The 72,089-nt window shown below is 36.9% G+C and overlaps 1 protein-coding gene and 1 long non-coding RNA gene across 2 annotated transcripts; both read right to left on the bottom strand.

Annotated features, from left to right (window-relative positions):
• Nucleotides 1-6,042: 6,042 nt before the first annotated feature.
• On the bottom strand, nucleotides 6,043-9,309 carry LOC133784958 (uncharacterized). Its single transcript, XM_062224221.1, has 2 exons — nucleotides 9,300-9,309; nucleotides 6,043-6,776 (listed from the first exon to the last, which is right to left on the bottom strand). Exons 1-2 carry the CDS (start codon nucleotides 9,307-9,309, stop codon nucleotides 6,043-6,045), a joined length of 744 nt encoding a protein of 247 aa, XP_062080205.1.
• A 5,721-nt stretch (nucleotides 9,310-15,030) lies between these two features.
• On the bottom strand, nucleotides 15,031-18,155 carry LOC133783958 (uncharacterized). The gene is made up of 3 exons (XR_009871047.1): nucleotides 17,405-18,155; nucleotides 16,409-16,472; nucleotides 15,031-15,248 (listed from the first exon to the last, which is right to left on the bottom strand). It is a non-coding gene; the product is annotated as an uncharacterized LOC133783958 (long non-coding RNA).
• Nucleotides 18,156-72,089: the final 53,934 nt, after the last annotated feature.

The following is a 72,089-nucleotide window of genomic DNA, read 5'->3' on the forward strand; positions in this document are numbered from 1 at the left end:
ATTCCTAACAACAACCTAAAATGCCAAATTGCTTCCACTTCCACCGATTTTCCATCGCCCACGAAGATGTGTCTTTCACCTTCACTTGGCTTTCGGGAGCTCAGGCAACCCTGCATAGAAACACTTATGTGAGTAGTAGCACCAGAATCTATCCACCAAGTGTTCCTAGGTGTTGTGAAAATTCTAACGATTAAAATATGCGCAAGTATACACAGTCACAAACAAGTAATACAGTGATAAAGTATCAAAGTTCGTCTCCACATGGACTTTTAAACTAAATAAACGCAATATCAACTAAAAACAATTTAAAATAAAGTAACCCATTCAAGAGAATAATTGAGTGATTAATTCTGGAATTAAATGTAAATATTCAAATTTAATTAAACTAAAAATTAGGGACCAAATGAAGTAATTCTGCGTAAATTTTAGATGTGAGAAAATGGATCTGGGTGGTTAATTCCCCTCTGTTTTGTTCCAGTTGTTACATCAATGGTTCAGCAATTTTATCAGAGTTAACAGATTTCATAAATGTCCAGCAAGTTTTTCCCAAAACGTACAGTATATTATCTATAACCCCCTCAACACATTCCTGCATTAAATCAGGTTATAAACAATCCAACAAGCACCAAATCTCCAGTTATACAAGGCAGCAAAATATTCCTATTCCACTACTCAAAATTACCTAAAACTAGGCAAGTTCTTGCATCAATTAAATGGGTTCAGCTAGGTTTTACTTTTCCAAGTTAGACCCAGCTTAATAAATGTTAAATATGGCCAGTACATAACATTCAATCAACATTCCAGCACATTTAATTGAACAATGATATAATTACTCTAACCATGCATTCAAAATATTACTTCATACAAAGGGTTCATAACCACCCAAATCCTCAAAAGCTCAGTTCATGACTGAAATTACAAAGACATAACCAGTAAGTAGAGTTTCCATAGAGTTTGAGCAGAGAAACTAGATAGAAAATTAATACAAAATGAGAGGGAAAGATTAGAGAGAGAGATGAGTTGGTGAGCTCAAGTCCCCCTCAGTGCGTCTGCCTTCTTCTCCTCTTTTTGGTACTCCTTTCTCTGTTTTCGTCCTCCCTTTTCTCTGTGTACTTCTCTCCAAAACAATTCAGAATGGTTAGATTTTTTTCTTCAATATTAGGTCCTCCTTCTTTTCGGCCGCCCCCTCCTTTTAGGGTACTTGCTTTACCCTAATTAGAAAGTCAAAGTCTATCTTGCCCCTCTATTCTGCCACGCCATCCAGCTGACTTAGTTGTACAAAATTCTGGCCACCTCAGCGTCTATTATGTCTCATTAAATCCAGCTGGAAGTTAGTCACGTTTCCTTCCTGGGCTCAGCCAATTGCTACGTGGTAGTCGTTACAGCAATGATAGAACAGCAACATGCATTTTCCAGACTTGTTGTTCCCTTTTTGATTCCAAAGTTCCCGATCACCTATTTCAGCTTCCTTTCCTGCTTAGCACATACAATAAATTACATGAATCACTCAAACATATGACAATACAAACACAGGGTCCCTTACTACATAGATACACTAAATTGAACGCCATGTTCAAAAATCAAGTTTAAAGATATAAAAATAACTCTAAATCGTTGAGTTATCACTAGGTACTGAAGCTAAATTAACCTCATAATAGACCAAAGTAAGAATCATACCTTTCTTTGCACGCCATGTGTAACACCCCAACTCCAGGGACCGTTACGGTGTGCCTTGTAAACAGTGCTAAACTCGCTAATCGAGTCATTTGGCCAAAATCGTGAACTAAGTATGATTAGCGGTTTAGGGATTAAAATTTTTGGTTATGATGTAACGTTTCACTAGAACGTTTAATATATACATTGGGATCCCAAAAATATAGTTTCAGAGTCTATTACAGAAAATATTTACAACAGGCCGTTCTATGCGGCAAAACAGGGTTCAACCCTAGTTCCACTTTGAACCTCGACCGTGGCGGACGAGCAGCTGCATATGTACACGTCATCACCTAAGCTCTCCAACTCAAGGATGGTCCAGCTTCCTCTTGCCTTTACCTGCACCACTTAGCACCCGTGAGCCGAAGCCCAGCAAGAAAACGCAATAAAGCATGATATAATATCAACAATAACCATAATAGCCATTCAGGACCAACGGTCCAAAACAGATAGGTGACAATAGTCAAAAGTCACAGAAGTGGGTACAGCTTCCTCCAGCCATGTGACGATAGGGTCACCAAGGCTTAATTGATAAGTGGTTCTTTCATAAGTTCGATCAGGATAGGTGCATGGTGATTGGTCACCAACATAACCATCCTCCCGACTCTAGAGTCGTAACTAAGGACAGCGTCCCCCAGCCATGTGACAAACATTCACCGGGGTCATATACCTTGGCTGTGAACATCTGGTCTTAGACCAGTGTTTAACGCCCAAAATGTGACTACACTAAGCGGTAGTTGTAGTAAGATCGGGCGGTCGATCCACAAGGAGGTAACCTAAAATCAAAAGGTTAGTAGAAAATAACACAAAAAGTTAGTAACAAGAAGTAAATAAAATTGTAAATGGAAAGATGGTTGAGATTTTGGTATTGTATTTTGATAAAGTGATGAAATGAAATAAGTGAAATAAAGGTAAGATGTAATCAAGAGTTTGAGAAAATGAAAGGTTTCAAGAATCATCCAAATGCTTGTTTAGTTACTTGGTTACTTGATTTACAAAAATACACAAGTAAATAGTTCACATCCCAACATTTACTTGGAAAATCTAACATTAAAGTCCATAGTTTTTCTAACAAAAGTTCATTTGAGTTATAAAGTTCTTTACTTTAAAAGCACAATGTTAATTTTATGAAAAATCTAAAAATGACAAAATACCCAAGGGCAATAATGCAATAGAAGATTAGACATAAAATTATGTATCAATATTACTTTTACTAATTAGAAGCACATAGAAAGAGCATGACTAATCCTATATACTATTAGCATAAGTAAATAGAGATAACAAAATAAAGATAGAGATGAAAGAACATAAATAACTCAAATATATTACATTAAGAACATAGTAAATCAAAGTAGCAAAATAACATCACTTGCATATGGAATCATCCCTAACCTTCCTAGGAAGATTAGGCCATTATGCTCATGATTCTCACAAAATTCTAAGAAGAAAATATGAGAAGAAAGTGAGTGGAAATTTTGCTATAGTTTCACTACTCTAAAAATTACATACCAAATGTGAAGAAAGTGTTCCTATTTATAGATGGGGAAAATGACTAAAAAGAAATTAAACAACACAATGAGGTTTACAAAATAAATCTGAAATATTAATAATAAAATATGATTTTGAAAAATCAAATCTTATTATTAATATTACCCTAGCTATTTTTGTGTATAGTCAAAATGCTCTTTTTCTAAAATACCACAAAAAGATAAGTTTTAAACTCAAAATAGGAGGTCCAAGGCCCAAAGAGCACACAAAATGGGCTGGTGGCAGCTGGTCCATTGACCAGCCGCAACCAATCACGGGCGGACACCTGGCGGCTGGCTGGCATATGGACAAGAAAAAGGCAGCTGGGTCTCTTGGGCATCACTTGAGCTTTGGCGTTGGGAGCAAGGCTTGAGAAGGTTGGAATTACATATAGAGGAGCTTCAGTAGGCGTGAGATTGAGGGGTGCAAATGCTGTTGGCGGCGACGTGGCTCGGCAGGATTGGCTGGCAGGGAGGCTGGCATGCAGTGGCTTGGCAGGGAGGCTCGGCGGCTCGGCTCGCGGCTCAGCTCTCAGGCGGCTCGGCTCGGGCTGGGAAGGAATATGGAACCGTGGGCCTCCATTGATTGGGCTTCAAATGAAACAACAAAAAAAAAGAAGTTAACTACAATAATATCATTTTTCAGCTCTCATTTTTCAAGTTTAATTCTTTTCTTTTCTTTTCTATATTTTTTCTTTTAATTAGGCTCAAATGCATTATAATTCATGTAAAATATTTTTAAATTAAATTAAAACTAATATTTTCCATTTAAAGAATATATCATAATAAATTCAAGAAAATATTATTCAAAACTTAATTTAATTTGAACTTAAACTTGATAAAATGACATCTTTTGAGCACTAATCAACCAGGCAAGCGCTTATAAGTTCTTCGACTTTAGGGTCGGTCCAGCATTAATGCCATAGAGCCATTCAATGCATGATCATCGACTTTAGGGTCAGTCCCTGACTAGTCAGTGCCATACACAGGTAAGCCATGCCACCAAACATATAACACATGTTCAATATTCATAAACAAGGTATTCAGCATGCTTACTAAACAGATACTAGTACGATTAGGACCATGCACAACACAGAGGCTCAAGCTCTGAACAATATCATACCCAGTATACAAAGCATGTCCTAATCACATGTTTCTCGTGCATCACATGCATCATACTTAACAATCCAACATGCACCAGTAATAGCCATGCATGTCACGTTCAATAATCAACCAACATGCATCAAGAATAGCCATGCATGTCATACTCAATAGTCAACCAACATGCATCAATAATAGCCATGCATGTCATACTCAATAATCAACCAACATGCATCAATAATAGCCATGCATGTCACATATACACAGGGTGTAGTTATCTTACCTCCGGTTCGAGTGAAAGTTAGAACAAGAACGACCCTTGAGAACGATCGATCCTTAATCCTTTAACGGTCACCTAGTCACAACCAAAACAATCTCCAATTAATGAAAATTACCAAAGATAGGGTCTTAACCTAAACCTCACTTTCGGGACCTCAAAACATGCCCACACAGTGAGTAGATTCGTTCCCGGGCCTTAAGGATTGAAACCCCAAGTCAAAAACCCTTAAAAACACCCAAAACAGGGTTCTGAAGGAACAGGGTAGCGCTACAGCGCTGCCCTTCTAGCGCCCCAGCGCTCAAGACAGAACCACAAACCGCCCAACCTCCCTGCAGGTAGCGATGTAGCGCCCTACACTGGGCGCTGTAGCGCTACCTTCAGCCAGCCAATTCCTATAATTTCCTTCCATCGATTCCACCATTTCTAACCCAATCCAAAAGCTTCCAAACATCAAATTAACTTCCAAATGAACCCAAATACCACCTCCACATATCCTAGGGACCACAACCCCAAGAACCCTAGCCAAAACTCCAACCAATTCCCAAGTTTCCAACCCAAAAACCAGCTAAAACTTAACTTAGAAAACAGAGCAAAAGCAAGAGTTCTAGTGGCTAGAAACTCACCTCAATCTCAGCGACACACCCTCTTCAATGGTGGAGCATAACCCTAGCTTGGCTAAGCTTGGTTCCTTGGCTTGATTCCTCAAACGGAGCTCGAAAATCCAAAGAGAAAAGAGAAAGAAAAACCATCGGGAGAGAAGGAAAAGAAACTCTGTTTTTGTTACTCTTCTACAGCCTTAATGGCTAATATATATCCTTTGAGGGGAAAGGACTTAAATACCCTTAGGTCTAAAATATAACCTTAACAGCCACTAAGGGCAAAACCGTCCTTTCGCACTTATTTCATTAATCACAATTAACACCCTCCAATTCCCGCTATTCTTAATAACCTCAAACACCAATAATCCATATCCCATTACCCTTTAATTCTCGGTAATGCTCTAATCATTAAATTCACCCTGAGACTCACCCTGAGCCTCGAGCTTAAACCCGTTATGACTAGACCGAGCACTTACATCTCATGATCGTCTCATGCCGACTAGCTCGAACCAATCCACCTTATAATGTGGCTATATTAATTAATCACAAGCATGCACCCAAATTACACAATTACGCCCACAGTGGTCAAATTACTAACATACCCTCATAATTATAAATACTCCCATATGCATGTATTTACCATCATATAATAATATAATTCACATAAACATGCATATGATCATTAAATAGCATCATAATTCAATTATGGCCCTCCCGGCCTCCTAATCAAGGTCCTAACCCTTATTAGGAAATTCGGGGCATTACACCATGCGTGATACTTGGCACAATCTTTCTTCACATGTCCAGGCTTGTTGCAAAAGTATCAACCTTCTGAATCCTTCTGTTGTTTCTTTTGGGCTAGACTCTTAGTAGCTTCATTCTCAGATTTTCTTTTATTGCCCTTATCCATAGAGGCAGTGGCCAAGTGAGAACTTTCAGTTTTGTCATTTTTTAACCTTTCTTCCTCTTGCACACAGTGATAAATGAGTTCATTGAGAGTCCATTTCTCCTTTTGACAGTTATAACTAATTTTAAATTGGTTAAACAGTGCAGGAAGCGTTAACAAAATCATAAGCACAAGCACATCATCAGAAAGCTCAATCTTAAGTGTCTTAAGTCTTGAGACAATATGATGCATTTCCATAATGTACTCCCTTACATTTCCTTGACCCTTATACTTCATGGTCATCAAAGAACCTAGAAGTGTTGTCATTTCAACCTTATCATTTTTAGCAAAACGTTCCTCAATTTGTTCAAGAAAATTCTTGGCCTTAGTAATCCCTTCGGATTCTGTGCCCCAAAAGGCTTCTGGAATGCTGTGTTTCATAATCATTAAACTCATGCGATTTGAACGATCCCACCTCTCAAAATCCGTTTTCTCATCACGGGTGCTTTCCTTAGTGAGAGGTGCAGGTTGTTCATCCCTTAATGCATGGTCTAAATCCATACATCCCAGAACTATAAGTAAGTTCCTTTTCCAATCCTTGAAATTAGTCTCATTAAGCATAGGAATAGAATTAATATTAGCAGATATTGAGGCAGCAGAAGATGAACTAGCTGAATATAGAACAAAATAAACAAAAACAAGCTCACATCATTTTGCATAATCAAACAATAAATTCAAAATTTGGTTAATCCCATCTCAAGATACCAAGCACAACATTAATATTAAGTCTTTGGACAATAATATTAACTGTAAGTGATACTCTTGTTGTAGCAATCAAACATTGACAATAAATTATGTCAAACAATAAATCAATATTTGGACTGACATATTGCTCACACAAAATACCATATACTTGTCACATATTTATCACCACAGGTATGCATGAAACTTGGCCAAATATTAACTTACATTTGGGCCAGTTAATAAATGCATGAATTACATACACCCAGTTATCTTAATATTTTAATTAAATTAATGTACACAAAAGAGATCACTTTGGTGATATTTTGTTTCAATTAATTAATTTAAAATATTAGATATTTTTGATAAAATCTAAAACCAAAACCAAAACCAAAACCAAATTTGAATTTAATTATTATGTATTATTATTATATATATAATAGTTTCGTTTATAATAATAATAAAACAAAAAATACAATACTTCAGTCTGTCCTCAACCCACCCTCTCTCGAATAGGGCGGTGATGGCCAAAGGACTTGATTGACGAATGACTCAACTCCATCTCTCGTGGAGGAACAAATCCCTGCAGCTTGCAAACTCGGGAAAACAACGGCCTCAGCCCACACACAAAGCTAATGATCTATAAATATATATATATATATATATATATATATATAAACAATGATGGCAACGGAATAAAACAAATCTGATGATGATATATATATATTAAACAATGATGACAACGGAAGCTATGATTATATATAAACAAAAAACTTTAATAAAACCAACTATATATAATCTCATAAAAAAACAACAACAATCCTTATATGAGATGAATATATATATATATATATATCCGACATGTGAGATGAATATCTCTTCTATATAATAAGTGTGTAGATAACGGAAATTTTTGGTTTTAACGGTTTTTTATTTTTTTAATGTTAACTTTAACGGAATATTCTTATATTTAATAGAATATTATTATATTTAACGGTAGTTTGTAAACACTTAAACTTAAATAAAATAAAATAAATAATTAAAAAATTAAAATAGGATATTTTTGAGATATTTTATAATGATAATAATTTAACAATAATAAATAATTAAATCAATTAAAATAGGATATTTTAAAAAAAAATTAAAATAGGATATTTTTGAGATATTTTATAATGATAATAATTTAACAATAATAAATAATTAAATCAATTAAAATAGGATATTTTTGAGATATTTTACAATGATAATTATTTAAAAATAAGAAAAAATTAAATAAATTAAAATATGATATTTTTGAGATATTTTACAATGATAATTATTTAAAATTAATAAAATTTTACATTTTATAACTTAAATAAAATTTAATTAAACTTAAACTCACTTATTAGAATAATATCATATTAAACACATAATATAATCTACTATAAATTAGCAACAAATTATTTTTAAAAAAAATTAGCAAGAAACTTAAATTTAAAATTCATATATAATATTTAATATTACATTAAACATATAATATATAATCTCTTATTGTCACTCCCAAATTCAAAAACTAGAACAAATATAATTTAATTTAATTAAACATAAACTTACTTATTAGAATAATATCATATTAAATATATAATATAATCTACTATGAATTAGCAAAAAATTATATATATTTTTTAAATTAGCAAGAAACTTAAATTTAAAATCCATGTATAATATTTAATATTACATTAAACATATAATATATAATCTCTTGTTGTCATTCCTAAATTCAAAAACTAAAACAAAAATAAATAAATTATTTAATTAAAATAGGATATTTATTTAAAATTTATATGACATTAATATAAATTTAATAAAAATAATTAATAAATTCTATGAATAAAACTAAACAAACGTGCGTATTGCACGTTGCTTTTATCTAGTATATATATATACGCTGAAGCCAATGATGAGAGAATCGAAACAATCATCTATTAAACAAAATTGTGCCAACATTTCAATTATATATATATATATAGTCACAAAATAATGAAACTTGAGACTTAAAGTTGAAGCCTAATTACGCTATATTATCATAATTTTCAATGGCACATAACATCCACAAAAGTGTTCAATTAATTTATATATGCATATTATATCGAAACATGAAAATATGCCCATAAATGTGATAAAAAATAACAAAAGCAACAATATTATCTCATAATCAAAACCCTAATTTTATAAAATCCTCAAATTTCTTATGAACAAAATCATCAAATCTTCAATAAATTCAGCAAAGGTGGCTCTGGTACCACTTGTTAGAATTTCTAATACACTCAAATAACATGAATAAACAATAATCTCCAACACATAATCCAAAATCATGTCATTATAAATGCATATATGAGAAATCCTAAATCATAATTCTATAGATCCTTTGCTAAATTAAAGAAGAATATTAACACAAGAGCGGAAACACTAACCTGAGGCCATTATTGGAGATTGCACAGAGGGTTTAATCCAATAGAAAATAAAATAAGGTTAATTTTTTATTAAATAATATTAATTTAAATATAAATATATTATTTTATTTGAAGTCAAATTGAGAAAAATGTTTTTTGAGCATTAAAATAATGTCACACGCCTATGATTGTACAGTCATAGGCGTGTAGCACTATAGGAGTGTCATGTGGATTTGTCTTAAATATTTTATTAGATATAATATTTAAAATATATTTATTTAATAAGATATTTTGATTAGTTTAAAATATTGGATATTAAATAAAAAGGTAATAAAGATATTTTATTATTTAAATTTAGTTTAAATAAAAAATGTTATTTATCTTTATTGGATTAGATAAAACCTTATAAATACATCATTATAGGTTTGACCTAAGATGATGATCAATCTAGTTTTCTGAAAATCTAGCTCTTCATTTTTCTCTTCACCATCACTAAGTCTCAGGAGTTGAGAACACTTAGCGATCACTAGAAATCAATACCATAGTAAGCTACGTGCCCACACACGTCCTGGTGTGTTAGAGGCTGATTTGGAAGATCAAGGTGTGAGATATATGTCACATTGGAATTGCGAGGATTGGATTATCGTAAATATACAAAAAGATGCGAGGAATTTTGATAGGCATCGAGATGTAACTTTCTCTATCTTTTATATGGTTAATTTAATGTCATGCATATATGTTGAGATTCTAGGCTTATGATTTTAATTGAATTTTAATAAATTGCTTCCGTTGTTCTCTGATTTAAACCATAAAAAACAACAATTGGTATCAGAGCTATCTACATATATGCTTGCATTAAATTTTGTGTGGGTTTCTTGCATTTAATATATATGTGAATGGATGGTTGAGTTTATGACTGTGTGGTTGAATGTGAATCGTTAATTATATGGTACTATTGGGTTAGGTTTTTTCATGCCTTGTTAGAATTCACGTAAGCCATTTTTAATAGCATAAGAATTTTTTTTGTAATTTATAATGTAAATTATTGCTGGAAAAATTTCACTTACCATGGATGAGCGACCTCGGGTTCAAGGAGTGACCCCGGACCTCATCGAGATGAAATCGAGACCACGATGAGCCAAAGACCCGATCGGCCCCGGAGGACCAACTCGAGCCATGGCTTCCAGCCTTGTGTCTCGGTCCCGAAGTTACAAAGCCACTGCCCCGAAACTTCACACCACCGCCACAAAGCTTCACAACTCCTCAACCACGTTGGGAGCTTCACAGCTCCCGTTCATCATGGATGATCATAGCCACCGTCCCCATGCAGTTTAGCCGCATGCATGCGTGAAAGCCATGCACGATCGGACCCCAAGGGTCCAGGCGGACGTCCTACCCCATCCGATCGTACCAACACCACATGGCAGTGGTGGCACTTGTTGTCGCCGGCCGTGTGGTTCTCCCTCCTGAGCCGATGGTCAAGCACCGTGTTGACGCGGTTCTTCGCCAACAGGTAATTAAGAGAAGGAGAGAAAGGGATTAGTGTTAAAGGTGAACCGAAATAGATATATGATCTTCGAGGATGAAAGAGGTGACTCAAGACACGGTTTTTAAGTGGTTCGAAGGTTATAATCCTTCTACTCCACTAGTCAATATTATTGATCTATACTGAGTATTTGATTACAGAGTATTTCTTACAAGAGATTATTTTTCCAACCACTATCAACTCCCAGGGTCTCCATATTTATAGGAGAAGGCACCTGGAAGTTGGTAAGAATGTCATCCCGTGACCTTCTTAGTTGTCGTATCAATTCTATGACATTCATGATTAATTCCTAAACCTGACACATAAGTGTGGTCAAATCAATAGGTAAGGAGGTAATGGGCCGCACGGCCCAACCCAATCGTGGGTGTCTAAATACACGCGTTCCTGCTGCGTGTCCGAGAAGCCAGGGGGATATCAGACACGTGATGCTTGATATATGCACGTTTACCTTGCGTATGTTGACTTCAGAAAGGGTCATAGCCTCCATATGAAGCTCGTACCACGAGCTTCATGCTTAGATTGGTCTTCGGCCTTCGGAACCCCTGCCCCGGCCTTGGGCAGTGAAGGCGAGCCCTTGGGGCTTCCTCGAGCTAAGAAGGCACGACATTACGATAGAAGCTCCGGCCCCTGGGGATGATCATGAGGTAATCCTGGCTAAGCTGCAGCTCGGCTTGCTAATCAGCCCGTGGGAAAATCAGGGCGTACATCTGCCCCCCAAGCTCCTGCTCGTGGTATACTACGTCGTATGTAAGACCACAGTAGGGGCTTTTAGACTTCCCCATGAACTCTTCGTATTCCACTTTCATTGGAATACGAAGCTCTTCGTATTCCACTTTCATTAGCAAGTCAAGCTGATTAGCAAGCTGAGCTGCGGCTTAGCCCTGATTTTCCCACGGGCTGATTAGCAAGCCGAGCTGCGGCTTAGCCATGATTACCTCATGATCATCCCCAGGGGCCGGAGCTTCTGTCGTAATGTCGTGCCTTCTTAGCTCGAGGAAGCCCCAAGGGCTCGCCTTCACTGCCCAAGGCCGGGGCAGGGGTTCCGAAGGCCGAAGACCGATCTAAGCATGAAGCTCGTGGTACGAGCTTCATATGGAGGCTATGATCCTTTCTGAAGTCAACATACGCAAGGTAAACGTGCATATATCAGGCATCACGTGTCTGATATCCCCCTGACTTCTCGGACACGTAGCAGGAACGTGCGTATTCAGACACCCATGACTGGGTTGGGCCGTGCGGCCCATTACCTCCTTACCTATTGATTTGACCACACTTATGTGTCAGGTTTAGGAATTAATCATGAATGTCACAGAATTGATACGACAACTAAGAAGGTCACGGGATGACATTCTTACCAACTTCCAGGTGCCTTCTCCTATAAATATGGAGACCCTGGGAGTTGATAGGGGTTGGAAAAATAATCTCTTGTAAGAAATACTATGTAATCAAATACTCAATATAGATCAATAATATTGACTAGTGGAGTAGAAGGATTATAACCTTCGAACCACTTAAAAACCGTGTCTTGAGTCACCTCTTTCATCCTCGAAGATCATATATCTATTTCGGTTCACCTTTAGCACTAATCCCTTTCTCTCCTTCTCTTAATTACCTGTTGGCGAAGAACCGCTTCAACAGTTTGGTGATCATGAGATTCCAATGAAAGCACCAAATACCTCAACCCTGCCAGCAAACGGTAGGTGTTTTCTTTTGTTCGTTAGGCGACCTGTTGGCAGGAGTGGGGACCTCCCACTCGTGCTTTTCTGGAACAAATACCTCAACCCTGCCAGCAGACGGTAGGAGTTGGGGGGGAGCTGAAATGGGGCCAACCCCATGTAGTTGAGGAAATCAGCAAAATACTAATCCAGGGGGAGGAAGGCCCCTGCCTTAAAGTGTTCACCGCTCCAGGCCGCGAACGACTTTTCGAGCGGCGCACAGCTCCGTTCGCCCTCTGAGGCAGGTCGGGCCACCACGGATGCTTTCCCCAGGGCGATGTTGTGGGAAAGGAAGATTTTGTTAATCTTTGCCTGATTGGTGATCTTTGAGACGATCCTTTCCGCCTCAAAGAATGCATCAGGTGCCACCTCGACCTCCTTCTCCACCGCCGGCCCGAAGCGGGGGATCGGGGAGCTAGGCATCGCCGCCTTTCCTCTGTCCTGCCGGGAGGCCGAGCTGCTGACGTTCTTCTGTGGGAGATTCCTCTTTGGAGCCACCTGGTCGCCTAACGAACAAAAGAAAACATTTCAGAAAAGGTGACCCAAGCATGAAGAAAAAGCAATTATTATTTGCATGAGCTGAGGTAAGCCCAGCCCGTGGAGAGTGGGACGACGCGGTTCGATGAACAAGCGCCTGTGCTCCCAACAGATCCCCGATTCCTCAGGATTCGTGTGTCAGGAGGGTCAAGATAGAATTTTCCTTGGGGGGAAAGTTTCAGTAGGCAGAAAATTGCAAAACCGCCTGTGAGGCGTGTCCCTTAAGCTACCCGGTTTTGCACCAAAAAATTATCAAAACTCCTACCCAGAAAATTTTCCTAGGGAAAGCATCCGTGGTGGCCCGACCTGCCTCAGAGGGTGAACGGAGCTGTGCGCCGCTCGAAGAGTCGTTCGCGGCCTGGAGCGGGGGATCGGGGAGCTAGGCATCGCCGCCTTTCCTCTGTCCTGCCGGGAGGCCGAGCTGCTGACGTTCGTCTGTGGGAGATTCCTCTTTGGATCCATCTGGTCACCTAACGAACAAAAGAAAACATTTCAGAAAAGGCGACCCAAGCATGAAGAAAAAGCAATTATTATTTGCACGAGCTGAGGTAAGCCCAATCCGTGGAGAGTGGGACCACGCGGTTTGATGAACACGCGCCTGTGCTCCCGACAGATCCCCGATTCCTCGGGATTCGTGTGTCAGGAGGGTCAGGATAGAATTTGCCTTGGGGGGAAAGTTTCAGTAGGCAGAAAATTGCAAAACCGCCTGTAAGGCGTGTTCCCTAAGCTACCCGGTTTTGCACCCAAAATTATCAAAACTCCTACCCAGAAAATTTTCCCCAGAAAAAGCATCCTAAAACCCATACTCTAAAATGGTTTCCTACAACAAAGATACCCTAACCTAAAAAGGGCTTTCACCCTCCATATCCACAAAACCCAGTAAAACCTTGCATGCGGCTACAGTAAAAAAATTTACCTATGCTACAGTGGCATATATTCTCAAAACGCACATGGTTAGGAAACTTACCGTGTGTAGCTGGGAGGTGGATGGAGGTGTCGCCTTGGTAAAAGCTTCGAAGAAATTCGTGCGCCTAAGCTTCTTGAACGCTGAAGATGGCAGTAACAGAGTAGAGGGTTTGTTCTTCTGAGATAAAGAGAGGAGAAGAAGAGGAGTTTGAAAATTTTCAAATGAAAGGGTGGCCCATGCGTAGGGTGGCCACCCCTTTTTATATGCGTAAAGGATCACGTGTAGAGAGCCGTTGGATGGCCCTGATGAGGGATCCAAGGCCCTCCACTCGAAATACGAAACGACGGCTGGGCATAGGCTAGGCCATTAAATGCGGTTCTCGTAAGACGTACCGTCACCACCCACGATGTTCCACGTATCAGGCGCCTGCGTAAAAAGTGGAATACGAAGAGTTCATGGGGAAGTCTAAAAGCCCCTACTGTGGTCTTATATACGACGTAGTATACCACGAGCAGGAGCTTGGGGGCAGATGTACGCCCTGATTTTCCCACGGGCTGATTAGCAAGCCGAGCTGCGGCTTAGCCATGATTACCTCATGATCATCCCCAGGGGCCGGAGCTTCTGTCGTAATGTCGTGCCTTCTTAGCTCGAGGAAGCCCCAAGGGCTCGCCTTCACTGCCCAAGGCCGGGGCAGGGGTTCCGAAGGCCGAAGACCGATCTAAGTATGAAGCTCGTGGTACAAGCTTCATATGGAGGCTATGACCCTTTCTGAAGTCAACATACACAAGGTAAACGTGCATATATCAGGCATCACGTGTCTGATATCCCCCTGACTTCTCAGACACGCAGCAGGAACGTGCGTATTCAGACACCCACGACTGGGTTGGGCCGTGCGATCCATTACCTCCTTACCTATTGATTTGACCACACTTATGTGTCAGGTTTAGGAATTAATCATGAATGTCACAGAATTGATACGACAACTAAGAAGGTCACGGGATGTGTAACGTCCCTAAGGTAGGGTACGTCTGCCACATACTCGTAATTCTAGGGTTTACGAGTATGTAAGGCACTTGACCAAAAGAATTAAATAAAATGATACGAAGAAATACAGAAAAATTTAAAACTTTTATATAAACTTATTAGAAGAAATTATTACACGTATGAATACTTTGAATTTAAGGCAGCCATATGAAAACTCTAAACCATTATTGCATTGCTACTGAGTCCGTGCTCCACAAGTTGCTCAACAGCTAAAGCCACACCTGGAAAAATGTTGGAAAATAACATAATGAGCTAACGCTCAGTAAGCAAATCTCATGCATACACATACACATGAATGTCGTGAGTTTGTAGTGCACATATACTAATATGCTGACTTATATACTTATGCATTTCATTTATTGCTCATGCACTTTCAAACTTTACTTTTATGCTCCTTCTTTTAGTTTCACATTTTTATGGGCCCAATATCACTTGTGCACACTGTTTGATTCAGCCAATGCCTGCAGGGCTTGTTACACATATCATATAGAATCCCATGGGTTCTCCTCCGGCTAGCCATCATCTCAGCTAGGCTCATCATAACACTCATTTCATCGTTGCCATAGCTGCCATACTTATTACACATATGGAGGAGAAAGACGGAAACATGGCAAACATATCTGAATGGTCAACTCTGACCTAGCCCACACTAGTGGGCAGCCACTATAAGTCTTATAGACTTCCGTCTTCTTTACTGAACTTACTTGATTGCTTCATCAAAACAGTGGCACCCTTTTTAAACATCTTATTATCACTTTGCTTAAGCCTTGTGTCATTAAAATGTTTAACTTTACATAAGACTTTTCAAGACATTTCATAACTTTTCTCATATTCATATGCATGGTCTTATATCACATAATAATGTATCACATAACTGTACATGCCATGCATACATGCTGATGCTGAAATGCCAATGTTCGTGTTCATGACTGATGTTGATGGTATTCAATCAAGGCATTGTATCACATCTCATATAACTCAAAACATCTTTAGTCATAATACATGAAGCTTTGGGTTGGTGGCGTTGTTATACCTTAACGTAGAGCTATGGCTCAGGTCTAAGGTTTCCAGCCTAAAAACTTAAACGCTTCATATATCATAACATATAACAAATCATGAACATAGAGTAATCCACATATCCATCAACATAAGAACACATACTTGCACATAATTCATATCATTCTTAACCAAGTAAGACATCTTTCACATATCACAGAATTCATCAATTACATATCACACAACACCCTTATGGTGTTCATATAACCATTCTTCACATACTTATCATATGCATCATCATCATACCATACTTAACTCATCAGATGTACACAATCAATGTAGTCATGCATCTTACACTTAAGCACAAAAGGTGAGATTTACTTACCTTAGGTCCTTAGCTTATTTTAAAATTCCTCACCAAGAGTCAATCAATCAAATCCATACAAATCCTATTCAAGGCACATCATTTATTAAATTCTATCAAAATCATAAATATACACTATTGATAGTGTATATTAATAATACCAGAAACTATATAAATGATAATAATAAATTATTATCAACGTAATGCAAATAACTCTTCATATAAAACCATGCTTTAAACCTTGCTCATAAGATAATGTACCCTTATGATAATAATAATAATAATCCCAACAAAAATAATAATTATCGTCTATAATTAAACTTATTTCGATATTAATAACAAAATACTTCAATAGCAATACGTATATGGATGTATATATTCAAATAGTCATTTTATAAAAGAAATCATATTTTTAACATAAAGTTGTAATAATCAATATAATGATAATAATATAAATATAAATATTTATATTATTATTAATTAGTCATAATATCAATTCCAGTGATATAATAAATATACTTTCTCCAAACTTCACTGGTCTTACAAATATCAATAACTGTAAGAAACTAATATTTGATATTATTTTAATATTCAAATATTAATATACAATAATAATGGTTAGATAATAGGTTTACTATAAATCATACTTTTCATATATATATATATATATATATGAATCTGTATTCTTGATTTACTTAACAAAATAATAACAATAATAATTAAAATTACTTAATCATAATAATTTCCATATTAATATAAAATCAATTAAATATGTATTTTTATACTTGATTTAATATCTAATATTTTCTAGAAAATTAGACAGCACAACGGCTATAAAGTGGACAATTCCAAAATCAAAACCTGTATAAAAAATATATATAATCCCAGACAGCCAGTAAATTACAGAAAATATTCCACATATCAATAATATATAATTATATACTATAAATACACATAATAACAATTACTCTAATCAATCACAATTAAATCACAATATATAGGTTAAAGAAATTATACCAAAATGATCGGGTTCCACAATAAGTCAAACGATGATTTTCTGAGACTCAAAACGTACTTCGGAACCTCGAACACTAAGTTTCGACCGTCGATCTACGGTGGATCGCGGTGGCTCGTGGTGGGCCCACCACCCAACTATGGTAGATGTAGGAACAAGTTATTGGGTTTTGAAGCCCACAACACGAGGAGCACGATGGTGGTGACGGATCGGCAAACGGATGCCCGAGGTGGCCGAATCGCAACTTTGAAGTCGCGGGGTGGCCGAACTTAAATCGAGTGGTTGAGGCGTTTAATCGGCGAGTGAGCTCTAGATTCCCGCGTGGGTCGATAGTTCGGAGGCCTCTGAATCCAACGGTCCGGCGCGTGGCTAAAAATGGTGGCCGGAAAGTACTCCTGCGTCGTCGGCAACAGTAACACGCAGAGAGAGAGAGAGAGAGAGAGAGAGAGAGAGAGAGAGAGAGAGAGAGAGAGAGAGAGAGTTTCTGAGGAGAGAGAGAGAGGGGCTCGGGTAAAATGAAAGGCTGAAGCCTTTTATTTTATTTTATTTTATTTTATTTATTTATTTATTTTTAAAAATTACACTTGGACCCAAAATACTAAAATTCTTTTCAAATAAGCCCTTTAGCCAAACTTTCTTAATTTTATAAAAATCCCCAATTAAAATTATATGACATTTGGGTCCAATACTTGACTACTCAAGTTTCTCTTTCTTTAATCTCATTAAAAACATAAAATCATATTTTAAACACTATTTTTCCATTACTATTTCTTAATTTGTAAAGTTGTACATTTTATGTATTAAAACTTTGATTTATAATAAATAAATGTATTATGAAAATGTTGGATATTACAGGATGACCTTCTTACCAACTTCCAGGTGCCTTCTCCTATAAATATGGAGACCCTGGGAGTTGATAGTGGTTGGAAAAATAATCTCTTGTAAGAAATACTCTGTAATCAAATACTCAGTATAGATCAATAATATTGACTAGTGGAGTAGAATGGTTATAACCTTCGAACCACTTAAAAACCGTGTCTTGAGTCACCTCTTTCATCCTCGAAGATCATATATCTATTTCGATTCACCTTTAGCACTAATCCCTTTCTCTCCTTCTCTTAATTACCTGTTGGCGAATAATCGCGTCAACAGTTTGGTGCTTTCATTGAGAGGAAGGCCCGGAGCTCCGGCCCCTGGGGATGATCATGAGGTAATCATGGCTATGCCGCAGCTCGGCTTGCTAATCAACCCGTGGGAAAATCAGGGCGTACACACCGGACCACCACCACCACCACCATCGACTCCTAGTAGCCGAACCCCTATAGTTGTGGAACTATTTTTTTTTAGTTCCAATATATTTTTAATATCCCTATATTCTTGCAAAATTGGTTTAGATATTTTTTGTTTGTTAAGTTAGTTAATTAAAAATTAAAATTTTCTAAATTATTTTATTTTTCTGAAAAATAAAATTGGTTAGTTGTTTAGGATATTTTTCTAAAATATCTAAGTTTAAATAATAGGTTTAAATATTTAATTATTTTTATACAACTATATAATTAAATATTATTTTAATTAGTTATTTTGTTAAAATTGGTTTAATTAGAAATTAACTATCAATTTCTCAAAGTCGTTAGTTATTAGTTTTTAAAATAATCATTCTAAACATTTATTGTTTAAATAATAACCAATTTTTTGCATAAATATCTTGTCAGTTAGTTAAAATTGTTTAATTTGAATTTTAACAGTTTATTTTAATTTCATAAATTAAAATGTAGTTAGTTGGTTGAGATATTTTAAAATATCTCAAATTTAAATAATTAATTAAATTCCAATTATTTAATTATTTATTGCGACTACTTAGACAAGATTAATAGGGTTAATTGATTTAAAATTTGTTTTAAAATTATTTAAGTAATTGGAAATTTATTTTTCTAGTTAATGGTGGTGGGCATGGTGATTCCTAAAATTACATTGTATGAGCCTTAAAGAGAAGAAGAGAGAAGACTGCGGTTTCTACATCAATAGCTCATTTTGTAATTTATTTCTATTTTTCCAAGAGTTGTAATTTTAGAAATACCCAATAGCTACTCGGTTCACTATTCATTGTTTATTTATTTATTTAAACAAATGTTATTTGATAGTTGATTAATAACATGCTCATGCATTATATCTTGCCATACATGAAATGGCACATAGTTATTTTGATAATCATGTATCTCATTTATAGAAACATGATTATTTAGGATTGTCCTATATGTTTTATATGAATTGTTTTCTGAAATCAATTGCATGTAAAATGCTAGGTTATTTAAGTAGTTAAAAACTTAGTAAATCACACCTTATGACTTTATATTTATAGTAAGTCTTTTATTTAACCAACTTTAATTTTCAAAGAGTTTTTTAAATTAATTTATTTAGAATGTAATAGAAATTAATTAAATTATATTCTGGCTAGTTTAATAATTTACTTAATAATAACATTGCTAAGGTTAAATAGAATTAAAACTTATTTTAATAAAAATAGTTTTAATTACCAAAACACATTTTTTTTAAATAGTGGGTGGGACAATGTTGTCATTTAATATGAAACCTACGGTCTCCATTATTAGTACAACAACGTTTAGTATGGGGAAGGCATCGTGACGACTTAGTTTTCGTCTCCATAAGGAAGGTATTGAACCATGCTTTTACAAGGTTGACTTCTTTAATTAGATAGGATGAAATGATGTATTTTAGGTTGACCGACCCTATGACAGTCAGAATCCCGTGATCTGTAAGGGGAAAGACCGGGTAAGCTGTGCAATCCCACACCGCCTGGGGAAGGTCAAGTGTGATGATTCTAAGACTGTGTAGGTATGGGACTACACAGTTGAAGAGGGCTTAAATGGATTGATGGGTACTACCTATATCAACAAGATGCATCTTCTTTTCGGTAGCCCATCACTTGAGAACTCCAAAGTTAAGCGTGCTTGACCTGGGGTAATCTAGGGATGGGTGACCTCCTGGGAAGTTTTCCTAGGAAGCATGTGAGTGAGGGCAAAGCACGCTGAAAAGACTCGTGTTGGTTTGTAGGACCAGTCGTCATTCCAGAAAGCAGCCATAGTGACGTGGGGCGTCACAGACCCTAAGGCGACATTTCCTAAGTTGAGTCATGGAATCTAAAATAATGGGTTATTGTAACGCCCTGTTTACTCCAAGACCGTTACTGTGAACTTTAAATAGTGCTTAAATTGCTAAACGAGTCATTAGGTTATAAACGTGCATCTAGGTGTTATTCATAGGTTAAGGTGAAAAAATCTCGAACAAAAGGAAATGATATATTTTATTTAAAACACAAAACTGTACATGGGCCCATAAAAGCGTTTACAAGTTATTTACAATCCAAAACGATCATTACAGAGTAAAAATTACAACCCGCTGACCTAAGCGGCAAAAATAGGGCTAACCCCTAGTTCCTCTGAGAAACACCTTGGCCGTGGTGGTCAAGCGGCCGCATATTTACACATCGCCACCTAAGCTCTCCACTCAAGTCTGGGTGAGCTTTTCTTTTCCTTTACCAGCACCACATAGCACCCATGAGCCAAGGCTCAGCAAGAAAACTCATTACTGCATGTATACAATATCAATTGATGATTATGGTAATCATACTGGGCTTGTAGCCCAAATCAGATAAGTGATGAGCAATAAAGATTTTGATAATCATGTTGGGGCTTGCAGCCCAATCAGATAAGTGACTATTAAGTCATACTCTAAATAGATAACTAATAACTCTATCTCTAGGGCTCTGAACCCTAATCAGATAAGTGACTAATGAGTAAGTCACGAACTTAAACCAGATAAGTGACTTTGGAGTCACGAACTTGAATCAGATAAATGACTGATGAGTAAGTCACGAACTTAGGCTCCGCACCCATATCCGTGTGACGATGCAGTCACCTGAGCCTTCTGGCCCCGACTCTAAGTAATTAGCCTTTAGACTAGATAAGCACTTTTGTTTTCATCAAACTTAAGGTCGGTCTAGCATTTCATGCTTATGATGATAATGCTTATGTCGATTAGATCTAATCTTTTCAGCTTGCGTTAAACACGCTAATACTGTTCTTGGCTGATAAGCCAATACCATACGACCAGTGCTCAGTACTACTGTCGAATGTGACTAATAAGTCACAGCTTCACAATCAATATTGACACCACTGCCGATTCTGACTAATAAGTCAGTACCATTCACAGATAAGAAAGACTGCTAAGCATTTAATATGAAATCAATGTCCACATATATAGCACTCAACATGCCTCATTAATAACCATGCATGTCACATATTGGGTGCATTTTTCTTACCTCTAGTTCGAGCGTGAAATAATAAAAGAATGACCCTTGAGAATGATTAGTCCTTAAGTCCCTTAGCGGTCACCTAGTCATAACCAAATATGGGATTCCATCAATAAAATGAATAATAAAAGGTTCTCGGACCAAGACTTAGCCTTCGGGACGTCGAATCCTACTAAACCGGGTAGTAGGAACGATCTTGAGGCCTAAAGTTTGAGTTCCCATGAAAAAAACACATTTCTGGCCAAATAGGCCCTTAAGAGTCGCGACCCTACTCCACTATGCCGCGACCCGCCTCCCAAACAAAGGCGCTAGCCTCTTCTCTGTCTGCACCTTGCGCCACGGCATACCAACCTAGCGCCACGACCCTATCTGCCCATTAGCCAAAAACCCCTATTTTCTCCCATCAAAACCTCATCAAACTCTTATCAAACCAACCCAGAAATGACAACCAATCACCAACACATCATGTCTACTAGTTTAACCACAAAACTCAAGCTTTAAACCATTTAAAACCTCATCAAATTCCCACTTCTATAATCAAAATTTCAAGCTCAAAACTAACACAAAAACAGAGCAAGGAACCAGAAAAATTGAACTGAAACCTTACCTCAAACTCAGGATTAAACCCTCTTCAATGGTAGAACACAATCCTAGATCCTCAAGGCTTGATTCCCTAGCTTGAATCCTCAATTGGAGCTTCAAAATTCCAAAGGAAAAAGAAGAAAAAGATGATCGTGGGAGAGAAGAAGGAAGGCTCTGTTTTACTTCAGCTTATGTCCTTCTACATCTTTCTATGGTTGAATATATCCCTTGGTCAAATGACCAAAATGCCCCTAGATCATATTTATTTCCTTAACAGCCCCTAAGGGCAAAATTATCATTTCCCGTCTATCTCATTAATCATAATTAACGTCTTCCAATTCCCATTATTCTCAATATTCTCAAATGCTAATAAATCATATCCCATTACCCTTTAATTTTCAGTAATGTACTAATCATCAAATTACCCCGAGACTCACCCCGAGCCCGGTAAATAACCCCGTTATGACCAAACCGCTAACTTGCATTCAAAGATCGTCTCATGCCAAATAGCTCGAAAAAATCCACATTATAATGTGGCCTCATTAATAATTCACCATCATGCATGAAAATATACAAATATGCCATCAACGGGCCAAATTACCAAAATGCCCTTATAACGAAAAGTGGACGCACATGCATGCATTTATCATCATATAATAATATAATTCACATAATCATGCATATAATTATTTAATGGCATAATAAATCAATTATGGCCCTCCCAGCCTACTAATCCAACAATTAAACTTCATTAGGGATTTTGAGGCATTACATTTACACTCACAAAGTCACATCTTAGTCTCAATACGGAGGATGTGACTTGACCAAATAAACAGTACTTTATTTTATAAGGAAAATAAGAGTTGTTTTAATTATAATTAATAAAGTTAAGAGTGTCTTATAAACTATTTGAAATTAATTTGACCGACTCTAAGGCGGCACTTTAACATTTAAGTAGTTTTATCGTGGAATAATTAAATGCTTTTTTTATGTGTTTTAATTGTGCTCTTGCATCATTTTTAATTTTCCGAAATTGATATTTATTTTTTCATTTATTATTTTTTATTTGTATTTATATTTATTGCTTAAAATCTTTGTTTTTCTTTTATGTTTTATTTTCCAGTCTAGTTTTAATATGGTCGGATACACTTTTAACCAAGTTACCCCACTAAATGGACAAAACATAACTAAGTGGAAGATAGACATAGAAATTCTCTTGCTGAGAGAGGATTTAATTGATGTAGTTGCAACACAAGTTCCATGGCAAATGCCAAATGAAAATGCCTTGGATTTCGTTCAAGAAGCATATGTGTAATGGTATGAACTCAACAACCGTGCACGGAAAATTCTGCTCTCTCCATTTACTAAAGAAATTAGAGATGCATATGACTATTTTGTCTATGCAAATGACATTTGGAGGGCTGTACACAACAAGTACGCTCACATTCATGAACAATGGGTTCATGAAAGAAACATCCTTCTCGCTAAGGAAAATTTCATTCAAAGACTACGGAATAGGAGGGCAAGGTAAATATGATTTACACTTATCCTAAAAACAAAAGTGGAAAATGAATTTGTCATCTTGAGTTTTATATTCAAGAGCCACTAACTTTGTTTTGTTTATCTAGTGCAGATGAAGAATCAGATTCGGTGATGCGAGCTACTCAAAACTATCAAGATTCCACCTAGAAGATTAAGAAGAGCATTGATGAAGTCAAGAGCCACTAACTTTAACTCTAATATTGCTTAAATTATTACTTCAGTTATAATTTGTCTTAGAGTTAAGGTTTGCTCAAAACAGATCTTAATTGGAATTTTAGATCACAAAGATATAGTTGATATATTGAGATTATGATTCTAAAATTAATTTTCAATTAAGGAGACTTAATTTAAAATTGGAAGATAAATTGAGTTGTATTAAGCATACACAAATTTTGAGTAAATTAATAAGAATTTGTATCGACAAATTTTATATTGGTAACACTCAAAATAAATGATCATCTAAATGATTAGTTTTGAGAAATCAAACATTAATCATAAAGATCAAATTCATTTAATTACAAGGAAAAATACACTGTTTTTTAGAAAAATAAAAACCTATCAAATATTTTAGTGGGAGCATTGTCTGATGATAACTCACTGGGATATGGATGAATTCTTATTTATGAAATTATAAAGAATTCAGAAACTGTAAATTTAATAAATAGAATTTATTGAAATTCTAAATCCATATGGATATTTTGACTATCCAACTGACAAAGTTAGTGTCATTTAATGAGTGGACATTCAAAATCAACTAGAGTTATTAATGGGAAAGCTCAGGTTTTCAAAATTCAAACGAAAGTCTAAAGTTATAATTATTCGATAATTATCTATTAATAACTAATGATTGGAAAATTCAATATCATGTTTGACAAAGTTTAATAAGAATGAATTAAAGAAGAAATTCAATTTTATTAAACCATAGAAATATGGTAGATTCGAGAAAGTCGTTTATAGTGGAAAACATGTGGTAAGTTATTAGTTATTATGTGAGATAATCTATTTATTATGATTAAATAGAAGGACATACAATATGAATAAATAATGAAGACATGAAGTTATCAAATAATTGATTTAATGAAGAACTTGGACATGTGTGCATTTGTCACAAGTATAGTTAAATTGAGATTTAATTCTTAATTTAACATTATTTATATTATGGGAATAATGTAAACAAACTTGTTAATTTTAGAATTTATATTGGAAGTGTTCAAATACATGAAATTTATAAAATAAATTCGAAACCATTCCGTTTTGAATTTATGAATATGCACATAAATGACAGAGAATTGTTTGTCTGAGTGAGAGGAATAAATATACTGCCTAATATATTTTGAACCCAATAGGAATAAACAATAAAATAAAGCGTGAAGTCATAAACACTAGAAATTTTAGATTTAGTTATTTAATTAATGAAAATAATATATTAAAGTATTGTTGCAATAACAAGAAATAAATATTCTTATTAATTGAATATGAGATCGAAATCTTATATTAAAAGGCACTGATTTACATTTCAGTATAATCATATAAGAAAATCAAAGTAGATTTCTATCTATTTAATTTTCATGATTAGTCATGGGAACCAAGTAACCATTAATTATCATAATTAATGAATACTCAAGTTGTGACTACTAGAGGTTCTAGATTAATCGAAATTAATTTCAAATCTAGTAATAGATTTAATGTTCTAATATTATCAGTAATATTGATCATTGGTTAATCTAGTGATAAAAAATCTAAGGGGAAATAAAAGTGGCAAAGAAGGAAGATATACAAAAGTAAGTTTGTATATTATACAGAGATAGTGTGATGGTTGTTAAAACATAAAAGTAACATTATCTATTAGACTTTATCTAAAGACTTAGCTTGAATAGTCAGATACAGGAACAACTTCTAATAGTTAGAAGGTACTAGACTTGCTTCAAGTGCAAGTGGGAGATTGTCAGGGTTTATGCCCTAAAAGCAAGTTAAAAGATAATATATTGTGAATTATGTGAAATACAAATATATTATAAATGAATAAGTTAATTATTATTTATTATAATTAATAAATATCAGAAAATTCCTTATTCATATTCTAGTGTATGATCTTGTAACAGAATATGAATAAAATAAGTCAGCAACATATTAAAGTACATAATCTTTAATTAAGGGTTGCTAGTACGATTTACTAAGCATTACTTAGTAGTGCATGTGATTTTGAATCAGATCACTAATGTGGATAAGCATTTTAGTAAAGGTACTATGTATAATAGTTATTATACATGACTGGACCGATGTAAATTAATATATTTTATTAACATGCCTTTTATCATAAAAGATTTAATTTATACCACAAAGATGATCATTAGTAGATCAGTCTAAATCATGAGTATTCATGAACTCATGTTTGTGTTTATTAGGTTCTTGATTCACTCGTTTAGGTATCTTATATATAATGATACCAAATAACTTTTGTTTTGGGAACTTAATAACATGAATGGCTGGGAACACGTTATACAATAGAGGAATCCAAGCTTTCCTTAAAGGATCGAATATTAGTTCCCTTAAGGGTTAATTCTGGGAGTGAATTTAGTTATTGAGCTCAAATCTATAATTGGATTATAGATTAACTATTTAATATGAATTAATGGTACTTAAGGAATCAAGAGATACTCAGAAGGGTAAAAACAATAATTTTGACCAACTCTAATTATGAACTATTAAATTGGAGGACATAACTACTTATATTGATTATATCAATGGACTACTAGTTAGAACTCAGTAAATATAATTCTATATTTTCTAAGAGTGCAATTTCATATTTATATTGGAGTTATAATGGAATTAATAAATAAGGTTATTATATTGATAAGTTCAATCAATAATCTGATTTATTGGAACTTAGAATTATAGGTCTATGGTCCCCAAGTCACCTCTCTGCTACACTGTCCAGGATAAGAATGACTAAGGAAAGATTAGTGAGAGAAAGAACTATCTTGTGAGAGATTTTATTCTCGATGGCAAAATGGTAATTATTAGATAATTATTATTTAATTAATTAATTTTAACTATTTAGTTTTATTTATTAAAACTATGTATTAGAAAAAAGAGTATTATTTAATTATTTAAATAATATTATAAAAGGAGAGATAAAATAAATATCTTATTAAAGATATTATTTTAATCCAATAGAAAATAAAATAAGGTTAATTTTTTATTAACTGATATTTCTTTAAATTTAAATATATTATTTTATTTGAAGACAAATTGAGAAAAACATTTTTTGAGCATTAAAATAATGCTACACACCTATGACTGAGTCATAGGCGTGTAGCACTATAGGAGTGTTATGTGGATTTTCTTAAATATTTTATTGGATATAATATTTAAAATATATTTATTTAATAAGATATTTTGATTAGTTTAAAATATTGGATATTAAATTAAAATGTAATAAAGATATTTTATTATTTAAATTTAGTTTAAATAAAAAATATTATTTATCTTTATTGGATTAGATAAAATCCTATAAATACATCATTATATGTTTGACCTAAGATGATGATCAATCTAATTTTCTAAAAACCTAACCGCTCTCAGAAAAGTCTCTCTTCCCTTTTCTCTTCACCATCACTAAGTCTCATGAGTTGAGAACACTTAGTGATCACTTGAAATCAATCCTATAGTAATCTACGTGCCCACACACATCCTGGTGTGTAAGAGGCTGATTTGGAAGATCAAAGTGTGAGATCTGTCACATTGGTAACTTTCTATATCTTTTATATGGTTAATTTAATGCAATGCATATATGTTGAGTTCTTGGCCTATGATTTTAATTGAATTTTAATAAATTGCTTCTGTTGTTCTCTGATTTAGACCATAAAAACCAACAAAGTACTTTTATGGGATGCTTTTACAGTCTTGTAAAGAAGGACATGCTGAAGCAAAAGGAAAACTATGAGAACAAGAAGGATGCTAAGGTGCAGCAAGAGTCCAAGTGCAATATGTATGGTTATGCCCCGTCGTTACAGTATTGGGCATATGAGGCTATTCAACAACTTGCGACAGAGTTTTTTGTGAGCTCGGGAAACAGTGAAGATATTTGATGATGTTGTCCCGGAGGAGGAGGAGGTTGCAGGTCCCACCCCTCCTGCTGCCCCAGTTGCAGCCCCAGTCCCAACCCCAGTCTCAGCCCCTGTTCTAGCCTAGTTGATCGAGCAGTTGGATAGAGTCAAGGGTCGACAGGAGACCCTCCTGAAGAACCAGTCAGTAATCATGGATGCAGTCAGTCAGATCCTAACGTTTATTAAGGAGAGACCGAGGGGATCCAAGGTAGATTAAGACTCAGAGTCACTGGATATTCCATATGAATATGTTGATGATCCAACCACTCCTCCCACCATCATTGTGACACCTGGTCATGCGACTATGGGAGTCGTTATTATCAACCCTGAGGAAGTTGCAGGGGTTCGATTTTAGTGGACTAGATGCGAAAGACACAAGCCGGAATGGTTTACGGACTACACTAATCCCACGAGAAAAATACCTCGCACTGATGCAGCTGCACCTACAGAGGCGACTACACAGGAGGTAATTGTGCTGGACCCTCTTAAGAAGCCAGATTGCAAGCAGTATAGGACAGTTTGCAAGTGGTTGCTTAAAGACACCCCCAACCATACTCTGAGGGATGTTTAGACTGGGAATCATGGTATAGCATGGTTTCTGACGTGGAAGATACCCCAGTCGTGGCTCAATGATGGGGTAAGCCATCTATTTAAACAGTTAACAAATTATGTTTTGTTTTTAATTTTTACAAGTTCTATTTTATTGACTCGATAAGGTTCAATGAAAGCTTGATAGCGGCTCAATAAGGGGTTACCAAGAACTCGATAAGGCTGTTGTTTACCATTTGAGATTAGCTCGATGGGAGCTTGATGGAGCTCGATAGTAGATCGATGGGGGTGTTGAACTAGGGCTATTGTTTACTGTTTGAAATTAGCTTGATAGGAGCTCGATAATAGATCGATGGGGGTGTTAAACCAAGGTTGTTATTTATTGTTTGAGATTAGCTCGATGGGAGCTCAATAGTAGATCGATGAGGGTGTTGAGCTAGGGCTATGGTTTACTATCTAAGATTAGCTCGATAGTAGATCGATGGGGGTGTTAAACTAGGGTTGTTGTTACTGTTTGAGAGTAGCTCGATGGGAGCTCAATAGTAGATCGATGGGGGTATTGAACTAGGGCTGTTGTTTACTATTTGAGATTAGCTCAATATGAGCTCGATGGGGCTCGGTATGAACTCGATGAGCTCGATTTTTAGTTGGATACAAGCTCGATAGTGCTCGATTATAACTCAATTTATTCATTTCTGCACTTTTTTTTAGCCATTTATGATGGTCTTTGCTAACTTTTTATATTGCACTCTCTTTGTAGCATATTGATGCAGCACAACACATGCTTCATAGGCATCCCCAGTTTGTTCCCACGACATATTGCCAGAATGTTGTTGTGATGAACATTTTTTTCTCACAAGTGATACCTGTCCGATATCATCAGTACAAAATGAGTACCGACAAAACAAAGTTCTTGTGGGATTCTGACTTGTTGTCCATGGTGACTGGCATCAAGCAACAGTTTCTGGCATCTTGGGGAGAAGTTTAGAGTGTATATTGGTGCCAGAACTATGAATAACAACATTGGTTTGCCATTGAGGCTTCTATTTCTAGTTGGACACTCACTGTTTATGATTCAGACATCTCGGTGATTATTGATGAAAAGATGGAGGAAGTTATGAAGTCACGGCGCTTGTTGCTTCCTTCTCTATTGCTGCAGAGTAAATTGTTCACTGATAGCTTGATGTTGAAGATTCCTGTAGCAGGAAAGAGGTCTCATCAGTTCATATGGGGTCGCCTAAAGCAACACGAGCTCACTCAGTCAAATAGAAGGTAAAAAACAAAATCTTCATACTATATATGTTACTAAGGAAAATTATAGTATTGTACACTTAATGTATATATTTTTTCTATAGTGGAGATTATGGTGTGTATGATGTCAAGCATATTGAACATCTCATTCCCGGCATTCCATTGGAAACCATCTGTGATGAAAATATAGAGTTGTGTCAGGAACACGTGGACGACAGACTTGTGGTATCAAAATGTGCAACCTTGAATGGCTTTTGTATGAAACATGTATATTATGTTTTTTTTTTGGACATATATTATAAGAGAAATTATGATATGTTCTTCATTTTTTGTTGATGATTGTATATATACAGGGTCTTTACATGTTCAGTTTGTGTTTTGGGTTCTGTTGTTTACATTTTTTTTGTAACTTTCATATATCATCTATCGAGGTGTCATCGAGCTATATCGAACTGTTATCGAATTGTTATCAAACTATTATCGAGTTCATATCGAGTTATTATCGACTTAACATCAAGTTCATGTCGAGCTACAATTGAGCTAAACATAACTGGTAAGAAAAAATTAAAGAAAAAAGAAGGGAAAACAAGCTAAGTTAATAATACAACAAGTTCAAATGGGAAAAAAAGTTTATAGCCTAGCTTTGAATGTAGCCCTGTTGTGGCCAAGACCACCACACATACTACACTTGCGCTATTTGCGAATGATTTTGCCCTTCGATGGATAGCAGTTTGTCTTCCTTCTTCCCACCTTTTTCTTCTTCGGCCGACCAATTAGTTGTTTCTCAACGGGTACCCCAATTTGCATATTCTCTATGTTCTCGGGAACTTCCCACTCATTTTTATTGCAAGTTGGGTAAATTGTTTATTTGTAAGACTCCCTCCACATCTCAATAGTGTAATATGGGGAACATAGTGAGTAAATGTTGACACCGAGCAGGATGGCTGCAGCCACAACATGAACACAAGGGTAACCCATTATTTGAAACATGCCACAGGAGCATGATTTGGTTATCAAATTCACCTCACCATCACATTCTAAGTGTACCACATGAAATTTGAACTGTCCAAGTTGGTGGACTTTTAAGTACCTTGCATCATCCGCAATGCTTGAGATATCTTTCTCATATATTGTTGACAATTTGGATGTGCACTTCTCTACCTCCTCACGGAGCGCAGCAAACCATGACTGAATTGTGAAACGAATGAATTCCACAAATGTAGTGACTGGGAAGGTTCTTGTGTCTTTGGTTTTGTTGTTGAAGCTATTAGCATAGTTTCTTATCATTATATTATATCAATTCCCAGGAAAGTAAGTATGAGTCCACTTATCGAAGCCAATACCCTCGAGATATCAAGCGATGGCAGGATCATTTTGCTTTATATTGTTGAAGAACCTGTGAAATTTTGACTTATGAAATGCATAGGCCGCATTCCACATCTCCTTGTGACAGTGATCAGTCTTGAACTTAGTGATTACATTCATACTTATGTGATGGTAGCATGCATCGTGGCAGGCAGCAGGGAAGACCAACTCAAGAGCATGAATAATGCTAGCATGCATGTCTAATACAAAAGCCAGATTATCAACAACTCCAATGACTTCCTTCAATTTCATCATGAAATACTTCCAAGAATTATGATTCTCACTGTCCATAATCATGAACGCAATTGGATAAATGTGGTTATTCACATCTAATGCAACAACACACAGCATGTGGCCACCATACCTTGCCTTTAAGAAAGTGTCGTCCACACATATAATAGGACGACATGATGTAAATCCTCTTCTACAAACTCCAAGTGAGAAGAAAAAACAAAGAAAGTGACCGTCCTCTGTGACAAAATCAGTTATTGTACCTGGATTCTTTTGCTACAGCATGTACAAATAAGAAGGTAACTTGGAGTACAATTCTTCAGGTGTCCCCCTTACATAACCGAATACCTTCTCTCTACATCTCCAAGCCTTATATAACTCATATCGATCCTATTATTATTCATATCCTCCTTTAATGTTTTCCGGGTAGCTAATGCCATCAGTAACGTATTTGTTCTTGATAAGGTGCCCAATGACCCAAGGTGCTGCTTGACGGTGGTCTTTATGTTACAATTCTAGTGAGCACGTATATACACTATTATAAACAGTGATCTCAAACATCTCTGATCGCGCTACTTTTTCCCCCTTATTCTCCAACCACAATCAGGATCCTTGCAAGTGATATGCAACACATTAGTATCAGACTTCTTTACCATAAACTCAAAATTATTATTAATTGCGAAGACCGCTTTGGTTTTCAAAGCCATCTTGTTCTCAAACGTCTTCCCAAGGTGTAGTTCTCCCAACGGTACACCGGATGAGGGTATTTCAGATCGACCAGAGGCCATAATATCTTCTTTTGTAAACATGGAAGCACTCCATCTTCTATGATCTTCTATAAAAAATATTAGAACGTTTCATGTATTGTTATATTCTATTCCACCAGGATGATTAGAGCTAGTGCCAGGTGTTCGACATCCTTGAATTGGTGGGTTCGCTCGTGCAATAGGACGTCCTGGCTGTTATTGTACTTCTTCGACTTGCAAATCATCAGACATGTCAATCGACACTTCTGCACTATAATATGCCTCTAAATCGTACCCTTAGTTCTCATTATGTTAAGGTACTGGATCATCATTCACATAGGGGTCGTGCTCATACTGGTTGTCACTCAGTTCACCAATAGGACCTCATAAAGTAGCTCCCTCAGGTCCAGCAAGATCTCCCACAAGATCTCTTTCTGGAACAAAAGTGTCCACCTCACTATGAACTTTATTAACATTGGGACTGGGAGTGGAATATGGATCTATAATGACAATCTTCTTAACGAGAGTGACACACAAGGTTAACTTTTTTTAGATGTTACTCCTAAGAATGCACGGACACCTAGATCATTTTCAACATGAATGGGTGTAAACGGTTGTTGGTCGTCGCATGTGTAAGGAACCTCCAATTTCAACCCATACATTTGTCAAGAAGTTTCAAGTACGTTACATTATCTTCCATCTGTATCATCATGCATTGAGGGTCCTTAAAAATCCACTTCTTCCCTTCTAATTCCCAAACACCATTGTAAGATGCAAAAACGTAGAAAGTGGAACCTGTGTTGGAAAAAAAACAAAAAAATTGTTAAAAAAAACTGTAAATTTTTCACTAAGTCATGAAAATAATATTATCAAGCTCTCATCTAGATATTATCAAGTTCTTATCGAGCTAACAGTTCTCAAACCGAACATAACCATAACCAAAACCTTCATCGACCCCTATCAAGCACTCACCATCGAGCCATAATCGAGCAGCATCGAACTCTTAACATTACATACCCATCTGCCAATTATCGAGCTCCTATCGAGCACATGTCGAGAAAACTACTAAACCAAATATTCTAGGGTCCAATCGAACCCCTATCGAGTTTCCATCGAGCACAATCGAGCAACAAAGCCTAAAACTATCGAGCTATAATCGAACTATATCGAGCAACATCGAGCTCATGAAAGAATTGTCTTCTACATACCATCGAGCCCCTATCAAGTTGTTATTGAACTCCTATCGAGCAAATATTTTTTTCAGAAAACCCAGAAAAACATATATCGCGAAATCTCTCTAACAAACCCAAAAAAATACATCAATATAGGCTCAGTTTTGTTCGAAATAACCAAAAAAAAGTAAACAAACAATACCCAACACAAAAAATGAACAATATTCTTACCCATGGTTTTTTTCCTCCAAAAACCCTCAAAATAGATGTTGCCTTTGATATTGGGGACTTCACAGAGACATTGGAGATGACTAACAACGATTTCAGCAAGAAAATCATACAAATCTGTGAGTTTTGGTGAGGATTTCGTGAGAGAGAGAGAGAGAGAGAAAGAGAAAGAGAGAGAAGAGAGAGTAAGAGAAGGTAAAATGTATTCTTGATATAATGGGAGAGGTATTTTTGGTATGAGGAGAATGTTTAGCATAAAATTGAAATGATGAACAGTGCTAGGATTTTTTGGTAATATTAGACACTATTAGGTATAAATAGTAAAATTTCCCTTAATAAATAACTTTCCTTTTTTAATAAAACTGAAAAAAAAACTTCTTAATTTGAATGAATTTGACTTTATAATTAAAATATTATATAAATGATAATAAGTTTAAAAATTGTAATAAAATCTATGAAAATAAAAACATAAATGTATTATAAAATATAAAAATAAAAAAGAATAAATATGATTTTTCCCGCAAAACTATTACCACTTGCAATTCGTGCTCCTCGAATTTTTCAATTTGTTAAAAATTCCCCCGAATTATGCACCGTTACCGAATATGAGACTTTAGTTAGTTTTTGGGTGATGTGGCTAACTGAAGGCTGATTTGGAAGTTTGAGCACTAACGTGGCACTTCACGTGTATAATTAATTAAAAAATTAAAAATTATATATTTTGTATTTTTTTCCTTTTCTTATAAAAATATGTTTTTACTTCTTTTTATTTAAATATTAAAAAATCATATACAATAGTAACTCTAATAGTATTTTATTTGTACTATTTGCTTTAGTTCTATTTGCATGTACAATAAATTTCTTGTTTGATTAATTGTGCTTCAATTTTTTTCCTCAAAAATGGTGAATTTTAAAAATTAAATATATTAAACAAATTAAAAATAATAATGTTTTATGAATTGGAGTATAAAAGGATAACTAGCGAGTAGAAAAGTAATACTCCTAAAAAAATTGTAAATTATTGGGTAGTGGTGGCCGAAGTCATATTATAATTATATAATATTTATTAATTTATAATTTCATTATAATCATACTTTTCTACTCCAATTCATAAAATATTTTTTTTTATTTGTTTAATTTTTCAAATTCATCATCTTTGTGGGAAAAAATTGAAACATAATCAACCAAACAATAAATTTATTATACATGCAAATAAAACTAAAGCAAATAGTACAAATAAAATACTATTAAAGTTATTATTGTATTTGCTTTTTTAATATTTTAATAAAAAGAAGTAAAAAAATATTTTTATAAAAAAGAAAAAAAAAGTAAAAAATATATAATTTTTAAATTATTTTTTAATTAGTTATACATGTGGCACTATTAGTGCCCAAACTCTTTAATCAACCTTCTTTCAGCCACGTCACCCAAAAACTAACAAAAGTCTCATATTCACGATGTATAGTTTGGATGAAATTTTTAACAAAGTGAAAACTTCGGGGGCATGAATTACAAATGATAATAGTTCGGGGGAAAATTGTATTTATTCAATAAAAAATTGTTATAAAAGTGGGATATAATTTTTATTTTATTTTTTGTAGTAAGAAATGTGATTTTCCCCACTATAAACCACTTTGGTAGGACTTTAGGTTATTAAACAATCACGACGTTTAGCTAGATGGTGGGGAAGTATAACTAAAGCAAACAAAATTGTTGTATGTTTGGAAAATCATAATTTGAAATTAATAGGAGATGCAAAAATAATATTATAATGATTGATAAATTCTCCTATAAACTAAAATGTGAAGTTGAGTTTTACTAGTTTTAGTAGGTCTTGTTTGGGAATGATTCTAAAAGTACTTTTTACCCTTGAAAAAAGTAAAAGTTATTCTAAAGTGGGTTGACTTCCCAACAGAATAACTTTTATCTCTTAAAGGGTTATTCTAGCCTAGCTACAATTTGTAGTTTTAGAGGGAACAACTGATAAAAATTTAAAGTAAAAAGTTGAAGCAATCCAACCAAGCCCTATGTTTGGTACGATAGATGGGGAGAAAGGGTGATGAAGAGAGAAGAAAATAGGTGGAGAGAAGATTGACAATCATTAAAGTTGTTGGGTATAATAAGAAGGAAATAATAGAGTAATTTTTTCAAAGTTCTTTAATTATTTTTATTTTAAAATCAATTTATATAATTTTTTCTTTAATTATTTAATGCATTAATTAATGAAATCTTAGGGTATTTTTGCTATATTGAATTTTTTTTTTACCAAAATTAAGTCCAGGGTACTATTTTGATCCATTTTGTAAAACTCAAGATCCAAATTGTTATTTAACAAAATATAAGGACCGATTGATCATTCAGACAAAACACAAAGATCAAACTAGTATTTTCTCAAATAAATAATAATACAAAATTAATAATTTAACTATTTAAGAATTCTTTCAATTTTTTTGGTTTACAATCCACCCATATGTGGAGGGATTCTTTTTAATTTGTAAAATTTTAGCTCCCATTATTTTATTTTTGTATTAGTTTGGATCCTTAATTTCAAACAATTACAAATTAAACCCTTCATTCTGTAAAAAAAATGAAACAATTGGGATCTTCCTCTCAAATTTAATCAACGAAATTTTAAATATGATCAAAGTGCTCTTGATTTTATAAATTAATCAGTTTTAATTATATTTAAATATTTTAAAAATAATGAAACCTAGAAACTAATTAAAATGAACGAAAACTTAATCTAAATACTTTTTAAAAAGTAATTAAAGGTGACCAAGTAGTGGCAATAGTGATGTCGCCAGAGGAACGTCGAAAAATTTGATCGGCGCGAGAATAGAGTTGTCCCTAGCAAAAGCCTAGCAGATAGGAGTTGCGGCAGCAACGTCAATGGAACATGGCAAGGCTTAATTAAGAAGTGATGCCAATTGATATGTTTTTTCATTATGTTGGTCTCAAGTAAAAGAAGGATTTGAATCAATTTCTCTGTATGTTTAGGGTTTTAGAACCCATTGAGGCCTTGGCAACCCCTTGAAAATAAGCAATAAAGGGATCTATGAAATCAAAGTAAACCATCTCGCAACCACTTTGTCTCCAAAAATCCTTGAACCAAACACTTACAAGAAGTTTCTTTTGCAATTTCTGTTTGACAAGTGAGAAAATTAAATTAGGTCAGGACTTTAAACACTAAAAGAAACAGAATTGCACTAATGCAAACTCAATAAAAGCCAAATCAGCTATGGATCAGAGAAAGACAAAAATGGACTGAACAAAGAAAGACATGGAATTGAGCTATAATTATATTTTTTAAATTAGTTTCATTAAGTTTTCTTTTATTTTAAATAGTTGTTAGGTTTTATTATATTAAAAATATTCAAATATAGTTAATTTATATAATTAAGAGTATTTTGGTCATATTTAAATTTTTAAAGGATGGTACTATTTTTTTATTTTGTACAAAATAAAGGGTCTTATATGTAATTGTTTGAAAATGAGGGTTCAAATTAGTATAAAAATAAAACTAAGGAGCCAAAATAGTATAAACTTTAATTTTAATATATAGTCTAGTTAAAATTATTTAGCACATTAAGAATTTATAAAATATCCACAAATTAATCAAAATAATAATTTAGAACGAATAATGAAGTTATGAATAATACAAATAGTATCGTGGTTAGTATAAGAAAGCATACAACTTGAACACTCTTCGGAAGACTACCTTGTTGTGAACACTCTTAGTGATTGCATAATATACTACTACTTAATTGTTCTTAGACATTAGTTAAAGCCTAAAATATATATATATAGTAAACAATATAATTTTAAATAATTAAGGGATGACACAACATCTTTAATTATATAAATTTATATATCAAGTGGATTGGGATCACATAATATATATTAATTGTAATTAATTATGATAATAATTTTACCCCATAGAGAGTTGATTATGCTTATATAATTAATTAGGACAGTATATTAAAATTAAATTCTTAATTCAAATTTGGTATATATTTTAATTTTTTACAAACATTAAACTTATTATTGTTATAAAAATTGAGGTTTTAAGTTTAACAAATTTGAAAGAAAATAAAAACAAAATAAGTTTATCCTTAGAATGTATATAGTAATTTGGCATATGTTAGTATAAGTTGGTAATATTTAAATAATTTTATATATGTTTAACATCTAATTAAAACTTTTTATACATATTTAATATTATCTTAAGGTCGTATTTTTGACACCTGACAAAATTTTTTTTTTTGACATGCATAAAAAATAATGTGGAAATTACACTATACATGTATTTTTTTTGCCACTTCACTTTTTTTTAATGGAAATTTGCATTTGTTATTGTTTCTATGGTTTTTTTTTTTCAATTTTAGAAAGTTTTATATATGGTTTTATGATAAAGTATGAAATTTAATGGATAATGTTTCTATGGCCTTTTTTTTTTTTGCACAAAAAATAATGTATGTTTCCAATACTTTTGTTGCAATTATGTTTTAAAGACTTTAATTTTATTTAGCCAGAGATATGTTGATATATATGCAACGTCATAGATAGCCAAGACCGTTACACTGTATGTTTTAAATAGTGTTAAACTCTCTAAACGAGTCTCTTGGCCATAAACGTGTAACTAAATGTGTTTAATGATTTAGAGTTAAAATTTTTGGTCAAAAGGAATAACCATTTTATTAAAATGTTTATGTTCATACATGGGATCCCAAAATAACGTTTATAAGGTCGAATACAGTTCAAAAGTTACAACTAACCGACCTAAGCGGCAAAATAGGGTTTGACCCTAGTTCCTCTGAGAAACCTCGACCATGGTGGTCGAGCAGCGCATATGTACACGTCGCCACTGAAGCTCTCCAACTCATGGATGGTCCAACTTCCCTTTCCCCTTACCTGCACCACATAGCACCCGTGAGCCAATGTTCAGCAACAAAACATAAAATGCTCATAAGCAGTTAATGACATATAACATAATCATAATTTAACGTCTCAAATTACCTTATAAGGCTTAGGGCCTTGATTAGGGGGTCAGGATGACAATATATGGAATTATATGCTTATATGATATATTTGTTTATGATTACGTGATTATGTGAGTTATATGATAATATAAATAGTTATGCATATTTAAGAATATTAAATATGCATGTGGGCCCGTTTCTTATTAGAAGGGCAATTATCGTAATTTGGCCCGTTATGGGCATAATTGTATATTTGTGCATATATGTGAGAGACCACATTATTATGTGGGTTTATTAGGGTTACTCGGCACGAGGCGATCCTAGGGGGCAAGTTAGAGGGAAAGTCTCAACAGAACCCAATACCCAACTCGGGGCGAGTCAAGGGGTATTTTGGGTATCGAGCTCAATATCGGGTTATCAGGAAACAAAAATGAATAATTGAAGATATATTTGGAGTTAGTGAGATTAGGAGGGAATACCGGAGATTTTGACCATTTTACCCTCGGGGACGTTTTTGGTACCTCGAGCCTCGAGATTAGCTTAAGTAACTTAAGCCTTAAGGAAACAAAACAAAAACACAACAAACACTTGTAGCAGCTCACTCAACTGACCCTCTCTCTCACCCTCATTCTCTTTCATTTTTTCTAAGTGAATTGCTTGAGGAACTAAGGGATTTTTGGCTGAAAACTTGGAGATTGAATGCTTGAACTTGGGAATTCAATTGGCTACAGCTAGGGGGACTTAAATCATAGATGGGGTAAGGTTCTAACCTCTATTTTTACTGAATTCTGTTAGAGTTTTTGGTGTTCTTGAGCTTGTAGCTCAAATGTTGGATTAATGAGTTTTTCGTCCAATTTTTAGTTGGGTTTTGTTGCTGGAGAGATATTCAATATGTTATGAGCATTGAATTGTTGTGTTAGGGTGGATTTGGGGTGGTTTTGATTGAGTTTGGCTGGGGAAAAATGGAGGAATTCTGGGTTCCCAGGGTCAGGTCGCGACCCTGTTCTTGGGGCACCGCGACCCAATCGAACCCAGGGCCCTTGAGGGCTTTTGTCTGGGAGGCGCGCTGCGACCCTCAAGGGCAGGTCATGGCCCGTGTCCCATTCCCAGGAAGAAGGGGGCCTCTGACTTGAGGGGCGCGCCGCGGCCCTCAAGGGCAGGTCGCGCCCGCCTGGGCTGCTTTGGCCACTGTGGGTTTTAAGAGACAGGAATTTATTCCTAAGGGCTCGGGATCGATTCTACTACTCAGTTTAGTAGAATTCGAGGTCCCAAAGGCTAGGACTCGATCTGAAAGCCTTTATTTGCTCGTTATTGATAGAATCCTATATTATGGTTGTGACTAGGTTATCACTAGGGGGCTTAGAACCAGGATCGTGCTCAAGGGTCGTTCTTATTTTACGTTATACTCGGACCTGAGGTAAGAAAACTGCACTCAATACGTGATATATGTGATTAGGGCTTGACCGGACTGTTAATTATAATTATGAATAGGGCTCGGGCCCCTGAGAATTAAATGTTTAAGTTATCGTTTCACTTGTTGATTAAACATACTTGAATATTCTGTACCTGAATAAGTGTTATATGACTGTTCGCATGGTTTGCATAGCTAGGGCTTGGCCCCGTTAAGGAGCATGGTTATTACTATGTTTGCAATTACTTGATGATGTTATATTGTTAATATGTATGCATACTTTTATTGTCTAAAGTATGCTTATCTATATCTATTTTTGTATCTGTATCTGAATACCTGGTTTAGGGCTTGACTTATTAGTCAGGGGTTGTAATAGCGCGTTGCGCGCTGGTCGAAAGGCTTAGGCCCAAATCAGCAACATACTATTACGTTGACCGACCCAATGGTCATTGGAAAACAAAATTGTATAGCTAGCTCTAAGGCTAGTTACCCAGAGCTAAGGGCGAGGGCCCCAGGTGACACTATGGTCACATAACTAGGGCATAGGGCCCCAGGGTTGACTCTATGGTAAACTATTTAGGGCAGCGGCCCCAGAATGGTCCAATGACTATTTATTTGTAAATGTATGCCTGCATGAGTAGGTTATTACTGCTGGGCATGCTAGATAAGTATCTGGAAATCTGTATTTTCTGTTCATGCACATGTTTAAGTTTTCTCGCTAAGCCTTGGCTCACTGGTGCTATGTGGTGCAGGTAAGGAAAAAGGAAAGCTTGACCAGCCATGAGTTGGAGAGCTTCAGTGGCGGCATGTACATATGCGGCTGCTCGTCCACCACAGCCGAGGATATCTCAGAGGAACTAGGGTTGTAGCCCTAATTTTGCCACTTAGGTCGGCTAGTTGTAACTTTTGATGTATATACACCCTTTTAAACGTTGTTTGTAATATTTTGGGAACCCATGTATATATGAAACTTTTTAAATAAAAGTCAACAGTTCCTTTGACCAAAAATTTTAACCCTAACCCTTGACGTTAACCCTAGTCACACGTTTATAACCATATGACTTGATTAGCAAGTCTCACACAATTTAAAGTACACAATGTAACAGTCCTGGATTAGGAGGACGTTACACATAATAAGCATGACTAGCAATAATAACCCTACTCATTCATGCATTTTATTCAGATAAGTGACTGCAGCGTCACATCGGGCCCGTTGCCCTAAATACGTGACTATAGGATCACCCTGGGGCCACTGCCCTAAATAAATGTCTAATAAGTCGTATCGAGGCTCGTTTCCCTAGGATATGGGATTATAGAGTCACCCCGAGGTCCATTGCCTTATCCTCTATATAACCAGCCTTAGAGCTAGCCCAACGTACTTGGTGTTTTTATTTTCCAATGATAGGGTCAGTGAAGCATATATCACGCTCCTAATTAGGCTTAACCATATCGACCAGTGCTCAGCGCGCTATTGCTGCTGTAATGCCATACTACTCAGGGACCGTTAGATTGTATATTTAAAATAGTGCTAAACTCGCTAAACGAGTCATTTGGACATAACCGTGTAGCTAAACATGATTAATAGTTTAGGGTTAAAAATTTTGGTCAGAAGGTACAACCGTTTCAATAAAAATGTTTCCTTTCATACATGGGATCCCAAACTACATTCAAAATGGTTGATTACAATTAAAAAGTAACAACTAGCCGACCTAAGCAGCAGAATAGAGTTTGACCCTATTTCCTTTGAGAAACCCTGGCTGTTGTGGTCGAGCATCCGCATATGTACACATCGTCACCTAAGCTTCCCAACTCAAGGATTGTCCAACTTTTCCTCTTACTTGCACCATATAGCACCCGTGAGCCAAGGCTCAGCAAGAAAACTTAAATATGCTCATAAGCAGTTAATAGCATATTACCAAATCATAATAAGCATGCCTAGCAGTAATAACCCTACTCATGCATGCATACCATTCATTTAAATGACTACAGTGTCATATGGGGCCAGCTACCCTAAATAAAATGATTAACGAAATCATACCGGGGTCCAATGCCCAAAATACATGACTATGGAATCATACTGGGGCTTAGATCCCAAATACATGATTAATAAATCATACTAGGGCTCGGCGCTCTAGGATATGGGACTAATGAGTCACCCCGGACCCTTTGCCATATCCTCTGTATAGCCAGCCTTAGAGCATGCCCAACGTACCTAGCGCTGAGTTTTCCACGACCAATAGGTCGATCAAGCATATGTCACACTCCTGATTAGGCATAACCATATCGACCAACGCACAACGCGCCACTGGCACCATTGACTTGTAAGTCAATGCTTTTCGATCTGCGATCTGCACTATTGTCGTCCTTGACTCATAATTCAATGATTTTCAACCAGCACTCAGTGTGCTAATGTCATCATTGACTCATAAGTTAATGATTTTGGACCAACGCTCAACGCTATTATCATCCTTGCCTTATAAGTCAATGCTTACAATTGGCATTCAGCGTGTTAATGTCGTTCTTCACTCATAAGTCAAGTATGGGGCCCAGCCCTAGGATATGGGACTAATAAGTCACCCCGGGGCCCTTTGCCCTATCCTCTGTATAGCCAGCCTTGGAGCTGGCCTAGCGTACTTGGTGCTGAATTTTCCACGACCATTAGGTCGGACAAGCTATGATGCACTCCTAGTTAGCCTAACCAGCACTCAACGTGTTATTGCCGCCCTTGACTCATAAGTCAATGCTTTTCGACCAGCGCTCAACACACTATTGCCGTCCTTGACTCATAATTCAAGCCTTTCTCAATCAGATAATCCAGACAGGCATATATCATATATCAAATATCCAAAATCCAAATACAAAGCATTCAACATGCTTAATCAATTATCACAAGCATAATCATAATCATGTATGTACGCCCTGAATATCCGCACGTACTTTGTCGAGCTAGGAAAGGGCCGTAACCGATCTGCCACGTGTCCACCGTTCATCCAGAGCTGTTTGTTACGGTACCCTAAACAAATAGCTCGAGCTGATGGATCATTTAGCTGCTCATCACTTGGAGCCATTGTGTCGACATAGTAGAAGCCACGAGTTAGCGCCACATTAAGCTCGTGGTGCAACAGAGGCCTGACATACCCCCGGATCTTTATAAAGTCAACCATGTAATATAAACGTGTGTATACCAGACATCACGTGTCTGTTTTATTCCAAAATTCTCGGATACGCAATATAAATGTGCGTGATCAGACATCCCACACCTGATTTGGGCCATGCGGCCCATTACCCATCTTTACCCATTGATTAGACCACACTTCACTGTAAGGTTTGGAGATTAATCAACGGTGTCACGTAAATGACACGATGGATGAAGAGATCATGGGATGACCCCAATACCTACTCAGAGATCAATCGCCTATAAATACTAGAACCCTGGATAATGCAAGGGGTTGGATTCTTCTTGTAATGAAAATACTCTGTAAGAAATAGTAAGGATAGATCAATAATATTGACTCGTGGACTAGGGGGATTTTAACCTCCGAAACACGTAAAAAAGGAGTGACCATCTTTCTCTGCAATTAGCTTCCACATTCTCGATTATTATCAGTTTCTGATTACGGTTTATCATCCGACACTAATCCATCATATTTATTCATATAATTCACTGTTGGCGAAAAACCGCGTCGACAATGTACATTCTCAAGCATTCATGCCCTATCCATATTCATGTTCAATAATTCAGGTCAAGCCATAATCACATGTATCATATACCGGATGCGGTTTTCTTACCTTTAGTCCAAGCACAGGTTAAGAATGAACGACCCTCGAGCACGATCCCAGCTCCGAGCCCCTAGCGATAACCTAGTCACAACCATAAAATAGAATCCCATCAATAACGAGTAAATAAAGGCTTCTGGATCGATTCTTAGCCTCCGAGACCTCGAATTCTACTAAACCAGGTAGTAGGATTGATCCCGGGCCCTAGGTTTGAGTTCCCGCACTCAAAACCTCCCCAAGGCCCAAAATCCATAAGCATCGTGGCCCCCAAGCATTTGAGTCGTGGCCTGCTCAAGTTAGAGGCCCAAGCCTCATCCCTGCCTGCACCTGCACCGCGACGCCAATAGCCCAGAGGCACCTGCTTCTCCTTCGACCAATTTGAGTTGCGGCGCCCCAAGAACAAAGTCGCGGCTCGACATGAAAACTATGATTTTTCTCAGTTTTCCTCAAGCCAAATTCATTCGAAAACCTATCCAAACAATACCCAAGATTGTAATTCAATCACAAATCAACATCAGTATTTCCCAGGCAACGAAACATGAATTACAAACGAATCAAAAACTCATCAAAACACAAAAATCCAATCAAACTTAAGAAACTCAAAACTCAGAACTTAAAGCTTGGATTACCTTTGATTAAGTAGTTTGCCAGCTAAATCCTCCGGCTATCAAGCTTTTAATCTTCCCTACAATCATTATGACTCTAACCTTGTTTCAATGTACTTTTTTTCTGTCAGGTTACTTTGAGCTTAAGTAACCTTAAGCATATCCCAAGGCTCAGGGTACCCCAAAAACATCCCAGGGGGTAAAATAACCAAAATCCCAAGAATTTCCCACTGATCTCACTAACTCCAAATACGTCCTCAAATATTTATTCTCATTACCCAATAACCCGGTAATGTACTAAATACCCCAAATGCCCCTTGACTCACCCCGAGTAGGGGTGAACATTTGACCCGAAAAACCCGCAAAATCACCCGACCCGCAACTCGAAAACCTGTTTTTTGGGAAAACCCGTCGGATTCAGGTTAAATCCGACCCGAATCCGACAAAAGTCGGGTCGGGTTCGGGTTTGAAATTTGTGAAAATCGAGTTTGAGTTCAAACCCGAAATCTGAAGAAAAAAAAATGGTATTTTTGAAAAAAAAGTGTAAAAAATGGTATTTTTACAAAATTTGGCTTTTCAACCCAAAACCCATTAGCCCCAACCCAACCCAACCCGAAATCAAACCCGAAATCTGAAAAAAAAAATTGTATTTTTGAAAAAAAAATGGTATTTTTGAAAAAAAGTGTAAAAAATGGCATTTTTGCCAAATTTGGCTTTTCAGCCCAAACACACAAATGGCCTAGCCCAACCCGAATCAAACCCGAACCCGAACCTGAGTAAAACCTGAAACCCAAAAAAACCCGAAAATTTCGGATCGATTTCGGTACCATTTTTCTCAACCCGAAACCCGTAAAACCCGAACCCGATGAACCCGAAACCCGAAAATCCGACCCGTGTGCACCCCTAACCCCGAGTCAAGTATTGGTCCCATTGTGACTTTCCTGCTAACTTGCTCCCTAGGATCGTCTCGTGCCGAGTGACCCAAATATATCCACATAATAACGTGGTCTCACACATATATCACATATATGCCAAATATACCCGTAATGGGCCAAATTACGAAAATTGCCTTTTTAATCAGAAATGGGTCCACATGCATATTTAATACACCTAGACATGTATATCAAGTCATGTTATAAAATAACTCCATTAATCATATAATAAAACACACACATATATATATATCACATAATCACATAATTTCCATAATTTGCCATCCTGGCCCCTTAATCAAGGCCCTAAGCCTTATTAGGTAATTTGGGACGTTACAACTATCCCCTCCTTACAGGAATTTCGTCCTCGAAATTCTACCTGAACAGCTCAGGATATAGATCCCACATATCTAGCTCTAGCGCTTAGGTCGCTTCCTCGACCTTGTTGTTCCTCTATAATACCTCAACAAAAGGTATGGTTTTGTTCCTCAGGACCTTGTCCTTTTTGTTTAAAATCTGAACTGGTTGCTCCTCATAGGATAACTTTGTCTCCAATTCCAGATCCTTATAACTCAACACATGAGTCTCACCTAATACATGTTTCCTCAACATGGAAATATGAAATACATTGTGTACAACCGACAGTGCCAATGGTAAGGCCAATCTATAGGCCACCTGACCGATCCTCTCCTGGATGTCAAATAGTCCTACAAATCTATGGCTCAACTTTCCTTTTTTCCCAAATCTCCTCACCCCTTTCCATGGTGAGACTCTAAGGAAGACATAGTCTTCCACTTGGAACTCCACATTCCTGCATTTTATATCAACATAGCTTTTCTGTCTATTCTGAAAAGCGAGCATCCGAGTTCTAATCTTTTCCATAGCCTCAGGGGTCCTCTGAACTACCTCAGGACCAAAATATTTTCTCTCACCCATCTCATCCCAGTGAATGGGCGATCTACACTTCCTGCCATACAACATCTCATAAGGTGCCCCTCCAATAGTCAACTGGTGGCTATCACTATTGGAAAATTCTATTAGAGGAAAATATATATTTAAGGACTCTTCAAAGTCCAATATGCATGCTCTCAGCATGTCTTCCAATATCTGGGTAATCCTCTCTGACTTACCCTTTGTTTGAGGACGATAAGCGGTATTGAACTTCCGTTGTATATCCAACGCCTTCTGTAAACTTCCCCTAAACTTAGAAGTAAATGTGGGGTCCCTATTCGTCAGGATAGACGTCAAAGTCCAATAAAGGCTTACTATCTCTCTCACCTCAAGATCTAAATACTAGTCAACTATATTGCTCATCCTCACTGATAAAAGTGAGCTGAGTTTGTATACTAGTCCATAATGACCTAGATGGAATCATGTTGGCCCACTATCCTAGGCAATCCCACCATGAAATCCATCGTGTTGTCCTCTTACTTCCACTATGGAATACTCAAAGGCTATAATGGCCTTACTGGTTTATATACTCTATCTTGACACGCTAATAGGTCAGGCACTTTGCCACGTACTCAGTTATGTCCCTCTCCATCCCAGGCCACCAATATAAAGCTTTCAGATCCTGATACATATTCATGGTGCCTAGATGTAGAGAATAAGGGGTAGTATGAGATTCATCCAGAATCTTCCGTCTAATCCCAGTGTCCATCAGAACACAAATCGATCCCTATACCTCAATAAACTCATGCCTAACACTGTATAGTCCTTAGCTATTCCAACTAGGACATCCCCTCTAATCTTTCTCATCTATGGGCCACTCAACTGTTTCCCTTTTGATCCTCTCTAAAAGAGCAAGCTAAAGTGTAATGTTGGCCAACTGATCCACCAGTAACTTTACTCTAGCTCTGGTCATATCCTTCAACTGACGTGATGCATAGGCAATCCCATTTTTCTGTCCACATAAGAACACAACCCAACTCCTGTCTCGAGGCATCACAATAAACCATAAACTTGTTCTGATCTGTAGGAAGACTCAGAACTGGAGCTATCATCAATCACCGCTTTTGTTCTTGGAAGTTGTTCTCACACTTATCAGACCATGTAAACTTTTAATTTTGCGTGTCAACTCTGTCAATGAGATAGAAATCCTTGAGAACTCTTCCACAAAATGCATGTAATACCCTTCCAATCCAAGGTAAATCCTGATCTCTAAGGCATTCCTTGGCCTTGGCCAATCTCTGACTGAGAGTATACCCAAAATATCGTTGATAAAGACATCACAAACCAATCCTGGTAATCTTTGAACACCCTGTTCATCTGATCCATAAAACAACTAGGCATTAGTCAATTCAAAAAACATGATCAAGAACTCCTAATACTGATATCTGGTACAAAAGCAATCTTCTACTTATCTTCCTCCTTGATCCTCAGTCGGCGATAACCAGATCGAAGATCTATCTTGGAGAATACCATCTTACCTGGTAAATGAACCTATAGTTCCTTTAGCTCTGCAGGAGTCGTTCAATACAGTGCCCTAGGCACTGGTTCTAATCTAGTCTGTCCTGGTCCCACTGGCACAACCTGGGTGGTATCCACCACACTAGCTAAGAATCCTATGCATCCCTCCTACAATAGGTCTCTAGCTCTAAGTATAGATATCATAAGTATATGGGGTCCATGCACAGTGCCAACAAATACAAAGGGTTTCTCACCTTCAAGCCGAAGGGTTACCATCTTTTTCTTGCAATCTATCATTGCGCCATACTTGGCTAACCAGTCCATATCCAAGATCATATCAAAGTCGGTCATAACAACCTCTATCAAGTCAACTAATAAATCTTTTCCCACCATAACCTAACCCATCTCTTAGGAGTTACCAGCAGGGTTCCAAATTCTCATCACAACATAACCACGCAATCCACATACCAAGTTTCTGCCTCTACTAGATGCAACAAAACAAAGAACAACACGGCACCAAAACCAATCACCACACTATAAGAATCAGAACTAGGAAGTTAACCTGTCACTACTAAGGGACAAACCTCAGCCTCAGCCTCAGCCTTAACCTCTGACTGCATCAGGGCGAACACTCAAGCTAGAGACAAGTTGTCCGCCCCCTTTGGTTCGTTCTTCCTCAGTCCTGGGCAATCCCTCCTAAGGTGCCCAACCATCCCACATAAGAAACATGCCTTTGCTCGGCATCCTCCCATATGGCGTCTCTTACACCGAGTGTATTCCGGGTAGAGTTTCTAGTACTCATCCTTGCCATGATGGCCTATCTGAACATTTCAAAACCCATTTTCTAGTACATGGGTACTGAACACATTAATAACTTTCATTTTCTGATCACTAGGGCCTCTGCCTCTGCTTGATCCAATAAAAGGAGGTATCACTGCTTGAGCTCCGCACTCTCCGACACTCTCACTCCATATTTCATTTCATGTACTCTCAACAATAAGAGCCCTCCCTACCACCTAAGCATAAGTAGAGATCTAATGTATTAGGGCAATTTTAATGCCCTGAGTTATCCCAGAATTCAATCCCTGGATAAATCTCTCCATCCGAGCCACATCCGTGGGTACCATATCAAAATAAAACTTGGCCAACCCATCAAATTTGTTAGCGTACTTTGTTACTGTCGTGTTTCCATGAACCAGGTTCAGAAATTCATTTATCTTTGCAGTCTTAACTGCATCACAATAATATTTCACATTAAACAATTCCCTAAATTCTTCCCAATTCATCGCAGCTATATTTCGCGTTTGGGATACTACTTCCCACCAAGTCCGAGCATCCTCCCGTAACACATACGAAACACAAATCACTCTATCGTGACCCACCCCCATACTATTGAGGATGGAACTGATCATGCCCATCCATTGTTTAACTCTAAATGGATCTAGGCCTCTCTAAAAAACTAGAGGGTAATATTCCTTAAATATCTCATATAGAAATTCCCACATGTTCTCAACCCTAGGCTGAGCCAAAACTGGGGCCACTTCTGGCATAACAAATGAAGATGTGTTCCCTAACAGAACCTGCTCTTTTAAACACATGATCTCTTCCTCTTGCCTCTGCAATCTTAATTGCATATCTGTAAACACCTGCTACCAATTCTGAGGGGACAGGCGGAAGGCTCAGGCCCTGGCTGTAATTCCTAACCTTAGTATAATCACCACCGGGTCCCATTAACTACCTGGGGTACATAACCTCTGAGTTCGTCTGTAGTGAATAACTTGACCCATTAAGCATGATGAGCACATTCAAAAGAATTCTCACCGAAAAACCAAATCGCACCACATTCACATAGCATTGTGGTACTAAAATACATGCCCATAAAATTCATGCATCAATCAATAACCCCTACTCTTGCCAACAAAATATCATGCTCTTTGCTCTAGCATGCATATAACACATTCATATATCCACTGAGCAACATAATAATATCAACAGTCAAGGGCCATGCCCTATCAGAATATCTCATGCTTCCTAATAAGGCATGCAAGTAAGACATTTATATCCTATTTAAGCAGTTAAATACATAACCACATAAATAGTTATCATACCCTGAGTGGAGCTTGTCTTTAGTGATGAGTGTACATGCCCAACTTGTCTTCAGGAACCTTTAACCTTGGCCCGCTCTAATACCAAGTTGTAATGCCCTACTACTCAGGGACCATTACACTTACACTATGTATTTTAAATAGTGCTAAACTCGCAAAACGAGTCATTTGGCCATAATCATGTAGATAAATGTTATTAATGGTTTAGGGTTAAAAAATTTTGTCAGAAGGTACAAACATCTCACTAAAAACGTTTACTTCCGTACATGGGATCTGTAACGCCCTACTTCCTTAGAGCCGTTACTAAGTGAGTTTGAAACATGTTAATCACTCGTTAATCGAGGTTTTAGATTAAAATGTGTAGCTAATTAAAGTGCAACTTGCTTAAATAAGATTTTGGTATAAAAAGTCGGTCGTTCCTTTAGAACATGAAAAGGGTTACATTGGGATCCCATATATATTATCTGAAAACGTATTTACAACTCAAAAGGTTATTTAACAGTCGACCTAAGCGACAAAATCAATGTTCATGACCAGTTCCTCAAAATACCCCAGCCGTGGTGGCCAGATAGGCCAAACATGTACGCATCGCTCCATACCCTCTAATTCAAGGTTGATTAAACTTTTCCTTGCTTTTACTTGCACCACAGAGCACCCGTGAGTCAAGGCCCAGCAAGAGAACCTTAAAGCACAACATACTATAATTTATCCCAGCAAATAGACACTTATTTAAACTGTTATTTGAATTCAAAAGGCACAGTAGCACAACAACATCATACCATAGCAGAACAACAGCACATAGGAACATCAAACATATAAGCATTGTAGCACAACATCTTAGCAGTTCAGAAATACAACAGCATATAACGAAGCAACCAAGAAGCTAAGCACCAAGCGGCCATGCCATCCCAAGCACTTTATCAAGCCCTGGGTTCGCAGTCCACACCGTGAGGATATCCCAGGTATCCTTAAGGGTCTCGCCCTGGAAATTCACACTCCACGTGCTAACGCTGCTCCCGGCTCTTGCCTCTCCCAGCTTTTGCCGTTCACGGCTTCTGCCACTCCCATCTTCTGCCGCTCCCGGTTCTTGCCGATCAGTCATATTCCCATTAATAACATGGAAAACCACAAGCAATACACATAGTACAACACACCACATAGCTCTACGGGTACAAACAGTTCTCTTACCTGTGTCCCAAGCTACCCGAGCACCATGATCACGAGCACAGTCCTCTAACCCGAGCCTTGAAGAGAAATCCTAGTCACAACACATGAATAAAACCAACTATCAAGTTCTAACTCATTAAATAGTTTTGAGACTTAACTCTAACCTCCGGGATCTTGGTTTCTACCAAACTGGGTAGTAGAGACCTTCCCAAGCCTTAACGTTCAAGTTCCCGAGCTAAAAACCCTCAGTTTTCCAAAAATCCACTTTTGGGCCGTGGCCCAGCCTCCCTTAAGCGCCGCAGCGCGCCCCAAAGCAGAGGCGAAATTGCCTCACATCTCACAGCCTAGGGCCGCGGTGCCCAAACTTGCGCCGCGTCGCCTAGGAAATTTTCCCGAAGTCCCTTCTGGCCTAAAATCTCAAGCCGGTCGCGGCGCTGATGAACAGGGCCGCGACTCAACCCCGAAACCCATAAATTCCATGCAAACTTTACGAGCTAACTTCCCTAAAAATCATCAATTCAGAGCCCTAATCCTAGAATTCTTCCTAGGATTCATATCCAACCAACATAACCAGTTTAACAACCACAAAACTTATCTCAAAACCCATCAAAGCTAAAAAATCAAACTAAAGCTTAACTTTTAAAAGTAACTTCTATCTACATCCAAAACTTAACATAATTCAATATAGACTCTTACCTTGATGATGAATTCAATTCCTCAGCTGCTGCAGACTACTTCTAGACCTCACTTCCTTCAATCATCAAGCTCTTCCCTTGATTTTCAGCAAGAAAATCCTCCTTAGCTTAGAAAGAGAGAGAGAACCGACTTTAGAGAGAGAGAGAGAGAGCTTCCCTCTGAATGTTTTCCCCTTCTAACCTCTTCTAGTGCCTAATCAGTCAAATAAATCCCAATATATCCCTTACCAAAAGACACGATTGACCCTAAAGGTTATCCTAACCCCTTAGGCAATTTAGTCATTTGTCATATCCCGTTAAGTCCCCGAGTATTCTTACAAGTCCCCATTAATCACGACATGTCCAAATCATTACCAAACTACTACCCGTTACTCCATAAATCACGAACACATTTTACGTTCCCAAAATACCCCTAGGCTCCTCCCGAGCCGGGTATTTGACCCCGTTGTGACTTTCAAGCTAGACTTGTAACGACCCACTAATCTAGACTATTTGGACCATTAACAAATCTATACATAAAACTTACATTTTTGCAGAAATACCATAATTTATTATAAACTTGTAGAAACAAAGGTTACTTTCATAAAAATAAGTAGGATATGGGTACCCATTGTCTTTAAAACAAAATAACTTAAAAACTAAAAAGAGTTACATAGAAAATGCGGAAAATACATTTAAAACCATAAAAGCATAAACAAGACTACATCCTCGAATCGAATAACGCTCGGCCCCTTGACTCCATTCACCATCGATACACATCCTCTAAGCGTCACGAATCTTTCCGCCTCTAAAGCTTATTTCCTGCACATAAACAGAAAGGAATGAGCCTAATGCCCAGCAAGGAAAATCTAACACATAGTCATAAACATAAACATAATGTCATAATAACGTAAAGACATATCATAACACATAATACACTTATTATAATGGCCATTATTACTTGGGGTCCCATAGACTAAACAAGCATATGCCCATGGGATTAATGGGGTCCTACTAGCTAAGTAGGTCATATGCCCATAACCCATTTGGGGTCTTGTTAGTCATATGGGTCATATGCCCAAGCCTACAAACATACACATATACATATCATAACACTTTTAATAACATAAAACATATAGATAACATAAGCACATAACATATTAATTCTAGCCTATTTTCCTTACCAAAGTTACCGAGATTATGGACTGAGTTGGGATTGTTGGAACACTCCTAAAACCATAAAAAAAGAGTAAGTCTAAAGAAAGGAGATGAAATGAAAGAGATGGAAAGACTAAACCATAAAAACATACTTACCAACTTATATGCTTAAGAGCTTGGATTCCCTAACCAAAATAAGAATAAGGTTAGGGGACTGAGTAGAAGGTTTTGAGAAAGGAAATAACATAAAATACAGAAAGGAACTAGAGTTTTGGGTTTACCTCAAAGATTGCAAGATCAATCTAACCTTCACCGAAATACTATAGAACTCACTTCCCAAAGTGTTTGATAAGCTTATGATGTTTAAGCTTATAGTTTTTCCCCAAACCAAGTGTTTACACTCTCACACTCACTTAACACTAGCAGCTTCTGAACTTAGAGCAAATGGTGAATAATGGCTGGGTACTAGGTCCTATTTATAGAGTTTGGGAATGAAAATATCTTGATTTTACTTGAATAAAAATAATGGCTTTTTAGGTGAAAATAATTTGAATAATCGTTCAGCAGAGGCTGAAGACTCATTCACAAGATGCTGGACTGTTGAAGGAGTTTGAATGGCTGAAAGGAAATGAATTCAAAAGAGTTTGAATCCATGCTGAAGGAGGCGATATATCGCCCCCTGTAGGCGATATATCGCCTGGGCCAGTATGCCCGAGGCGACCGTGCATCGTTTCGTGTTTTCCGTATCTACGTGCTGCGACATATCGCCCCCTATAGCTGCGATATATCGGCATACGCTGAATATTTAAACACGAAATTACACATTTTTAGCTAGGTTTGAATGGAGTAAACAGCCTTGACTAAGCCCTCAACGTACTCAAAGCTGCTGACTGACCCTATAACATTCAAACTTTACTCCTTATTATATTTAATCCTCAAAAATCTTAATCCTTAATTACCATTCAAAACATGTGCTTAAAATCCTATTGGTTGATGTCTAAACCTTATAATATAATAATATAATCCTTAATATCAGTCACTTTAATCAAACTTTAGGTTATACTTAATATTCTTAAACTATAGGTTAAACTTAGAAAATCTATAAGTACTACTATGAGTGTCCAAATAATTCCCGGTCTGAACCAAAAATCCACAGTAACAAAGATAATGCTATAAATACTATCATACTATTATCTATCTTAGCTAAGTAAAGTTCTTGGACTCTACAATTCTCCCCTACTAAAAAGAATTTCGTCCTCGAAATTTACTTATCACATAACTCCGGATACCGGCCTTGCATGTCCTCCTCCAACTCCCACGTTGCCTCGCATTCAAAACTATTGCTCCATAGGACTTTGACTATAGGAAAGCTCTTGGACCGTAACTGCTTCATCCCTCTATCTAGGATGCTAACCGGTCGTTCCTCGTAACTTAAGTCTTTCTGGAGCGCTATCGTATTGTTCTTGAGGACGTGAGATGGGTCTGACACATATTTGCGTAACATCGAGATGTGGAAGACGTTGTGACTATCGGCTAGTGCTGGCGGTAGGGCTAGTCTATACGCAACTGTTCCCACTTTGTCCAATATCTAAAAGGACCTATGAATCGGGGACTAAGCTTGCCTTTCTTTCCGAACCGCTTGACACTTTTCATAGGAGATATCTTCATGAAGACTTGATCTCCAACTTGGAATTCCACATCGCGTCGCTTGGTATCCGCATAGCTTTTCTGTCGGCTTTGAGCTGCAAGCATACGCTGTCTAATAAGCGCTACTGCTTCTTGAGCTTGTCTAACAGCTTCGGGCCCTAGAAGCTTCCTTTCTCCTACCTCGTCCCAGTGCAACGGTGATCGGCACCTTCTTCCATATAGCAACTCATAAGGTGCCATCTCGATCGTCGACTGGTAGCTGTTGTTGTACGAGAACTCGATCAGTGGTAAGTACTTGTTCCACGATCCTCCGAAATCAAGTATACAAGCGCGTAGCATATCCTCTAAGATCTGAATCGTACGCTCAGACTGCCCATCTGTCTGAGGATGGAAAGCTGTACTAAGGCTTAACTTAGTACCCATAGCTTGCTGCAAGCTTCTCCAAAATCTTGACGTAAATACTGATCCTCTATCTGACACTATCGTCTTGGGCATTCCATGCAATCGTACAATCTCTTGGATGTAGATGTTGCATATTGGTCTGCCGTGCATGACGTTCTAACAGGCAGAAAATGAGCCGACTTGGTTAGTCTATCTATTACTATCCAAGCGGAATCATGCTGCTTGTTCGTCTTTGGTAGCCCCGTCACAAAATCCATGGCTATATCATTCCACTTCCATTCTGGTATGCTAAGCGGTTGCAATAAACCTGCAGGCCGCTGATGCTTTGCTTTCACTTGCTGGCATACCAGACACTTAGATACATACTCAGCTATGTCCTTCTTCATCCCTGGCCACCAATAGACTGCCTTGATGTCATAAGTCATCTTGGTAGACCCTGGATGAACTGAGTACGGGGCATTATGCGCTTCTTCTAGGATTGTCTTCTTAATACTCTGATTGTCTGGCACGCATACCCGATCCTTATATCTCAATAAACCTTGGCTAGATATTGAGAAATCTGTGTTCTTGCCTTCTCTGACTGCTTCCATATGTGGTGCTAGCGATTCCTCACGTCTCTGACCAATCCGTATGTCCTCTAGCAGATTTGATTGGATAGACAAGTTAGCTAGCTTGCCTACAACCACTTCTATTCTGGCACTGATAAGCTCCTGCTGTAGCGGCTTTTCTATTCCGGAAAAGACTGCTAAGTTCCCATAGCTTTTCCTACTAAGCGCGTCGGCAACTACGTTCGCCTTCCCTGGGTGGTATAGGATTTCGTAGTTGTAATCCTTGACTAATTATATCCACCTGCGCTGCCTTATGTTGAGCTCCTTCTGTGTAAAGAAGTATTTTAAACTCTTGTGGTCCGTATAAATCTCGCACCGTTCTCCGTAAAGATAATGGTGCCAGATTTGCATCGACCACCGCTGCCAACTCCATATCGTGAGTTGGGTAGCGTTGTTCATACTCCTTCAACTGTCGTGAGGTGTAGGCTATCACTTTGTCGTTTTTGCATCAACACGCTTCCCAATCCTAGCTTTGATGCATCGCATTAGACAACGAACTTATCGTCGGGTGTCTGTACACTAAGTACTAGTGTTGAGCAAGGCTTATCTTTAAGCAACTGGAAGCTTTCTTCACACTTATCGTTCCAGTTAAACTTTTGTTGCTTCCGGGTCAGGTTGGTGTGTGGAGTGGCTATCTTAGAAAAAGCCCTCTACAACTTTCTATAGTAACCTGCTAGCCCTAAGAAGCTTCTTACTTCTGACGCGTTCTTTGGTCTAGGCCAATCCTTCACGGCCTCTACCTTCGATGGATCTACTGCAACTCCGTCTTTCGATATGATGTGCCCGAGGAACGCCACTTGTGAGAGTCAAAACTCGCATTTCTTGAACTTCGCGTAGAGTTGGTGCTCCTTCAATCGCGTCAAAATCATCCTCAAATGTTCCTCGTGCTCTACTTCATCCTTGGAGTATACTAAGATATCGTCGATGAATACAACGACGAATTTATCTAAGTAATCCTTGAAGACCTTATTCATTAAGTCCATAACGCGGCTGGTGTGTTAGCAAGACCAAAAGACATAACCAACTCGTAATGTCCATAATGAGTCCTAAAGGCTATCTTAGGAATATCTTCTCCTTTTACCTTGAGCTGATGATACCCGGACCTTAAATCGATCTTAGAGAATACAGTCGCGCCTCGGAGTTGATCGAATAAATCGTCAATCTGAGGTAGCGGGTACTTGTTCTTAATCATTACTTTGTTCAGCTCACGGTAGTCTATGCACATCCGCATACTTCCGTCCTTCTTCTTCACGAATAGTACCGGAGCTCCCCATGGTTAATGGCTTGGCCTAAGTCTAGGAGTTCTTGTAGCTGCGTCTTTAACTTCTTGAGTTTTGTAGGTGCCATCCGGTATGGTGCCTTAGAGATAGGCTCGGTGCCCGGTACTAATTCTATCGTGAAGTCTATCTCTTGAGTTGGCGGCAATCCTGGCAAGTCATCGGAAAATACCTCTGGAAATTCTTGTATAACTCGAACATCTCCATCCTTAAGTGGCGTCTTCTTTTCCATGTTCGTGCTGCTGGCTAAGAATACTTGACATCCTTTCTCTATCCTTTGTTGAGCTTTGAGAGATGACACTAAATTGGTGCGTAATCCTGAAGCTTGTCCCATGAAGCATCGTCTCTGGCCGTCAGGAGTCTCGAACATCACCTTCTTGCGTTTGCTGTCGATCGTTGCGCCATGCCGTGCTAGCCAATCCATGCTTAGTATTACGTCGAAGTCCTTGATCACTAGCTCTATCAGGTCTCCTTCTAGTTCTATGTCCTCAATCTTGATCGGTACGCCTCGTACTATTCGTGATAATAGAACTACTTTGCCCGAAGGCAACTCGGTTACAAACCTAGTTCTAAATCTTTCACTAGGTTTGTCTAGTTTTTCTATCATTCCTAACGAGATATACGAGTATACTGTTACCAATCAAGCGATACTAGAACATATACTATCGAGGATAGGATCTGACCTGTAAATCCCTGTTACTAGCATGGGTTCCTCCTTGGGTCAATGCAAAGACTTTGGTCTGGAACCATCGTTTAATCCTTCTTCTCCTCACTAACATTCATCAGAATCCTTTCTACTTCAATTGCCGCTTCTAGAACATTGGCATAGGTAGTGGTTCCCAGGTTTGCTAACTTAACCCCTAATTCCATCTTTGGTCTAAGTCCTCCGATGAACTTGGTCAACCTCGTAAAGTTTGTTGGGACCAACTCTGGTGCAAACTTGACTAATCTGTTGAACTGACGAGCATATTCTTCTACCATTAGCGATGACTGCCGAGGCGTAATACTTCTTGTGGAACGGCTCCACAAATCTTGTCCATATCATGGTGGTGACATCGTTAGTCTGCTGAACTAAGTCCCACCATATTCTGGCATCCTTCTTGAGTAATGACGAGACGCAGGATATGCGGTCTGCATTACTGAGATTCATGTGCGTAAGAATTGGCTTCACATTCCTTAGCCACTCTTCTGCCTCAAAGGGGTCTATAGTCCCTTTGAAGTTTGGAGCGTGCTGTTTGCGGAACCTTTCATACACTGACTCCATATTCGGTACTGGATGTGGCGCGTAGTGCGTCACTGGCCATCCCCCATATGGACCAACTTGTTGGGGTGCTAGGGCCATTTGTTGTAGCTGCGATTGCGGTTGCGGCGGAGGCTGAGGCTGAGTCTGCGCCTGTTGACGTTGTTGCTGCAAGAGTTCCTCGACTTGTTGTCGCCGTCTAGCGATTTCCACGGTGTTGTCAGCTGACGGTGTCGGCGCGTTGCGGCTAGTAGTAGTACGCACTCCTCTTCTGCGAACTGGAGGGCATCATTGGTCGTTGGAACAACGTTGGAGGCGTTTCCGTTGGTGCGTGCGGATCTTCGGAGCGACATCTTCACCAAAAGTTCTAACAGTCGAGAACTTGTTAGAACTTACCCTAATAGGCTCTAAGGCAAAAACTTATTCTAAAACAAACATATCTCGGACCTATTTATTATGACTTCTTATGAAAAATTATATAGGTCTTTATTTATTATTAGAGTGGGTTTCTATACTTAGAAAAACAAGTCATCTTTATTTTCTAAGTGTGTTTCTAATCATCCTATATGACTTAATTCTCAGGCTCGAAACTTATCTTTGTTCCAAAGTTAACCATATTGAGGGAGGGCTGGGATCAGTAAAAATCGTTCCCACTACTAAGGCCCCCTAACTCTCAATAAGGAAACTTGGTTCATTGATTTGTATCCACCTTCACTGAACTTAGTCATTATTCATTTTATTTATTACTCATTATGATTGCGAAAAAAAATCAAACTCATACATGAAAATAAAATAACATGAACTTAATTTGGAAAAAAAAATAATTTTCACTTATTACAATCATAAAATAAAGAAATAAACAAAACAAACATTGAAAAAACTAGCTATTCTTAAAAATCGGGATCTTCTACATCCGATCCTTCATCTAGCATATCATTATCTATCTCCTTATAATCATCATTGTCTTGAGCCTCAAAATTTCCTCGGGGAAGATTTAAGAAGATCCTATGTTGTTGCTCATTAGTGAATTGAAACTCTAAATCATAGGTGAACTTAAGTATGAGAGAATAATATCTTAGGGCTGCTTGTAAGTCATCGTCATTATTTATATTCTCCCATATTTCTTCTAAAGTTAAAATTGCTGACGGAAAATCTTTTAAAAGCCTAATTACTAGGACATATTGTTCTGCAGCTCTCATCATGATTTGCTTAGACTCTTGAAGGTGACCTATCTCTTTGTGGAACAAAATCAATCTTTGAGTGATCTTTTCTAGTGTTCCTATGGTGTTTCTTGGCTCCCTTATTCTTTTTAAAGCCTTAATGGCTCGGATATCCTCATTGCTTAAAGCTCCATTCATTCTTAACTAAAACATAAACACTAAAGTCGTTAGCTATACACATAGACAAAGTAACTTGTAACTTGTAACTTAAACACTTACTTGGCGGTCCGATTCGGAGCTTTGAGCATGTGTATCGAGGAGAACTTCATGCGAAGGAACCGTTTTCTCTGATACCAACTGTAACGACCCACTAATCTAGACTATTTGGACCATTAACAAATCTATACATAAAACTTACATTTTTGCAGAAATACCATAATTTATTATAAACTTGTAGAAACAAAGGTTACTTTCATAAAAATAAGTAGGATATGGGTACCCATTGTCTTTAAAACAAAATAACTTAAAAACTAAAAAGAGTTACATAGAAAATGCGGAAAATACATTTAAAACCATAAAAGCATAAACAAGACTACATCCTCGAATCGAATAACGCTCGGCCCCTTGACTCCATTCACTATCGATACACATCCTCTAAGCGTCACGAATCTTTCCGCCTCTAAAGCTTATTTCCTGCACATAAACAGAAAGGAATGAGCCTAATGCCCAGCAAGGAAAATCTAACACATAGTCATAAACATAAACATAATGTCATAATAACGTAAAGACATATCATAACACATAATACACTTATTATAATGGCCATTATTACTTGGGGTCCCATAGACTAAACAAGCATATGCCCATGGGATTAATGGGGTCCTACTAGCTAAGTAGGTCATATGCCCATAACCCATTTGGGGTCTTGTTAGTCATATGGGTCATATGCCCAAGCCTACAAACATACACATATACATATCATAACACTTTTAATAACATAAAACATATAGATAACATAAGCACATAACATATTAATTCTAGCCTATTTTCCTTACCAAAGTTACCGAGATTATGGACTGAGTTGGGATTGTTGGAACACTCCTAAAACCATAAAAAAAGAGTAAGTCTAAAGAAAGGAGATGAAATGAAAGAGATGGAAAGACTAAACCATAAAAACATACTTACCAACTTATATGCTTAAGAGCTTGGATTCCCTAACCAAAATAAGAATAAGGTTAGGGGACTGAGTAGAAGGTTTTGAGAAAGGAAATAACATAAAATACAGAAAGGAACTAGAGTTTTGGGTTTACCTCAAAGATTGCAAGATCAATCTAACCTTCACCGAAATACTATAGAACTCACTTCCCAAAGTGTTTGATAAGCTTATGATGTTTAAGCTTATAGTTTTTCCCCAAACCAAGTGTTTACACTCTCACACTCACTTAACACTAGCAGCTTCTGAACTTAGAGCAAATGGTGAATAATGGCTGGGTACTAGGTCCTATTTATAGAGTTTGGGAATGAAAATATCTTGATTTTACTTGAATAAAAATAATGGCTTTTTAGGTGAAAATAATTTGAATAATCGTTCAGCAGAGGCTGAAGACTCATTCACAAGATGCTGGACTGTTGAAGGAGTTTGAATGGCTGAAAGGAAATGAATTCAAAAGAGTTTGAATCCATGCTGAAGGAGGCGATATATCGCCCCCTGTAGGCGATATATCGCCTGGGCCAGTATGCCCGAGGCGACCGTGCATCGTTTCGTGTTTTCCGTATCTACGTGCTGCGACATATCGCCCCCTATAGCTGCGATATATCGGCATACGCTGAATATTTAAACACGAAATTACACATTTTTAGCTAGGTTTGAATGGAGTAAACAGCCTTGACTAAGCCCTCAACGTACTCAAAGCTGCTGACTGACCCTATAACATTCAAACTTTACTCCTTATTATATTTAATCCTCAAAAATCTTAATCCTTAATTACCATTCAAAACATGTGCTTAAAATCCTATTGGTTGATGTCTAAACCTTATAATATAATAATATAATCCTTAATATCAGTCACTTTAATCAAACCTTAGGTTATACTTAATATTCTTAAACTATAGGTTAAACTTAGAAAATCTATAAGTACTACTATGAGTGTCCAAATAATTCCCGGTCTGAACCAAAAATCCACAGTAACAAAGATAATGCTATAAATACTATCATACTATTATCTATCTTAGCTAAGTAAAGTTCTTGGACTCTACAAGACTGCTCCCTAGGACTGTCTCGTATCGTGCATCACAAATGTATCACCACTCACACGTGGTAAATATCACAAATATTACATTTATGCCCTCAACAGGCTAAAATTACAAACATGCCCCTAATAACCAGAGGGGGCCCACATGCATATTTAACACACACAATCATGCATGTCTAATCACATAGTCACCAAATTCATATATAATCATAATTAAATCAATGATTTCCCTCCCGACATGCTAATCAATGCCCTAAGCCTTATTAGCAAATTTGGGACGCTACAGGATCCTAAACTACATTAAAAAAAGGTTGATTAATATTAAAAAGTTACAACCAGCCGACCTAAGCAGCAGAATAGGGTTTAACCCTAGTTCCTCTGAGAAACCCCGACCGTGGTGGTCGAGCAGCCGCATATGTACACATTGTCACCTAAGCTTTCCAACTCAAGGATGGTCTAACTTTCTTTTCCCTTACATGCACCATATAGCACCCGTGAGCCAAGGCTTAGCAAGAAAACTTAAACATGCTCATAAGTAGTTAATAACATATTATCAAATCATAATAAGCATGTCTATTAGTAATAACCCTACTCATGCATGCATACCATTCATATAAATGACCAAAGTGTCATATGGGACCAGCTGCCCTAAATAAAATGATTAATTGAATCATATCGGAGTCCAATGCCCAAATACATGATTATGGAATCATACTCGGGCTCAGCGCTCTAATACATGACTACTAAATCAACTGGGGCTCGACGCCCTAGTATATGGGACTAATGAGTCACCCTGGGGCCCTTTACCCTATCCTTTGTATAACCAGCCTTGAAGCTGGCCCATCATACCTAGCGTTGAGTTTTCCATGACCAATAGGTTGGTCAAGCGTATGTCATGCTCCTGATTAAGCATAACCATATCGATCAGTGCACAACGCACCACTGGCACCATTGACTTGTAAGTCAATGTTTTTTTATCTACAATCTGCACTATTGTTGTCCTTGACTCATAAGTCAATGCTTTTTGAGCAGCACTCACCATGCTAATGTCGTTCTTGACTCATAAGTTAATCATGTTGGACCAGCGCTCAACGCTATTGTCGTCCTTGCCTTATAAGTAAATGCTTTCAACTGGCATTCAGCGTGCTAATGTCGTTCTTGACTCATAAGTCAAGTCTGGGGCCCGACCGTAGGATATGGGACTAATAAGTCACCCCGCGGCCCTTTGCCCTATCCTCTGTATAACCAGCCTTGGAGCTGGTCCAGCATCCCTGGCGCTGAATTTTCCACGACCATTAGGTCGGACAAGCGTATGATGCGCACCTGGTTAGCCTAACTAAAAAGACCAGTACTCAACGCGCTATTTCCGCCCTTAACTCATAAGTCAATGCTTTCGACCAGCGCTCAATGCACTATTGCCGTCCTTGACTCACAAGTCAAGCCTTTCTCAATCAGATAATGCAGATAGACATATATCATATATCAAATATCAAAATACAAAGCATTCAACATGGTTAATCAATAATCACAAGCATAATCATAATCATGCACATTCTCAGGCGTTTATTCCCTATACATATTCCTGTTCAATAATTCGGGCCAAGCCATAATCACATGTATCACATACCGGGTGCATATTTCTTACCTTTAGTCTAAGCACAATTTGAGAATGAACGACCCTTAAGCATGGTCCCGGTTCTGAATCCCTAGCGATAACCTAGTCACAACCATAATTTAGAAATTTGTCAATAACGAGTAAATAAAGGCTTCTGGACCGAGTCCTAGCCTCTAGGACCTCGAATTCTACTAAATTGGGTAGTTGGATCGATCCCTAACCCTTAGGTTTGAGTTCGCACATGCAAAACCTCCCCAAGGCCCAAAATCCCTTAAGTGTCGCGGCCCCCAAGCATTTGAGCCTGCCCAAGCCTCATCTCTGTCTGCACCTGCGTCGCGGTGCCAATAGCCCAGAGGCACCCGCTTCTCTTTCGACCAATTTGAGCTACGACTCGAAATGAAAACTCGGATTTTTATCTGTTTTCCTCAAGCCAAATCCCTCTGGAAACCTATCCAAATAGTACCCCAAGCTCGTAATTCAATCCCAGAACATCATCAATACATCCCAGGCAACAAAACCCGAATTACAAACGAATCAAAAACTCATCAAAACACAAAAATCCAATCAAACTTAAGAAACTCAAAACTTAGAACTTAAAGCTTGGATTACCTTTGATTAAGTAGTTTCCTAGCTAAATCCTTCGGCTATCAAGCTTCTAATCTTCCCTAGAATCGTTATGACTCTAACCTTGCTTGAATCTGAGCCCTAAAACTCGAGCTTCCTTCAAAAATATTAACGGGCGTCAAATGAGAAAACGGGAGAGAGAAAAAGTGTTTCAACGTACTTTTTGTTTCTGTCAGGTTACTTCGAGCTTAAGTAACCTTAATCATATCCCAAGGCTCGGGGTACCCCAAAATGTTCCAGGGGTAAAATAGTCAAAATCTCAAGAATTCCCTCATGATCTCACTAACTCCAAATACATCCTCAAATATTTCTTCCCATTACCCAATAACCCGATAATGTACTAAATACCCAAAATACCCCTTGACTCACCCCGAGTCAAGTATTTGTCCCGTTGTGACATTCCCGTTAACTTGCTCCATTGGATAGCTTCGTGCCTAGTAACCCAAATATATCCACATAATGATACGATCCCAGACATATATCACATATATGCCAAATATACCCATAACGGGCCAAATTACAAAAATTGCCCTTTTAATCAGAAATTGGCCAATATGCATATTTAATACACCTAAACATGCATATCAAGTCATATTATAATATAACTCACATAATCACACAATGATACACATATGGATCACACGATCACATAATTTCCATGATTTTCCATCCTGGCCCCCTAATCAAGGCCCTAAGCCTTATTAGATAATTTGGGACGTTACAACTATCCCCTCCTTATAGGAATTTCGTCATCGAAATTTTACCCGAACAACTCAGCGCACTACTGTCGTCCTTGACTGATAAGTCAATGCTTTTCAATAAGATAATGCAAACATGCATACATCATTTAATAATTATCCACATACAGAGTATTCAAGCATGCTTAATCAAGCAATCACAGACAAATTCATAATCATGCTCATTCACAGGGTCCCGAGCCCTAATCAAATCTATAGTTAACAACCGGGCCAGGCCCTAATCACAAATATCATGCATTGGGTGCAATTTTTTTACCTCTGGTCCAAGCACGAGTTAATTAACAATGACCCCCGAGCACGATCTTGTCCCGAGCCCTAGCGGTACCCTAGTCACAACCATAATAAACGATATTTGTAAATATCGAGAAAATAAAGACTTCCAAACCGAGTCTTAGTCTTCGGGACCTCAAATTCTACTAAAATGGGTAATAAAATCCTTCACGAGCCCTTAGGTTTGAGTTCCCGCCACCCAAAACCTAACTTGGCCAAAATTCCCAATTTGAGTTGTGGCGTGCCCAGTCCTCTTTTTCTCTGGACACGGGCCACGACGCATCTCTGCAATGCAATGACGGTTCAGGGAACCGCCCTAGCATATGAGTTCATGTGGGCCGCAGCGCGAACCCGCGAACCTAGTTTTTCAAACGTTTTCTCCATGTCGATTCCCTTGCAATTCACCCTAAAATAGTACCAAACACATAAATTAGTCCCAAGACATCATCAGTACATCTCAGGCAGCAAAACCCAATTCACAAGCGAATAAAAAACTCACCAAAACCATAAAATTCAATCAAAGCTGAAGAAACTTAAAAAAGAAAACAAAACTTAGAAACTTAAAGGCTCGAATTACCTCTAATAAATCCATTTTCCAGCTAAATCCCCTGGCTATCAAGCTTCTAATCTTCTCTAGAATAGCTATGATTCTAACCTCGCTTAAATCCGAGCTCTAAAACTTGAGTTTCCTTTGAAAATGCTAACGAGCGTAGAGAGAGAACAGAAAAGAGAACGAGAGTGAGATTTTGTGTTTTTCTGAGTTAATGAACTCAGCCGTACCTTTATATTCGAACGGTCTCAAATGATCAAAATTCCCCCACTCAACCCGCTTATCTCTCAACACCCCATAAGGGGAAAAAAATATCATTTTCACTCTCTAATCCCGCTCTATCCCCAAATCTCCCTAAATAATTTTGCTAAATCTAGAATATTTCTATTTCTCCCAAAATACGACTCACACTACAATGAGTCCCGATGACTCTCCAAATTATCCAAAATACCTCTTGGCTGGCCCCGAGCCGGGTATTTCTCCTTGTTGTGACTAAACCACTAATTTACTCCCTTGGATCGTCTCGTGCAAAATAACTCAAATATATTCATATAATAATGTGGTCTCAATCAATATGCACATAATATTCAATTATTGTCATCCTGACCCCCTAATCAAGGCACTAAGCCTTATTAGGAAAATTGAGATGTTACAATATATTTAAGGAAATATGCTCCAATTTTTTTGATTACATTCATCTAATTGCACTTACTAAAAAATGCTTTAAATATAGATGCATATTTTCTCCATTGGACGGGCCCCACAAGGATCCACTTTTATGTGGGGACTCCCCATCCAAATAGGGAATGAAATGGGAACGAGATAATTTTCTGTCTTTGAATGTTAAATGGGGCAGCGTTGCGAATGACACTCCCAATCCTGATGGAGTCCCATTTAAATTTTTATTTATTTTACTATATTTTTATGTATGTGTTATTGTATTATATTAATTTTAAATTTTATTTGAGAGAATATTTAGTATTTTATAATATAAATATTATGTAATATATTTTTTCTAAATAAATAAGTTTTTTTGTAGGAATTTTCGCTCTAATGGGGATTCTTATTCCCCACCCAATGAAGAATAAGGAGGGATGGAGGTGGGGACAGAAATAAAATTATAAATAGAGACAGATATAGAGGGAGCACTGTTAATTCCTTGTCCCGTGTGCTTCCTAACCCCAATGAATATATATGGACTCGAATTTGGACCCGCTCGGTACGAAAGCGAAACATAAACCGCTTTTCAATCGTAGCTGTTTATTTTCATGTTTTGAATCAGACGGTTTATATGGTTACGTTTGGTTTGATCATGACCATTGAATGAATCAATGACTAGGGATTTGAATTAGTAATAAAAGTAGTAAATGTCAGTGATTTGACAGTTACCAGCTACTCAGTAGGGGTAAAGGAAAAGTTTAAAGCATGCAAGGGTTGGATATAACCGGTTGCACTTCAAATTTTTTTGATATTTTTTCATTGTTCTTCAACATTAAGAAAACACTCTCCATCTTCACTCAGCTCAAAGGATACCCATTTTCTTTGTTTTATTTTCTCTCTGGTTCAGTCAACTTCATGCCATTTTCATTCCATGCAAAAGTACATTTCTGGGTAACGATCTTAATAGGGGCAAACTGGCGTTGAAATTGTGGACGACGAAGTTCGAAAAATAGGGTTAAGCAAGGTGTGGAATTTCGAATCTTTGGATTTGTTTAATTTTTTAGTCATTTGGACAGTGGTGACTATTTTTGTAGTTAGTTTTGAGATAAATTGTAATTTTTTTTATTTTAAATTAGTTTTTACTTTGGTAATGTGACTCTGTTTTGGGTTCTCAAATTGTGAATTTTGGGGTTCTTGCTTTTAGTTATTTCGATAATGTTTTGACTTTATATTTGGTTAAACAACTTAAAAGACTTAGGTTATAAACAACTTTTCAACTTTAATTTATTTTTTATTTCATTTTTTGATTATATATGTAACCTTGCTTGGATAAACTCTATTTTTTTTTGCCTAAACCAACTTTGTTTTTTTTTTCCAATAGCTTATAATTATCAACTCTGAGAAAATTATAGCTGCAATCCTCGTGTATTTGGTTAAACAACTTGTGTATTATCACTTATATGGGATGATTGGAAACTTAGAGCATTATTTTTATCATTCAGTAAAATAAGGGTAGAATTTTATTGACATAAAAGAGCATCCCCAAGTGGAAGAAGTGCTTGCTCATGTTGTATTAGTGTGCGTTTTAGTAGGGTCGGGGTTCAATCCCCAACTGGGACTAACTGTTTTTTTATCCAAATAAAAGCCTAATGTTTGTTTATGTAATCCATGATAACTATGTCATTCTTTTGAAGTAAAATAAATTTATTGTTTTCTTTAGCCACTAGACAATCACTTTTCTAGTAAGTCAAAATTACTTAAACTTTTAACTTTTGTAACTTCTTAAATGATGTGTCAAAGCTTGAGCGGTTAGATATTAATTGGTACATTTTTTTACTATAGATCTTGATTTTTCTAAACATGTTTATTTCATATTTTGAAAATTTAGATTAGGTTCCTTTCATTCAGATTTTGGTTAGATGTACTTGAAGCTTTTGAAACTATTGTTCATCTCAATTTATAATGATCTTATCCATTTGAAACTTGATTTTATTGTAAATGGTACAGTGCCTAAAATCTGAAACCAATTTTTTCTCTTATGTTATGTGTTGTGTAAATTGTCTATGAGCATTTCAGCTAAATTTTATTACAAACCAGTTTGGTAATTAAGTGGTAAAAACAACACTTATGCAAGAAATCTTTTCTAGTCCTTCTAGATAAGCTTATAATGCTTATTGTATATTTGACCTTTTTAGATTTCATGTTGCTCTTCAAGGTCAATATTTCCTATTGTTTGTTCTGAAGACTTGAGAAAATATTATAATATGTTTCAAACTTGTTTCCCCTTCAAAAGTGCAGTGCATAGGGTGTTTCCCATATACCAAGCTATGTAAAAAATATAATGCATTATTATTACATTCATTGATCAAATAATGCATTATTTGCAATTGGATCAAACCTTTTGGGCATTTGTATCTGAAATAAGGAGATGTATAATAGAAATGTCTCTCTAGTTTGTTTTTGAACTAGTTAAGGAAGTGTGCTTCTTATTCCATTGTAGATCAAAATTGCATGTGTTTTTGTTTATGAAAATGGATAGCAACAAGGATAGAAAACATAACGTGGTCCATTAAATCTTGTTTATGTTTCTGAATCTTTTCATCATTAAATCCATTAAATTTAATCAAAGTCACAAAGATCTCATCACCAATTAAAGTAACCAAATTAAATTTATTTAGAAGTGCAATGATCTTAACATAAATTGCCTTATTCTAATCTCATTATGGCTAATTTTACAATTATCATATATCTCACATGATGATCAATAACTTTACAAACAAAATAAGTATAATAATCACCCTTGAATTATTCATTAAATTTCACTATTATACTCTTAATATTAGCAATACTCTCAAACTCACAAAACTATTCACTATTATACTCTTAATATTAGCAATACTCTCAAACTCACAAAACTATGACAACAAAAATGTTTCATTCAGTTGCTTGAAATCTACACATTTAGAAAAAAGAATTTGAAGATACCAATCTCCTTAAGCATGTAATCCCATTGGGTTGTCTCATCCTTTGTTGATGACAACTTTGAATCCATATCCACATTCATGTAGAGCATTTCCAAATAGAGTTTTCTTAGATCTTTCATGGTTATGTGTTTCACACAAACCAAATCTTGAAACAAGGATTTGAAGATTGTAGAAGATGAACAAATTTCCCTCATTGTTGATTATGCAAAACACAAAATGAAAGTAATTAGAATTAGAGATTTTGATTGTTGGGAATATATGACTTTACACTTTGCAAATCAACAATTAATAATGAGAATAGTTCAATATTTGAAACCCTAAATGCTAAACAAGAACCTTATTCAAAGTATGAATGCAAGTCTTCATAATAAAATAAACATGTTCATAGCATAAATGACTATCTTGATTATAAGAAACTAAGTGATTAAATGATGATAAGATTAACTTGGAAACATTTAATCATCAATACTAACAATGAAAACACAATAGAGTAACACAAAAGAAAACTAGGGTTAGATAGATACAACATTTGTTTAGAGCAACTTGAATCTTCAAATTTTAGGAGCTTCCAAGGCTTATACACAATAAGAATATTATTGTCCAAAATCTCTATTCCAAGCCTTCCCAATTTCTTGAAGCTTCAACTAAGTAGAATGAGATTTGGAATTCAACAAGCCTTAAAACTCATGCAAGTCAAGCAAAGCTTGATGAGTTTCTTGGAGAAAACTTTGGTCTTTGGGAGCTAGAGTGAGAGAGAGGTTAGAGAGAGAGAGAGTTGGAAAGTGTGATCAATATTTTACAACTCTAATAACCCATATTTATAATGTAGGCATTGTCATTAGTCTAACCAATAGGATTAGAGTATTTAAAGCTCATCATTTGGAGCATTTTACGTAACTGTATGGCCCTAAAAGATCCCCCAGGCGATGTATCCTCTACTAGGCGATACGTCGCCTACTAGCAAGTGATCTGTCACCTACTAGCAAGTGATACATCGCCTGCTAGGGCTTTTAAAGCCCTTCGCATTTTGGTGATGCTACGCCACTTATGGGGTGACGCATCACCACCCCTCTGACTTTGGACCCCTCCAATGGTCCTAAAATTGCTCCAAATTATATCAAACATTTTGGGAATGTTTGGATACCTCATTATATCACTTTAGACCCATAAAAGTCATTGTTAAATGTCTTTTACACAATCTCATGTTTTTACTTCACCTTAAGTGAAAACCGTTAAATGTATGCCATCTCAACATGTAAATATCTTAACCATTATATTTAACCAATCTCAACATCCATGAGGTGGTGGGTTTTCCATAAAAAAGGTTATACGAGCCACATATTTGAACGCACAAGACCGTAAGAAGCGAGCAAGACCAATTACTAGAACTGGTTGTCAATCAACTTTTTGCGTAGTTCATAAGAAAGTTAACAACATGTCGTTGGCAAGATAATTTATCCATAAACATAATCACGACTTGCTCTCAGTGCCATAATTGCAATTCCTCGTATCGAACCATGAGGTGCCTAATGGATTTCCTGCCCAAGTTCGCTCAATGAACTCGGTCAAGATCAAGACTTCTCAAATAATGTCACAAGTTGCTTTGCAGTCAGGAGGTTACAAGAGAATGTTCTGCCAAGTAAGAAATTTGTAGAAAAAAGTTGCCAGTACCATGAGGGAGGAAAAAAAAGGAAATAGATTCTGAAGGTGCATTGGGATTCTTGGACTGCCTATCAGCTCGAGATCCAAATTTTTTTGTCTTCCACCAAGAAGACACAGAAAATAGACTCGCAAACGTATTTTGGGCCGACGGTAATGCTAGAAAGGATTATGAGCATTTCGGGGATGTATCGCTTTTGACACAACATACATGACCAACCAATACAAGTCATTAATATTCCTACAATGTCACCATAAAAATAACCCTTAGTTATGGTCATTAATGGGGATCTTGCAATGCAAGAGGTGATAAGGGACATTCTTCCAGAAACAATACACCCACTTTGTGTATGGCACCTTAGCACAAATGCATCTAGGGCTGGCGGAAGTTCGACATTCACAAAGGATTTTTGTGATCTCATGTACACTTACTACACTTAGGAGGTATTTGAAGTGAAGTGGAATGAGTTCATTGAGAATTATCATATGGAAAACAATGAATGGTGTTAACTAAAATATCAGTATAGCAAAAAGAGGATGTGGGCAATGTCACCATAAAAATATTCCTACACTGTCACCATAAAAATAACCCTTAGTTATGGTCATTAATGGGGATCTTGCAATGCAAGAGGTGATAAGGGACATTCTTCCAGAAACAATACACCCACTTTGTGTATGGCACCTTAGCACAAATGCATCTAGGGCTGGCGGAAGTTCGACATTCACAAAGGATTTTTGTGATCTCATGTACACTTACTACACTTAGGAGGTATTTGAAGTGAAGTGGAATGAGTTCATTGAGAATTATCATATGGAAAACAATGAATGGTGTTAACTAAAATATCAGTATAGCAAAAAGAGGATGTGGGCAATGTCACCATAAAAATATTCCTACACTGTCACCATAAAAATAACCCTTAGTTATGGTCATTAATGGGGATCTTGCAATACAAGAGGTGATAAGGGACATTCTTCCAAAAACAATACACCCACTTTGTGTATGGCACCTTAGCACAAATGCATCTAGGGCTGGCGGAAGTTCGACATTCACAAAGGATTTTTGTGATCTCATGTACACTTACTACACTGAGGAGGTATTTGAAGTGAAGTGGAATGAGTTCATTGAGAATTATCATATGGAAAACAATGAATGGTGTTAACTAAAATATCAGTATAGCAAAAAGAGGATGTGGGCTGAAAGTTTCCTCAACGTTCAGTATGTTGCTAGAATGAGAACAACACAACGCTGTGAGTTAATGAATTTCTGCCTAAAAAAATTCCTGCTAAAAAGATACACACTAGGAGAGTTTGTTATAGCAATAGACATCACAGTTACTAAGATAAGACACATTGAGAATTCAAAAGACTACAACAGCAAGCACGCGCTCCCCGTACTCCTCGATAATACAGAAGCTTTTCAGGTTTATTATGAACAATGTGCAAAATTCAACACCTGGGACATGTACTACAAAGTTGAGTCTGAAATCAAGAGATAAATGCCTATTTCATCAGTAGATATGAAGACCAGGCTAACACCACTGTCTTTAGCACTGGTAATTTTCGTAACGGGCAAAAGAGACACAAGGTCACTCATACCCTATGTAACGCCCTACTACTCAGGGACCGTTACACTATGTATTTTAAATAGTGTTAAACTCG

This window comes from Humulus lupulus, chromosome 6 (assembly GCF_963169125.1).
Source record: "Humulus lupulus chromosome 6, drHumLupu1.1, whole genome shotgun sequence".
Lineage (NCBI taxonomy): Eukaryota > Viridiplantae > Streptophyta > Magnoliopsida > Rosales > Cannabaceae > Humulus > Humulus lupulus.